Source organism: Magnolia sinica, chromosome 12 (assembly GCF_029962835.1).
Source record: "Magnolia sinica isolate HGM2019 chromosome 12, MsV1, whole genome shotgun sequence".
Classification (NCBI taxonomy): Eukaryota; Viridiplantae; Streptophyta; class Magnoliopsida; order Magnoliales; family Magnoliaceae; genus Magnolia; species Magnolia sinica.
The window spans coordinates 68,929,985-69,002,073 of NC_080584.1; the positions used below are offsets into that span (position 1 = coordinate 68,929,985).

At 40.7% G+C, this 72,089-nt stretch overlaps 1 protein-coding gene and 2 pseudogenes across 1 annotated transcript; all 3 read left to right on the forward strand.

Annotated features, from left to right (window-relative positions):
• The first annotated feature begins 5,975 nt into the window (after positions 1-5,975).
• Positions 5,976-17,181, forward strand: LOC131221600 (cysteine-rich receptor-like protein kinase 10; annotated as a pseudogene).
• A 1,358-nt stretch (positions 17,182-18,539) lies between these two features.
• Positions 18,540-19,106, forward strand: LOC131220210 (serine/arginine-rich splicing factor SC35-like). Its single transcript, XM_058215174.1, has one exon. It carries the CDS (start codon positions 18,540-18,542, stop codon positions 19,104-19,106), a length of 567 nt encoding a protein of 188 aa, XP_058071157.1.
• Positions 19,107-41,877: 22,771 nt separating this feature from the next.
• Positions 41,878-47,131, forward strand: LOC131220211 (beta-cubebene synthase-like; annotated as a pseudogene).
• Positions 47,132-72,089: the final 24,958 nt, after the last annotated feature.

Sequence of the window (72,089 nt, forward strand, 5' to 3'; positions counted from 1 at the left end):
GTTATATTGTTATGAAAATCCTCCTTGTAGGATCCCAGGATCGGAACCTGCTTCAGGAGCCGAGAATGGGGTACTACGGAGGCTGTTGCGGCCAGAACCGGCCATCGGGTTCCTTGTGAATCCGGTTACCGAGTCTGGGGCGTGACACTGGTGGTCGGTGCTATGTGGACCTCACCATGATGTATGTGTTTCATCCATTTTTTACATATCGTTTTTGGGCTTTATCCCAAAAATGAGAGAGATATAAATAGAGCTGGGCATGGGACCAAGTCGGATCGGATTGGGCCCAACCCGACTTGGTCCGGATTTTACATGGCGTGACCCGAACTCGATCCAATCCGAGACCAATTCTGGGTCATCTGACTCGATCCGATTCGATGTAATGCTAGCCTGGTTTGAACCGAGTCCAACTCGGTCACAAAAACAGAATCGAATCGGGTTGGGTACCATTCGAATAGGAAGAGAGGTATGTGTTATATCCAAACTGTCCTTCCATTTGGAGACCTTGTCTTAAGGCTTTAGCCGAAAAATAAGACAGATCTAAAGATCAGTTGGACTACACTGCAAAAAACTGTGGGGGATTGATCGTTTATAATTAAAACCCTTTTTCAGATCATAGAAGTTCCAGATCAATATGAAATTTGTTTTTCCACTTCATTCATATGTTTTTAACATTATTAATAGATTAGATGGAAAATAAACGTTATGGTGGGGCCATGTAACTTTGATCTCATTTGAGCCATTTGTACAACTCGGAGCTCGAGGCGCGTACGCGCTCGTCTTCACACGACACGTACCTACAACAGCTGACTGTACAGCTGGCTTGCATGGGACGCCGATTAGCTCCTTGTTGAGTAGCTATAATCTTTGCTGAAGTGAAATGACCAAGTTCTATGGGACCCGCCATGGTATATGTGTTATATCCGCACCGTCCATTCATTTGGAGATATCAATTTAGGGCGGGAGCCAAAGAATGAGTCAGATCTAAAGTTCAAATGGACCCCACCACAGAAAGCAGTGAAGAGAGTGACGCCCACCATTAAAATTTTCTAAGGCCCACGGAAGTTTTCGATCAAACTGAAATTTGTATTTTTCCTTCTTTCATGTCTGTATTAACTTGTGAACACGTTGGATCTCAAATAAACATCATAGTGGACCTTAGGAAGGTTTCAACGATAGGAGTTACTCTTCCCACCGTTTTCTATGGTGGGGTCCACTCCAAATTTAGATCTGACTCATTCCTTCTCTCATGGCCTAAAATGATCTCTACAAATTGATGGACGGTGTGGATATAACACATACATCATGGTGGGTCCCACAGAACCCGGTGACATCACTTCAACAGAGAGTCCCGCTGGCTACTCAACTTGTCACCATTGTCACTCTATCAGTACTAGCTTGCGTGTGATACAAGCAAAACTTTGAATTCTATCTAGTAAAGTTGGCTTTTGATATACAGTGAATACACGTGGGCCCACCGTGAATGCATGCGGTTGATCCACACTGTCCATTCATTTTTCCAGATCATTTTAGGGGTTGAACCCAAAATTTATGCATATCCAAAGATCAAGTGGACCATATCATCGGAAAAAGTAGTACTGATATTATATGACCGGATCGGATTGAATCTGATCAGATCCAATTGGATCGGATCGGTTCGGATTAACAGTGACCCGAACTCAGTCCGATGAATGGTCGGATCTGACTGACCCTACTTGAACCGCACCGATCTAGGCCGTCAGTTCGGTTTGAATTGGGTCAGATCTGATTGGATCGGGTCGGATCCACCGGATTGAGTCAGGAATGCCCAGCTCTAGATATAAATATCAAGTGGATCACACCACAGGAAAACAATAGTAATTGGATACCCACCATTTAAATCCTCCTAAGGCTCGCTGTACTGTTTATTTGACATCTAATCTGTTGATTAGATCATAAAGACCGGCAAAAAAAAAAAAACAAAACAAAGATCCGCTTGATCCAAAACTTTTATAGCCCCAAAAAAGTTTTTATTAGTCAACATTCATTCAATACTGTTTACTGTAATGTGCTCCACTTGAGATTGAGATATACCTCATTTATTGTCTCATAACATAAAATGATTTCAAAAAGTATATGGACAGTATGGATGAAACATATACATCATGGTGGGGCTCACAGAGCACTGACCATCAGCCATTGGATGGTGGCAGGGGGGTTGTCAATCCGTTTCCACCAAAGTGGAAATCGGAGAAATCGGATTGTTGAGTTACTCAGTATGCTCTAATCGTAGGCCCACCATGAATGTATGTAGTTTATCTACTCGGTCAATCCGTTTTTTCAGCTCATTTAATGGGTTGAGCTCAAAATTGAAGCATATCCAAACCTCACGTGGATCATACCACAGGAAACAGTGAGAATATTGATTTCCACCGTTGAAACCTTGCTAGGCCCTACAATCCCACAGTGATGTTTATTTGTCATCCAATCTGTTCATAGGATCATAGAGACATGGATGAAGGGAAAACAAAAATATAAGCTTTACCCAAAACTTCCGTGGCTCTTATCCATGCTGCACGTCGATCCATTTTTTCCTATCATTTTAGGATATAAGTTCAAAAGCCAGGCAGATCCAAGGTTTAAGTAGAGCACAGGACAGGAAGCAACGATGATAATGATTATTACCGTTGAAACCTTTTTAGGCCCCACTTTGATGTTTATTTTCCATCCAATCTATTGATAAAGTTATATAGACCTGGATGAAGAGAAAACACAAGTATCAGTTCCATCCAAAACTTCTGTGACCTCAATAAGTTTTCAATGGTAATAGTTTAATCCCCATTGTGTAGTCCACTTGAGCCTTGGATCTTCCTCGTTTTTTAGATTATAATCTAAAATGATACAAGAAAATAAATAGATGGTGTGGATAAGACCCATACATCACAGTGGCCACTCAAAACTTCTGCCCGTTCCCAGCGGGAGACATGCGGGGCTAGGACGCAATTCGCGTCCCTCCTTTCGTATTTCCAATGAGATAGATACGGGGGTGTTACATGCAGTAACAGATAGCCATGTTGTGGGATCTGTACATCAGATCTGACCCGTCAATCAGGTGCCCAACCTCAATTTCATCATGGATCTAGAAATGTAGATATGTTCTGTCAATTAGATGCACAACTGATAAAGATACAATACTGGAGTGGCCACAACAAATGAAATGGTGTAAAATAAAAACATGACTATAAATGCACGTTCTATGGTCCATTTCCATCCTCTTAAGGGTCGTTTGAATGGACATGATATCATATCCACACCAGGCCCAAATAAAGACTGGCTCAGCTGATGGATGGGGTGGATGGCATACACGTGTATATCCATTTTTTACCATCCAATATTGTGTATCAATCTGATAGTCAGGTGAGCAAATGAGCTTAATTTTTGGGTCATGATACATCTGATCTGAAATAATGGTAGGTATAATTTGGACGGTTTAATTTGAATTACTTGTCTAAATATAAAAAACTTAAATTAAATATTTTCCAAATGCCGGCGTATAATCCACAATAGGTTTGTTGCACTCTGGATTTTGCATATGTGAAGTCCCATGGCTTGGTATATACGCCGCTGATCAACGGACCCACTTTAGATGAGGGTTTAATTTCTTTTCTTTTTTTTTTTCAAAGAAACTTTGTATAGAGGATTTCAGCTATTGATATTTAGATTGTCTATGTTAAATATGAATTGTCCATTTATCTTTTCTTAATTGTCTATAGTTCACTGATAGGGAAGATTTAAGACTTTGGATCTTCCATTCTGTCAATTTGCATGGGTATCATGTGAATAGTTTAGACATGAGAAAGGGCAATTCAAATGAGAGGGGCATGATAGAAATTGTATTTTGCGGGTAATTTTATTTTTTTAAATAATTAATTTATTTAAATGATGTTATGAAAATCTAATATAAAGTATGAGAATGATGATTAGGTAAAGTAAAAAAAAAAATTAATAATAAAAAAAGTACTCAAATGTAAATTTCATAACAATGAGGTAATATTAAAAAAAAAAATTCTTAAAAATATATATATTTAAAATTTTATCTCCTCGGCAAAGTAACGCCACCTGCGTTACCGTTGCATACCATTGAAAAATACAACGACAAATACAATGCGCTAATTACTCTCGTGATAATCTCTCCGTACATCGGACACGGATTGGTAATGTGGAGCTCACTATGCTAGATATCGTTTGTGGGGCCCACCGTGATGTATATGTTTTATCTACACTGTCCACCCATTTTTCCAGCTCTATTTAGGGCGTGAGCCCAAAATCGAAATATATCCAAAGCTCAAGTGGGCCATACCACAGAAATCAATGGTGATAATGATATTCACCATTGAAACCTTCTTAGGGCCACATGGACGTTTATTTTGTCATCCAACCTGTTCATAAGTTCTTGCAAACCTGGATTTAGGGAAAACATAAATAGCAGCTTGATCCAAAACTTCCGTGGCCTTTTAAGAAGTTTCTAACTGTTGGTGTTTAATTCTCACTCTTCCCTGTGGTGTGGTCCACTTGAGCTTTGAATATGCTTCAATTTTGGAATCATGGCCTAAGATGATGTGAAATATGGATGGACTGCATGGTTAAAACACATATATCAGAGTGGGCCCCACAGTATCCAGGCATGGCGTGCTCCTCACAACAAAATCCGCATCTCAATGCACCACCTAGTTATGAAATGATCCGGCATACCGGTGGGCTCCACCAAGTTCAGACTGCAGGCACACTGTTGCAGGCAATCCGCATCCATCCAGAAGCTAGGTGGGGCCCCACTCTTATGCTTGTGAGAAATCCATCCTGTCCAGCTATTTTGGCAGATCATGTTAAGAGATGGGCACAAAAATGAAGTAAATCCAAAACTCAAGCCAGCCTCACGGCTGGAAATAGTGAGAATTGAGCACTCACCGTTGAAACACTCAGGTGGCTACAAAAGTTACGGATCAGTTTAATATTTTGTGTTTTCAGTTCATCAAAGTAGGTATGTTTTCAGCTCATCAAAGTAGGAGTGATCATATGAATGTTATGATTAGTATATAAACATCACGGTGGACCCCAAGGAGGTTTCACCAGCAGAAATTACCCTACCCACTTTTGTCTGCCATGTAGGAGACTGAAGTTTTAGATCTGCCTCATTTTTGAGCCCGTGTCCTAACATGATTTTACAAAACAAATAGATGGAGTGGATTTTTAACAAACATTACAGTGGCCCCGTATCAAATTGTAGGAATTTGATGTTCAAGATTGATGGCTCCGGTCACATTGTCTCTTCTAGTACGTACTGGAAGGTAACAAATGGATGGAGAGAGAAATATAGGTATTAAAGAAGCTTTAGGACAGAATTCATTCTTCTGTTTCTATACAAATCAATACAAGAAGAGATGAATATTTTCAGACCAAAGCTATCTGGCTTTCTCTTCCTTCTCCAATTTTCTTTCTTTCTTCTGCACTTCCCTACACTGTCTTATGCAAAACCTCGCTATAATAAGTTATACTACTCTAACTATTCATTAAACAATTGCATTGCTAATGACACCTTTGAAACTAATCTCAACACCATCCTTCCTATTCTAACATTCAATTCTCAATTTGTCGCCTTTTTTTTTACACCGAGAGGGGAAGAAGTCCCGACACCATCTGTTCAGATGTATGTGATTGTAGAAGCTAATTTTACGGTTGATCAGAAGATATATGCAATTGTGCAATGCACACTTGATTTATAGAGAAGTGACTGCAACACATGCTTGAAATCGGCTATTTCTGAGATTCTAGTGTGCTGCAATGGCAAGGATGGGGCGGTAATTAGCGGGGCAAGTAGTGCTTTGAGGTATGAAGTGTTTCCTTTTTATGTGGGTGCAGCATCTGTTCCTCGCCCTCCTCCATCAGCTGCCGCTGCTACTTCTTGTAAGTGTGCTTTTTTCGGTTTTTTTTTTTGTTTTTTCTTAACATGCAACATTAGGGTGTAAGTTGGAAAGTATTTAGCCACTCATTCAATTACCATTGTTTTGTGCATTATGGTACACTTGAGATTTTGATATGCTTCATTCATAGGCTCATGCCATAAAATGAGTTGGCAAAACAAATCAACATCATGGATATAAAGCATACACATCAAGGTGGGTCCCACATTCACGTATCCATCGATTTAGATGGTTTCCAGGATCCACCGTATTCATGCTTTTCTTTTTTTTTTTCTCTAGGAAAGAAAGATAACGAGTGCTGAGTTATCCATGGCGTATCTTAAGTTTCAGTTCTAACAAGGGAAGCTCTTGTTTCGGTTCCAAACCATTAGGCTACCATGTCTTTTTCTTTTTTTTTTCTTTTTTGTTTTGTTTCGTTTTAAATATGAACCGTTGTTTTATTTATCTGTTTAGCAGCCTATTGTAGACCAAAAATCCAAAGGTTAGGATTACACTCTAAAGTAGATCCTTCTATTATAATTTATTCACATCCAATATTCAATCTAATGAGCCAGAGCTCTCAACAGCTAAGCCTACTTATAAAAACTAAAATCCAAATATTCTATACAAACCTAGGGTAGATAATCCTCGATTAGGGCTCCAACACGGCCCATCAGTGGGAGTGGATTACACCTTAGCAGGTGTTACCCTTACATGGGGTCCACCTTCATGATGTGTTGTATATCCACACTCTCCATTCGTTTTTCTTGCCCATTTAAGGATATGGTCTTAAAAAATTAAGTTGATCCAAATCTAAGGTTAGACGACACCACAAAAAACGGTGGTGATTGAATACCAACCAATAATTAAAACTTCCCAAGTCCCAACATAAAATTATCCATGTTGTTTATTTTCCATCCAACCCCTTAATAAGGTCAACCAGATCCAGATGAAGGGAAAAATAGAAATATCAGCTTCCTTTAAACCTTTTGTGGCCTGCAAGAAGTTTATAATGCTCATTCACCACTTAGTTTGGTGGTGTGGTCCACTAGAGATTTGGATCTGCTTAAGTTTTAGGTTATTGTCTAAAATTAGCTAAAAACACGGTTGGACGGCATGGATATACAGCTTATTTATTAGTGGCCCCATCATATAGTAAGGGTAACACTCACTTGGTGTTTGCCGGGTAACACTTAATCCTCTCCCACGTACGTGAGGGACTTGCCTGGAAAGCCTTTCCAAGAAAGTTCATGCCCAAGGATTCTGGATGGGGGCTACTGTGATGTTTGTGAGAAATCTAATCCGTCCATCTGTTTTTAGATCTCATTTTAGAACATGTGACCAAAAATAATGTGGATCCAAAACTCAAATGGGCCACACAACAGGAAACAGTGTGGATTTAGTGACCACCGTTGAAATATTTATATGGCCTCAATAGTTTTGTATCGTTCTAAGTTTTTAGTGTTTTAACTTCATCCCAATGAAAATGATCTTATAAACGGTTTGGATGACATATAAACATCAAGGTGGAGCCTAGGAAGATTTCAATGGTAAGAATTCCCTTCCTTGCTGTTTCATCTTGGATGGCCTAGTTGGGTTTTGGATACTCTTCATTTTTTGTTGCATATCCTAAAATGAGCTCCAAAAATGGATGGACAGACTAGATTTCTGGCAAACATCTCAGTGGTCCCAACCGAAATCCTTGTGCAGGAAGGAAATCCGCGTCCTTCCGTAAGATGGAGTGATTCGGATTCGGTTGAGACCCCTCCAGTGTTGAAATCTCGGTGTGCTGGAAAAGATCCGTGGACCCCACCATAATATATGTAATTTAACCATACTGTCCATCTATTTTGGCTCATTATTTTAATACGTGGTTCAAAAGTGAGGCAGATCTAAATCTTAGGTCTACTACACATAAAAACAGTGGTGATTTAACACTCACTATTAAAAAGTTCCTACGTCCCATTTTTATGTGCCATCCAACCATTTGTTTAAGATAGGCATAACCAAACCTTTTGTGGCGCTTGAGAAGTTTTTCATGGTCGGTGTTCAATCACCAATGTTCTTATGGGGCTCTCCCTCACAATGAATGCTCATTATGTTGGAAATCCGTTAGACATCTTTCTACTTTTAATACTCATGTGAAAGCATTTTAGTAATCTATAGGGGAGGAGATTTTTAATTCTTTAAATTATAAATGAGTAGATTTGTAGAATGATTCAAACCGTTCATTTATTATATATATAAAATGGTGTCAAAACACTGCTTATCAAATTTCAGTAAATTCAGTCATCATCATGTTTTCTTATAATAATATCTAATAGTTGTGATGTTTGTACAAATATGCATTGCACATGTCTTGTACTGTATAGAAATTGGGAGGGTAAAAATTTCATCCTAAGTAGAGTTTGGCAGAGAGATCTTGGGTGGGTGCATCTTGAATGGGAAAGATTTTAGACCAATCACCAAGTAAGAGGACATGGACGCTTGGCTTCTGAAGTCGTACGAATAGTTCAGATCATTTTACATGTCCACTCCTAACTTAAAAATCCCATCCTCTGCAAAATACTATAATGGCCTTGCATGAGTATTAAAAATAGGATGATGTATGATCGAGGAAGATGTGTAGCAGAGTTAAAAATAGGAAGATGCATGATAGAGGAAGATGTGTAGCAGAGATCTGAAAGAATATCTAACCAATCATATTTCACCACGTCAATTTAGTAGCCAAAAGGCTATAGTAGTATCTAACCCGCTCACGTCCACTTTAGGTATGAATATATCTCATTTTTTGGATTATTGCCTGATATGATCACCAAAAATAGGGATGCCCATTGCACACTACCCACGCCGGTCTCTAGCCAAGAGTGGGCGGGTCTACCTTTATGTATCTTTTTTTCCATGTCGTCTATGCCTTCTCTCATATCATTTTAAGGTATCTGGACAAAAATGAGGCAGATCCAAAGCTAAGTGGACCACACCAAAAATGACACTTGCATTTAATGCAACCAAGCTTATTATTTTGGTGTGGTCCACTTGATTGTTGGATCTGCCTCGTTTTTGTGCACATATATTAAAATGATATGAGAGAATGGATTAAGGGCATGGATGAACAGATAAATCACTGTAGCCCACCCACAGAACTGCCCCTTCGTGGTTGGAGACCTGCGGGGTAGGGATCCGCATCCGGACCCAGGCCGCCAGGCTTCCGTGAATCCCAGGTTCACGGAAATGGGTTCATCCCTGACTGTGGGGCCTACTCTGATGTATGTGTCTTACATCCACGTCGTCTATCCATTTCTACAATCATTGCAGGTCATTATCCCAAAAACAAGCAGATTCACATCTCAGGTAGATCATACCAGTGGAAACAGTGATTGACCATTAAAAGCTTCTGGTGGGTACAAAATTTTCATATCAAGCTGATATTTGTTTTGTCCCTTCATTCAAGTCTTCGGGACCTTTTCAATAGGTTGGATGGAAAATAAACATTCCAATGCCCCAAAGATACTTTTAATGGTAGGAATTCATCACCACTTTTTCTTGTGGTGTGGTCCACTTAAGATTTAAATCAGATTAAAATTTGAAATATTATCCAAAAATAAGTTTTCATTACCGATGTACGGTGTGGATGTAAGGCATATACATCATGGTGGCCCACAGTGGTGGGTGGATCCATATCTGTCGCACCCATCGATGTCGGTATGTTAAATCCACGCCGTCCATCCGTTTTGGCGGTTCAAATCAGAGGGCGATCCAAAAATAAAGTACATACATATCTCAGGTGGACAACACCACATGCAATGTTGTTGATTGACCACTAAAACTTCTTACGGGCCACAAAATTTTTAGATCAAGATGATATTTATGTGGTGTCATCCACTTGAGATTTGGATCTGACTTATTTTTTGGATCATGCCCTAAAATGAGCTAGCAAAATGGACTGACGGCATGGATAAAATGCGTCATCATAATAAGGCCCCTAGAGCACCGTCCAGTCTCACAATGCCTATCCGTGTCCAGGCCCAATTTGGGTGGATTCCAAACTATTGGGCCCACTGTAATGAATGTGCCTTATATCTACACCATCCATCCATTTTAACAGTTCATTTTAGGGCATGATCCAAAACTCATGTACAAATCTTAGGTGGGCCATACCATAGGAAACAATGATGATTGAATCCCCACCATTAAAACTTTCATATGGGTGATCAGAATATTTATTTGCCATTCAAACTGTTGATGAGGTCACAAAGACAACCATACAAATATCAGCTTGATCCAAAACTACCGTGGCTCATGAGAAGTTTTTAGTGGTCCATTACCTGTATTATAATCTTCCTGAAATTTGGATTTACTTCATTTTTTTGATCATGCACTAAAATGAGTTTTTAAACAGATGGACGACATGGATATAACGCACATACATCATGGTCAGCCCCCATCTGGGATCCCATCCAGCTGGGTGGATACTGGGACCCACTCAAGCCACACCCATCCCATCCATCCTAGCCACACCCATCCCATCCATCCTGAGACGTTCACATGGGAAACGGATTGGCTACTCGCCTACTACCCCTGCCACTATCCCGGTGGCTTATGGTCGGTGCTCTGTGGGCCCCACAGCCTTTTATCCATTCCGTTCATCCGTTTTTACAAATCATTTTAGGGCTTGTTACAAAAAATGAAAGGGAGACAAATCTCAGGTGGACCACACCACAGGAAAATAATAGTGATTGGATACCCACCATCAAAATCCTCCTAAGGCCCACTGTGCTGTTTATTTGACATCCAGATGAAGGGAAAAAACAAATATCAGCTTGATCCAAAACTTTTATGACCCCAAAAAGTTTTTAATGGTCGATGTTCATTCAACACTGTTTCTTGTAATGTGGTCTACTTGAGATTGGAATATACCTCGTTTTTGGTCTCATACCATGAAATGATCTAGAAAAATAAATGGACAACATGGATGAAACACATACATCATGGTGGGGCCCACGCAGAGCACGGACAACCAGCCATTGGCGGGTGGCAGGGGAGTAATCAATCAAGGGGTTAAAAGTGACTTTTCCCCTGTCAACGGCTCCGCTGCTGGGACGCGGATTTCCTTCGCGGGAAGTTCCTGCGCGGGGAACTTAGGTGGGGCTCACTGTGATGTTTGTGAGAAATCCTCCCCGTCCATCCGTTTTGTGAGTTCATTTTAGGAAATGTTGTCGAAAATGAACCGTATCCAAAGCTCAAGTGAGCTGAAAATGTCATAATTAAATGTCTACAGTTGAAATATTTGGGGGGCCACAGAAGTTTTGATTCATGCTAATATTTTTGTTTTCAGTTCATCCCAATAGGAATGACGTTATTAACGGTATGGATGGTATCTAAACATCACTGCTGAACCCAGAAAGGTTTCAACGGTAGGAATTTCCCTAACCACATTTTCCTTTAGTACTGCTCACTCAAGCTTTGGATACGGTTCATTTTTGACAAAATGTACTAAAATGAACTCACATTATGGATGAACGGTGAGGATTTCTCACAAACATCATAGTGAGCCCCACCTAAGTTCCCCGCGCAGGAACTTCCTCCAAAAGGCTTTCGCAGGAAATCCGCGTCCAAACCGCTTTGTGATGAATACGAAATAGAAAACAGTTTAAAAGCAGTTGGTATCCGGTCCATACCTTAAAAAAACAGTGGCCGTATAAAAAATCCCTTTCTTTTATGTGGCCCACAACAATGATCTTACCGTCCATTCTACGTGCCCTTATGTGATTATCCAATCCGGTGATTTTGCGGTCATGGAGTCATGTGTAATCCACCATGGAATAGTCCTATACAGATGTTTACTATAAGTGGACTCACTTGGGCCCCACAAAAATTCTTACTATACCTATCAAAGTCAATTTGATGAGATATTGGAAACTCGTCCCGGAGCATGACTAAGTCATCAACCAATATGATGATCTAAACCGTTCAATTTGTTACAATCATCTTTTCTTCAAGAGTCCCATAATCTTCAAGCCAAAGTTCTAGTTTGGAATCATAAGCAATATAAAATGAGATCTATCTAGCCGGTGTTTTTGGATGATGATTAGACCTATACTATTTTTCTTCTCAATTTTAACTGTCCATTTGCCATGCTATTGATTGGATGTTCAGGATAATCCCATTGATATGATTTTTGTGCCATAGTTTGCTCTTATTTGAATGAATGAATGAACGGTTCAAATCAATGATAGGTCACCAGCTTGGAGGATGTTGCTAAATGTACCATGTAGAGGGGGACACTAGTAAACCCTTCTTTATTTAGTTACCAAGTATAGATACAAATAGAGTGTAGACCATTTAATCTTCGATTTGATGTGGTCTGACTGGAATTTGAGTTATAAAGTATGGTTTTTGTATTTTTTCAAAAGTCCACTCAACATTATGCTTTCATGTTTAATGAAATGCGTGTGTTTTCATTAAAAGAAAATGTGACTTAAAAAATAGAGAATGGTGATTGCAATACATTGATACAGTTGAGTAAAAAGTGAAAATTTTAGTCAGTACTGATTGACTTAAAAAATAGAGAATGTTTTATTCCGTTTTATTTTAATAGGTTAATTAGTGATTATTTGGTTAAAATAGGATTAGCTGAGTCTCATAGGATTGTTATAAGTATTTGTGTAGAAGATCTATAACATGCAATTGTAAGGGGAGTTCTGAGATTTATAAAAGAATTTAGAGGCTTTTGAGGTATTTGGTTGCTGGATTGTGATCTAAACCCTGTTAGATACTCAATTTTCTTCCCTCCTTGTTTCTTCTTGCAAATAGGTCTCTGATTTTAATCGAAATCAATGAAAATCCTTTGGCGAGCTCCCAAGTTAGAAGTGGATTTTTCGAGTACCAATGGTACGAGGACTTAATTAACCATTGAAGGATTGCACGGTTTGACAAAAATAAAAATAAAAAAAATCTCAAAACCATTTTTAAGTTGGACTTGAAACCATCGCATTATCATCCTCTTTTTTTTTTTTTTTCTTTTCTTATGTCATTTTCCTCTTGAATAAGCTGAATGTATACAATGTTGTTCATTGCAATTGACACCAGAAGTGTTTACTTTTATGGCAGGGAATGGAGGGAAGAGAACAAAGATTATAATCTTCGCTAGTGTAGGTTCGGTAGTGGGGTTTGCTCTCTTCTTTTGTCTTCTGCTATCATCTGTGAAGGAAGAAGAGGTCATCAAAAGGTTAATAACCTACTACTATATCAATAAAAAGCTAAATAATCTTAAGGTCATAGCTTGGGCTTTCAATGAGTTAAACTGGTCCATCAGGCTCTTGAGTTTTAGCCTGATAAAAACGAAAATTACACCATGCCTGGAATTGAACTTGACACTAGTTTCTACAACCTGGACTGTGCGTGAATGTAAGTAATGTACATCTTCCATATGACATGAATAGGCCCAACTTCATGCTGAGTGTGAGGGTGAGGTCTAAATTTCAGGCCAAAAATTTATATGGTTGGTCTTTTGTAATTTTCATATTCCATGTGCCCATGCCTGACCAGTCTAGCCATTGCAGTCACTCTCTATACTGGTGAAAGATCACATTTTACCTCAATTGTGTTTGCCTGCAGTATTTTCTACTTAGATTATTTATGATGAGCCTCACCTGGTTGAAAGATTGGATGATCAAGATACGATGGGCCCTACTTTAAGTGCATTGGAACACAATGGTAAGCAGTTGATCATCAGTTTTGTCCATCCAATTTAAGGCCATGGATCATACTTATATGACTTTCCCACCAAAGCAGTTTACGCACCTCCAACACTCCATGTAAGGACACTCATATGAATTGTCCGGATCATCTAATCATGCAACCAAAGGGCCCATGAAAATGTCAATGACTAATTAAAATTACATTTTTGTATTTTTAAATCAGTGAAAGAGAAAAGGCGCCATGAATTATTAGAGTATCTGGGGCTTCCGGTTGGTTCAGAATTAATGGATTCAAGCATTCATGGTGAGCGAACACGAGAATTGGCACTGATTGACTTATCTACAATTCAAGCTGCTACGAATAACTTCTCCGATGAAAATAAGCTTGGAGAAGGTGGATTTGGCCCTGTATATAAGGTAATGACACATCTCTATGATACCATTTAAATGCACAATCAAATCTTTTGGAGTGTACTCCAAAAAATAAAATCTATTAGAGAGTGCTAGTCTTAGAATGGAAAGAACAAGGCCTTTAGGTTGTGGTTGGTTGAACCAAATATTGTGATATTTCATGATCTTTATGATTAATTAGTCTAATTTGGTGGCAAATATCATGAAATTTCATAATATTTGATGCAACAAAACTAAATCTTAATTTCTTGATCATACATATCATGGATGTGGACTCCAGATTATAGTCTTATTTATGTAATTGCAATTTAATTGATACTTCCTCATTATGAATGCTAGGAAAACTCATTAATTTTTTGAAGGCATCTTGATTCAACTCAATTATTACAATTCAATTTACTTGAGTATCCAAATGCAGCCCAACTTGTATAGTATACAAGGTTTTTTTTTTTAATTTTTTTTTTTTTTTTTAATATTTTATTTTAAATTAAGTAACCATTTCATGAAAAATCATTTCAGGGAATGCTATTTGATGGGAAGGAAATAGCAGTTAAAAGGCTTTCAAGGATTTCAGGGCAAGGTCAGGAGGAATTCAAGAATGAAGTTACATTCGTTGCGAAACTCCAACATAGGAACCTTGTGAGGCTCTCGTATTGCTGTACCGAGAAACTGCTCATCTATGAATACATGCCAAACACCAGTCTCGATGTCTTCCTCTTTGGTACTCTTCTCTTCATTTTCTAAATTTCACCGTACACACGAACGTGCCCAACACATGTAAAGTACACATATACATGCATATGAGATTGTATCTGCACATCAAAGCTCTATTAATAAAGCTACACTACCCTACCTAGTGACATGCAAATTAAATGGGGTCCACATTTCGGCCTGATATGGCTACTCTTTAGAAGATTTTTTTCCCCAAAATGTTTGCGCGCATACCAGGCAATTAACAAATTTACTATTGAAACATAATGTGAGGTAAACATTGGTAGATTGCTTAGATCACTGAAATGGTTAGCATGTCATAATCTCCACCATTGTATTGTGAATAGAACTAATTATGCAAGCAGGACCTACAATAGATGGGACACAATATTTGTACAATTGAAAGTTCATTAATCTTTAAAATAAATGGACTTCAGCCATGTGGTGCAATCTCTATAAGCTTTATTTATGCACCGATGACTAGATGATGCAATTTTTTTAGAGGTACTAGAGGTACTGGCTACTAGATGAATGGCTCTAATCACTCAAGACAGACATGCAAAAGCTGGATATAGAGGCCTCTCCAATAATTTTATAGTTTATACTGGCCAATGTGTGATCAACCAATACCATGTGCCTTTGTGTTTAGAACTAGCAACTGGTTAGGTGAGTTGGCCCATCAGGGATCCGTACCTAGCTCATATGGGCCAATATTAGACCTGATTTTAGTCACACGGACCTTTGTTGTGACTATTTGTCAGCCCACCCTAATGAAAAGACACCCTTTTATGGTTGTCACAGTCCAATATTCTGCAGTACATTTTTATAGCTAATGAATAACCAGGCCGTGCACAACGGCTGGGCTTTTGAGGCCCAATAAAGAAATTGCAAGACTTTGACTCAGCTTGATGAAAAACCTGATTTAATTCAATTTTGATTTAACGATACATTACCTAAAAATGATTTAACTAAAATTGCATTTTAAGATATTCAACCGAAACATGATTTAATTCAATTTGGATTTTTAAATTCACAAATAAAAATGAGCCAATTCAACTGCATTCTGAGAAAAGTGACCTAATTCCATCCAACTCAATTTGTTTATTGTTTTCAGATCCAATCAAGCGTCCCCAATTAGGCTGGGAAAGATGCCGTAATATTGTCGATGGAATTGCAAAGGGCCTTGTTTATCTCCATGAAGACTCACGACTCCGAATCATTCATAGGGATTTGAAAGCTAGCAATGTTTTGTTGGACCATGAGATGAACCCAAAGATATCTGACTTTGGAATGGCATGATTTTTGGTTGGAAATCAAAGTCAGGTCAATACCAATAGAGTCGTTGGAACATAGTAAGTTGGCATGCAATGTTCTATTTTGGCAATACATATCTAGTCCCATCAGCCCATGCTTTTAAAATCAAAGAAGTTCATTTTTCAGACCCACAATGCAAAATCAAACTCATCATCCCATGATTAGTAAAGAATTGGAGTGTAAAAATTGCTGATTGCAAACCACATGGTCAGACTGGTCTGATTTCTGTGTGGCTTTGATATTGGACGTCTATTAGGCCTGAGTCATCTAGGTAGTTCTTATTTTTCTAGTCATAGTGCTTCTAATCTATCTTGCATCATGATCATTTTCAACAGTGGCTACATGGCACCAGAGTATGCAATGGGAGGGCGATTCTCTGTGAAATCTGATGTCTATAGCTTTGGAGTTTTACTGCTAGAGATTGTAAGCGGAAAAAGGAACAACAGTTTCTGTCTTCCCAACCATGCTCAGAGCCTCCTGACTTATGTAGGATTCTCCCTTTAACCCAAATTAAAGTAATATTCTTAGTTTCATATTCTTACATGAAATTTGACATTTCAGGCATGGGAATTATGGTGTGACGGAAAAGCTTTGGATTTAGTTGATCCTTTGATTGTGGAGTCATGTCCAACTAATGAAGTGCTCAGATTGATTCACATTGGGTTGTTATGTGTTCAAAAAGATGCGGTAGATAGGCCTACCATGTCTTCAGTCGTTCTCATGCTTAGAAGCGAATCCATGGCTCTCCCACAGCCTGCACAGCCAGGATTTTTTTGTCTCAAGGGTGGTTGTTGAACCAGATAAATCTTCAGCCAGTGCTAAGCTCCCCTCTATAAATGAGGTAACTATCTCTACTCTTGAACCCAGATGAGTGGGCCCAATCCATCAGTCCTTCTCATGCTCTGATGGGTTGGGATGTGATCATCGAGGCGATGCTAAGGCCATGGTTGTTTGACCTCGGCTTATAAAAACAATGTATGCATATAAAGATACCTTCACTATGTAAGTTCTTCTGGTAGCGATAAATAGTGACTTGGTGGACTTGACATTTGGGGCTTATGATCATTAACGTTTTAATCATAGATTTCCAGATCCTGTGTTGAGAATCATTTTCCAAGTTTGATTAGCTTTGTTTGCTTACATATTGAGTTTGGTTAGTCTACATGTATGTCAATTATATAACTTGATCATGCCAGTCTACATATCTTAGGTAGAACATGAGTAGCATGATGAGCCCTTTTATCCTCGTTCGTCTTGAGTTTAGATAATACTCTATATAAGGGTTAAGCCATAAAAAAATAAAAAATAACAAAAAATAAAAAGAAAATAAAAAATAAAAAATACTAGTTTATGCGTATTCTTACTTTTACTGAATGAAAATTGAGTTTTAGTTTCTCTTCTCACTACACCACCACCCATTGTCTCTTCTCTAACCTTGCTTATATGTTAATTTCTACACCACCACCCCTTTTCGCTCCTCTTCACTGCGCACATATGCAAGATGATCCAGGCCATCCATTAGTTACAGTCTATAAATCATTGGTTTGTTTAATTGAGATCTAAACAGCGCAAGTAGACTATACATTTGGGGCTTCCTTGGATTGCCTCTGGATGAATTTTCCACATTTAGTTTTACCCATCACTCAATTGGCTTGGCCCATGGCCCATTTCAAGATGGCACATACGTGCTAGATCCAATCCATCCATCAGCTTTGTCTGACCTTGTACATGTTTCTTGGAAAAAATGTATCTGATTTCCTAAGCATGATGGTGCCAATTGTATAAACAGGTGAATGGGTTAGAAAACTTGTACATTCGTTCTTGGGATGGATGGCGTGGATGTAAGATACATAAATCAAGGTGAGGCCCACAGTTAGTGATCCACCCACCTCGGAGGATCTGGGGATCTACCGAAGCCGCACCGGGGGAAGAGCTTTGCCTGAACATGTCATGTAGTTTACCAGGAAAAAAGAAAAAAGCATCCCAACATATTGCAGACGCTGAAGTTAGATTTGTGTTCGAAGGATAAAGCCACGAGGTATGCATTGGAGTAAACCTCTAACGAATACGTTGGCTGCTCGTTCAATCACCACTGTATCCTGTACCGTGGTCCACTTGAGATTTCCATCTGCTTCATTTTTAGGCTCATTCCATAAATTGAGTAGGCAAAATGGATGGACCGCATGTGTATTAAACATATACATAAGGGTGGGTCTCATATTGACTGATCCACCCACCTTGATGGTTCCCGGTATCTACCGTATTCACGTCCCTTTCTTCTTTTTTTTTTTCCTCTTTAAAGAAAGAATGATAATGAATGATCTTAAGTTTCAATTCAGATAAAGGAAGCCCATTGGAAGATCACAACTATTATTATTATTTATTTAAATATGTATTGTTGTTTTATTTCTTTGTTTAGCTGTCTATTGTTCACCAAAAATATCGAGCTAAAGTACATCCTTCATCCATGGAGGAGAGAGAGCGCTTGTGGATAGGGGTGTCCCCAAGGAAACCGAAAACCCCTTCTTCCCCATTCTCCATCTTTGCGGCAAACCTCACATACGACACCACTTCTAAGGATCTCAAACATATATTCGGTCGATTTGGGAAGCTTGCAGATGTCTTTATTCCTTGGAACAGGAACCTCAATAGATCCAGGGGTTTTTTTTTCATCCGGTTCGTTTACGAAAAGGAAGCCTTTAACGCAATCCAATGCCTACACAATAGGCGGATCGATGGCAGGGTAGTTTCCATCGCCTGGGCGAAGCATAAAAAAGGCTCTTGGCCATCAACGCAATCTACGCCCCCGGCCCCTCAAGTCGATCCAAACAGGGCCCAACCCTATTTGGGAAAAACCCTTCAGCATCCCATATCTGGTAAAGACCCTTCACCACCTTCAAGCAAATCTTCAGCGTCAGAGAAGCTCAACCAGTTCAAGATTGGTACTGATAACAGAGTCGTCAAAAATCTGTTGGTAACTCTATCCTTTGCTCTAATAGCAACTGCTGAGAATGATTCTGTTTCCATCCTTTAACTCATTGACGTCTTCCGGAAATCATCCCTAGCCAAATTGTAGGTAGATTTCACCAGAACAGGCCCTAAATGTTTCCTGCTAAAATTCCAATCTAGGGAGGAAATGTCGACGTTTGCTGCGGACATCTCCCTTCAGAGACGTATGGGGATCTTGGAAGTGACTTCCTGGTCACCGGTGACTGTGGGCCTCCTCGGAGGAGTGTGGATAGGCCTATTTGAGATCCCTCCTCATACGCCTGATGGTCTAAGGTATCGCCTACCCCATTGTGGGAGTGTTAGAATCTGATTCGTGCATTAGCAAGCCTGTTCAACACCCTCCCCTGTCGCCTACAACCCTTGTTTCAACCAAAGATTGGGTTCTCCAGTCCTTCCATTCCCCCGCGCACCCTAGCAAGCCCTGCTCTACAGGTGTTCGACGTAATGTTTTGCCGAGTCCTACCATCCCAAGCCCCCTTTTCACCCAACCCCAACTTCAATCCCACCCCTTACCTGCTCCCCAGACTGCTGTGTATCCATACATTGTAGTTAACCCTCCTCTACCTCCTGTCCAATCTGCCCAAACCGTCCCCCAACCCCTTCAACCGTCCCCTCAGTTCTAATACACAGCTCCACATGAGGCTCCTATTCTCCTCCTGGAATACCCCATCCAATCCCCCCCTCAGCAACCCTCACCTGATATCCTACTCATACATCATTCTCCTCCCAACCTGCAGACTTGGCCCACATTACATATAGAGGACCTTTTCATCCCTGTAGTCCCCCCCTCTAATCCTACCCCTCTCCCCATAGCCTGCCCTTGCCCGACCCCCCTACCCCAGCCTGATAACCTCATAGTCCTCTCCCCCATTGCAGTTCCAGTCGTTTCCTCCTACATATTCGGATCTCTGCCAAAGGGTGATCCCCTTATCACTCCCGGGAAATTCCCATCATCCTTTCGAGCTTGTTCAGTTGGCGGCTCGCCCCTGTTCCCTCAGGGCCCAATACCTTGAGCCAGGTCTAAAGAGCAATCGGCTTATTTGGAAGGGAGGAAGAATATCAGGTGGAAGAAGAAAGTTTCAGAACTTGGCACAACAGAACATATGGGGCAAATCATGGTTGATCTATTGTCGTTTTTAAACCAGGAAGCCCAATGTTCTACCCCGCAGCCCTCCCACATGGATATTGAGAGTGTTCACCAGGCAGTATCCAAGCTAAATGATCAATCAACTGGTCAGATGTCCCAGAAAATGGTCACCAAGAAGGGTAGGAAGAAAGCTACCAGAGGTCCTAGTATTCAGCCGGTAGGAGATTGGTATAGCAGGCTTCGTAGATTGAAGCATATGATAGTTAATACAGGTTGTGTGACTGATGGATAACGACCTTATCTAGAATGCACGTGGAGTAGGTAATGCTCCCACCATGAAATTGCTCAAGAAAATGGTCAAGAACTTCAATCCCAGTTTGGTTGCATTCTTAGAGCCTATGTTAAGGGAGGTGAAAAGGGTAGCGGTTGGGCTCAAGTTGGGCTTCCATTCCTCGCTTTCCAACAACGAAGCATGAGGTAAAATCTGGATCTTTTATCACAATTCCATAAATGTTATGGTGACCGCCAGTTCTAGCCAGATGATTACGCTATCACTGGCATTACAGCCCCCTAGCATCCCCATTGTCCTATCGGTAGTCTATTCCCGCTGTTGTAAATTGCAAAGAAGAAATCTTTGGAATGAGATGATAGCTCTTAGCAGGAATTGCCAAGGCCCCTAGGTAGTTGGTGGCGACTTTAATGTGGTGGTGGAACTTGAGGAAAGACGGGGATCTTGAGATCCGGACAGATCCAGTATGTTCGAATTTGTAGATGCAATTCATAGCTCTGGCCTTCTGGATGCAGGTTTTGTTGGCAATAGATTCACATGGTGCAACAATCGTGCCAAAAATGCACTTGTTTGGGCCAAGATGGACAGATTGCTTTTCAATAACAATTGAGCGACCCTCTTTTTAGAGTCAAACATCTCCCTCACATTCATTCCGACCACGCCCTGCTTTGACTGCTTTTTCCTTCCCGTTCCCAGCCCAAGGCAAGACTATTCAGATTTCTTAGGATGTGGACTAAGCATGATTCCTTTCAACAACTGATTTCGAAGGCCTGGGAGGGTGCCTGTGCAACCCAACCTATGCTCAACGTCCACCTCAAGTTGAAGAAAACCAAGCAACTACTCAAAGTGTGGAACAAGGAGTTTTTGGCAATATTTTCCATTAAATTCAGAAGGCGAAGGAGGGGCTAGAAAGCCTAGATATCAAAATGCAAAACTCGCCTAACAAAGACCTGTCTCATGAAAACTTCTTAATTAGACAAAAGCTGGCCCAGTTAGAACTCATGGAAGAGATTTTTTGAAAGTAGAAATCGAGAAACTCCTGGTTGGAAGAAGGGGACAAGAATGCAAAGTTCTTCCACTCTACGACTAATGAGAAGATTGGAAGATCGAAGATTTCCTCCGTCATTCCAGCTTTAGCTGATCCCATTACAGACCCACAGGAGATTAGGCTAGCAACTACCAAATATTTTGAAGACCTATTCTAGGAGGAACCTGTCTTAGCCCAGCCGTATTTCATCCAAACCATCCCCCAACTCCTCAATCAGCAAGATAACGATGGTCTGTTGCTCTCACGAACTATGGAGGAAGTCCATGCCGCCATTCAGTCCATTCCGAAAGACGGGGCCGTAGGCCCAGATGGCTTCTCTGTGGCATTTTTCTCTACCTGCTGGCCCATTATTAGTAATGATATCCATAAAGCGGCGGTAGATTTATTTTTGGGGGGAGCCATCCCGAGAGCATTCTTATCCACGCTCATTTGCCTAATCCCCAAAAGCCCCCTCAACTACTAGATTTTCGGAATTCAAGCCCATAAGTCTATGTAATGTTATCTATAAAATCTTTGCTAAGATTTTGGCTAACCATCTAAGTTGTTTGCTGCCTAAGTTGATTTCTCAGGAACAAGGAACATTCATTCCAGGGAGATCAATTGCGGAGAATATTGCGCTGGCCCAAGAGGCAATGAGAGACATTGATCGAAAAGTGTGGGGCAAAAATTTCATCCTCAAGCTAGATCTGGAAAAAGCTTATGACAGGGTAAATTGGAGCTTCTTGAAACAGGCCTTATGCCGATTTGATTTTAATAGCAGATGTATCGTGCTCTTGGAAGCATGTTGGGGAAACAATTGGTTCTCCATCCTTATCAATGGGGAAGTTGTGGGCTTCTTCAAGTCATCCAGAGGTTTGAGACAGGGTGACCCCCTCTCCCCGGCCCTATTTATTCTAGCGATGGAGGTTTTCTCGATTAACCTGAAGCATCTTGTTACGAGTGGTGGGTGTCAACCTTTCAAAATGCAACGTGACACCCCTCTTATTTCTCACCTGTTATATGTAGATGATACCCTTCTTTTCCTAAACGGCAGCAGGTCTTCACTCACCTCGGCCAGAAAGTTCCTGGATGGTTTCCAGTCTGCTACGGGTCAGAAAATCAACAATAACAAAAGCAAATTCATATGCTCCAAAAACATCCAGTCGGGGAGAATTAGAGCTTCAAAGAGGTTGTTGGGATTTGATAGAGCTAGAGATGGTATCCATTACCTGGGGGCTCCCCTGGCTAAAGGAATGATCAAATCAGCTCAATTTCAGTTTCTAATCAATAAGGTGAACAAAAAAAGGCCTTAGGGATCAATTATTCAAAGACCAGTTTCATATTATAAATGAAGATTTTTTGAAAGCATTTCTTTCACTCTAAGGGAGTACCACTAATGCAATTGTCATAAATTGGTGATGTTAATGTGCGTAGAGAACTTACTTGTTGAATTGCTGTTGAGGGTCAAATGTTTCATATTAGACCCTAGTTATTACCTAATTTTATGAGCATGATATCATTTAACGCCTTACTTTAATCGTGTTTATGATGCAAGGTGACTTTAGGAGCTTGGACTGAAAAAGGGTACTAAAAGCATGGATTTAACGCTCACAAATCACCAAGGCAAGGGACGGACCCCAGGGAACTGAGATTGATGAATTTACACGGCCAAGATCCGAGAAAATTAGGCAACTCACATTAAATAAGCTCAAAAATCGTTCACAATGCAAGATCACAGGGTTCCCACCATCCAGATGAAGCTTAGGCAAGAACAGACCCTAGCCATAGAGCTAGACTACAACGTGAGGCTGTGCACCATCCTAAAAATTAGGCCAAACGCATGTTGGTTCGTGTTTTCGCTGCGCATGGTGCGAAAAGAGCCCATTTTTCTTCCATACACGACACTCTTGTGCGTAAACTTCCAGCCTTGTGCGTAGATGCCATTCGACTGATATTCCTACTATTTTCCACTGCTATAAAAAAGAAGAGAAGAGAGAGAGAGAGAGAGAGAGAGAGAGAGAGAGAGAGAGAGAGAGAGAGAGAGAGAGACGGGAATCCATCTTTGGGAACGTGCACAAGAGAGAGAGAGATAGGAGTTTAGAGTTTTTGTTTTCCTGCTTTCTTTTTTATCGGATGGGTGATAATAATTCTTACTCTCATAGTTATGATAACCCCAACACTCACGTACTGTCTGTAGGGTGTAATTATTTTCCCATATATGATCGTGTAAGGTCTTCTTAACTAATGGAGCATTATACTCAGGTCGGTTCTTAATGATTGTTTCAGGAAAATTCTGAGACATGTTGATTCTTTTCATAATCATCATACATCCCTTCACACTTCTTCGCATTCTCAAAAGCTATCTCAGCATATTGATGTTCCCACTCGTACATATACATGGTGAGACCCAACTCTGAATCTAATCCTAAGAAAAATAAAAGAAAAGATCCTACAGCAGTATGGAAAGTAAGGGGAGGAGAAGTTAGAAGGAAGTTACCAAATGAGAAGTTCCTATGTTAAGATCCTGTAAAAGAAAACAAAAGAGATTAGTTTCTAAAATAGAAAGTCTAAAGTTAGTTCCTACAATTGAAATAGAAAGTTAGTTTCTAAAAAGGAAAGTTTCCTAAACCTAGAAGCAAAGTTAGTTTCTAAAAAGAAGACCTAGAATTAGAAAGTTTCTAAAATAGAAAATCTAAACCTAAAATTAAAAAGTTTCTTAAAATAAACTAGTTCCTAAAAAAGAAAGTTTTTAAACCCTTAAATAGAAAGTAATGTTAGTTTCTAAAATTAAAAGAAATCTTAGAATAAATTAAAAAAATTCTACAAATAGAAAATAAAACCTTAATCCTAAAAATAGAAAAAGTAGAGAAATTAGAAAGGAATTACCAAAGTAGAAGTTTATGTCAGGATCCTACAAAACAGGAAAACAGGTTAGTTTTTAGAAATCAAACAGAAAAAATTCTAACCTAAAATTAGAAAATTCCTAATCTTAAACTAATCCTAAAACTAGTTAATTTCAGAAAACGTAACCGTCAATCCCCGGCAACGGTGCCAAAAACTTGTTCACACCCCAAGTATAGGGTTGTGATGTAGTAATAAACTCGGTAAGACTAAGGTCGAATCCACAGGGACCGAAACCTGTACGTAATCTGAAAATAACCAGAACCAGATTTAGAATAAGATAAAATCTAAATCAAGGGAAGATGAGAAAACAATGGTGAAGTATTAATTTAAAATTTGTAGAAATCAAAGGTAGGAAACTAGGGTGCCAAGGATCCACTTGTAGAGATCCGGGAGATCTACGCTTGATTCAGGAACTCGACTGGACTTTGAGTCCCATCTTCATCCAGTTGGAAGATATACCATGAAAATCAAATCTAAACTTTTTTGGATCTAGTCTTCAAGAGATAAGACAGATGTAAATTAGAATGGATTCCATCACAAAACCATGCCCATGAGACAAAACAAACAACAGAATTAAACCAATCTACAACCAATCTGAGCGATGCATGATTGTTAGGAAGGGTTTCATCATCCAACCATGTCCAAGGGGCGATGGTGAACAACAGGGCTTCCTAACTTCATAATCAAAATAAAGAAAAAGAGATACACAAAGTCATCGCAGATCTATCGTAATTTCAATCACAACAAACCATTAAAATCTAAAGGCATTCCTTATAATCAAACTCTACTCAAAATCAGTTCATTTAATATAAATCAAGCTGTAGAATTCTTCTCATCATGCTACAAGCTTCACCTCTTAGCCCTTGCTAAGAGGTTTAGCCTAACATGATCCGGTTAACTCTCCAAATCCAAAAAAAAGGAAAACAAGAACACAAAAACTCTAAACTCCAATCTCTCTCTCTCTCTCTCTCTCTCTCTCTCTTGTGCACGTTCCCAAAGATGGATTCCTCTCTCTCTCTCTCTCTCTCTCTCTCTCTTCTCTTCTTTTTTATAATAGTGGGAAATAGTAGGAATGTCGGTCGAATGGCATCTATACACAAGGCTGGAAGTTTACGCACAAGAGTGCCATGTACGGAAGAAAAACGAACTCTTTTCGCACCATGCGCAGCAAAAACACGAACCAACCTACGCTTGGCCAGATTTTTAGGATGGTGCACAGCCTCACGTTGTAGTCTAGCTCCATAGCTAAGGTCAAATTCAAAGTGATTTTAAAGGATAGTCGTGATTTGAGAAGTATACGATATGGAGTGTTGGGGATTTACACCTCTTGGATTTAGTTATCTGATAGATTTCACCGTTAAGCTTGAATTGTTAATCCATGATTAGAAGTTGTAAACATTGATTGACTCATGATTTCACATATCACATCTCGCTTACACATTAAGGTTTCAGTTCGATATTGAAGGATTAACTTGGTAATAACTAAGCATGAAGGAATCAGCCTGGGAAATTTGCCCATCATGCTTAATAAGAAGATTAAAAAAAAGAATTGAAGAAAATGAAAAAGAAATAAATACCCAGCTAAAAAACAGTTGCCTATGGAAAGGGTTGGGCGAATGGTCTTCACCATATGTTTGCTCTTTATAGGTGAAGGTTCGATTCCTCAAGGTTGACACGGCATGAAAGCCGCCGATGAAAATTATGATTTGTAAGGCAAGTTTTGGTTTATGCTTTGGGTGTCCTGAATGTTCTTGTTGGTTACCAATGATATCATGAAGTAGAGAATTGAATCTTTGAGGGTGAAAAGTCGATGTTACACTATACACCCATGGATCTTAATGTTTAGAAGTTTTCTAAGGGGAGGATTAATACTAGCAACTTGACTATAAAGTTTTACCGTGCGCTTGAGTCCAGGAGAAAGTAATGCCCAACATTCATGAATCTTAGAACTTTAGTATCTGGATTATTTTTTAAAAATCACTCGAGTTTATAAAATTGTCCTGTAATTCTCAACTTATTTTTCACATACTTTGCTTGGGACTAGCAAAATACTGGTTGAGATTTGGGTTGAGGGTCAAATATTGCATATTAGACCCAAGTTATTACTTGATTTTACGAGCATGATACCGTTAAATGCCCTACTTTAATCGTGTTTGTGATGCAAAGTGAGTTTAGGAGCTTAGACTGGAAAAGGGTACTAAAAGCATCGATTTAACACTCACAAATCACCAAGGCAAGGGATGGACACCAGGGTTCTAAGATTGATGAATTTACACAGCCAAGATCTGAGAAAATCAGGCCACTCACGTTAAATAGGCCCAAAAATTGTCCAAAATGCAAGATCACATGGTTCCCACCATCCAGATGAAGCTCAGGCAAGAATCGATCTTAGCTCTGGAGTTACACTACAACGTGAGGGCTGTGTACCCTAAAAATTAGGTCAAGCGCAAGTTGGTTCATGTTTTCACTGTGCATGGTGCGAAAAGAGTTCGTTTTTCTTCTGTACATGGCACTCTTGTGCGTAAACTTCTGGCCTTGTGCATAGATGCCATTCAACCGACATTCCTATTGTTTCCCACAACTATAAAAAAGAAGAGAAGAGAGAGAGACGGGAATCCATCTTTGGGAATGTACACAAGAGAGAGAGAGAGATAGGAGTTTAGAGTTTTTGTTTTCCTGTTTTCTTTTTTTAGATTTGGAGAGTTAGCCGGATCATGTTGGGCTAAACCTCTTAGCTAGGGCTAAGAGGTGAAGCTTATGGCGTGATGAGAAGGATTCTACAGCTTGATTTATGTTAGATGAACTGATTCGGAGTATAGTTTGATTAAAAGGAATGCCTCTAGTTTTTAATGGTTTGTTGTGACTGATATTACGATAGATCTGCAATGACTTTGTGTATTTCCTTTTCTTTATTTTTATTATGAAGTTAGGAAGCCCTGTTGTTCACCATCGCCCCTTGGACATGGTTGGATGATGAAACCCTTCCTAACAATCATGCATCTCTCAGATTGGTTGTGGATTGGTTTAATTCTGTTGTTTGCATTGTCACATGGGCAGGGTTTTGTGATGGAATACATTCTAATTTACATCCATCTTATCTCTTGAAGATTAGATCAAAAGAAGTTCAGATTTGATTTTCATGGTATATCTTCCAACTGGATGAAGATGGGACTTAAAGTCCAATTGAGTTCATGAATAAGCGTAGATCTCCCTGATCTCTACAAGTGGATCCTTGGCACCCTAGTTTCCTACCTTTGATTTCTACAATTTTTAGATTAATACTTCACCATTATTTTCTCATATTCCCTTAATTTAGATTTTATCTTATTCTAGTTCTAGTTCTAGTTATTTTCAGATTATGTACAGGTTTCAGTCCCCGTGGATTCGACCTCGATCATATCGAGTTTATTACTACATCACAACCCTATACTTGGGGTGTGAACAATCGCCAAATTGAATAGGCATATAAAACAATATATGGATTGCACAAATAATTTTAATGCATTTGTTAATCAACCTTCGAGGAGTATGGGGTATGAGATCTTGAAAGGAAAAGCGAATATTGTGATTAATAATCACCTTCCAAACTCATATGACTTCCGCGAATGTCCATATGACTTACAAGTAATTTTTTTCTTATGAGTTTTTATAAAGTATTATGTCATTATACTATGACTGAATTTAATACTTATTGTTTCCATCATTAAAAAAATTTGGGGATATGAGGTTTTCCACAGTATATGTACCCGAAGGGCTGGGATACTAGACACAATTTGATGAGAATTCTACGATTTCTAAACTGGAAGGCGACCAAGGTGGTGAATTAATACAAGTGGATATCAAAAGTTTTTATGAATGTTGAGGTAAGTTTAAATATAACTACAAACTTAATTTGTTTGTATTGTATTTCGGTGTTTTTAAAATTACAAACATGTAGTTGCAACTTAGGATTAATTACAAAATCATCCCCATCGTAAATGAGAAAAAAATTGTCACTGTTGAACAAGTTCAAGAATTTGTTAATGAGAGTGAGTGAGGAGAGGAAAGAGGTCGGGAAGAGAGAGAGAGAGAGAGAGAGAGAGAGAGAGAGAGAGAGATGTGGTGAAAGAGAGGATGAGTATGAGGAAAATGGTGAAGGAGATGGAGGCGGGGCGGAGAGTAGTGCGAAGAGGGAAAAAGTCTTGAAAGGGATCCACTAAAAAATAATACTCCTGCTTGAAGATGTTATCAGAAAAGGTTGCACAATATTGAAAGAAGAATTTGTTAAGGCTAAAATGGAATGGTTGAAAAGTGATTGAGTTTTTTAAGATATAAAAGACGACCAAGGAAAAAGAACCTTGGCTGACATAAGTGAATTGAGTGGCCATGAGGTGTTCAGGAGAAGACTGGACATTATTAGCACAACCTAGACCCAGCAACTGGGCATGATTTGTGGGTATCAATGGAGTGATAAGGAGATCCAAAACTGTCGGAGAGATAAGGATAGTTACTCCCAAAAATCTGCCTATATTAGTGGAGAGACGTTGGAGGATGAAGGAGTTTCAATGGCAACGGATTTAACCTAAGATGGTGGTTCAACAAAGTAAGGAAACTCCAACAAAAATCAAATCAGATCATATCTCGGATTCAAATCAAATCAGATCAAATTAGATCACCTTTGGTGGTGTTTGAAATCAGTCAAGATGCAGAGCATATCGTTGAGAATATTGCTCCCGGATTTCATGCAATCTGTTACTATGTTTTTATATTTAAATAGAAGTCCTCTATATTAGTTTAAAATCATTGCCAAGTGTTCACGTTTTTCAATAATAAGAAAGCAGTTTTTTATTCAAACATCTCCATCGTTTTTAATTTTTCTTCTTGGTATCAAAGCATTGTGTGAACACACGACACAACCTAGCAACTCCCTACAACCATGACTTCACTATTTCTCAATATTGGCAACTTCATTACCCTCAAATTCAATCCTACAAATTATCCCTTGTGGCGTGAACAACCCTTGGCTCTTGTAGAAAGCCAAGAACTAGTTGGCCACCTTACTAATGAAGATCCTGCCCCCACCAAATATAGCATACCAGATTCAAATAACATAACAGATACAAAAATTTCTGCACCAAGATTAACTGAAGCATACATTGCCTGGTGAAAGGCAGATCGTCTTCTTCGTGGGTAGATAATTGGAACACTCTTTAAAGAAACGCTTGGCCTCGTTGTTGGCTTAGACACAACCCATGCTATATAGGATGCACTCAAGAATGCATATGCAGAAGATTCACAAGAACGTGAATTCACACTCAGACAATAGGTAACATATCTTTGCAAAGAAGATGACAAAACCATTGGAGAATATATTTGCACCTTCAAGGGTTTATGCGATAGTCTTGCAGCTATCAGGAAACCTGTCCCAGACAAAGAAAAAATTTTCTCCCTTCTCACTAGCTTTGGCTCTCAATATGAAACTTTCACCACTACCATGCTGAAGCCACTAAGGCCATCATACTCTGAGTTGGTCTCATAACTCCAAAGTCTTGATTAGCGATGCAATTGGTTCTCTAATTAATCATACAAATGTCCCAAACTCATTCACTCATCAAATGACATTTTATGGGCAACAAAAACAGCGCTTCCAGCAATCCTCCTCAGGATATCACGGCAATAAACAAAAATTCATCTTAATTGGGAGAGGATTTTAGGCACAACAACCAAAAGAACAAAACCGTGCTTATTCTGGTAGCCCCACTTCGGTCTCTCAACAAAGATGTCCTCCACCACTTGATGAACGTCGTATGACTCCTACAGAACGAGATCTTTACCGTGAAGAAAAATGCCAGTACTATGTCATGGTGGGACATATTGCAAAAATATGCTGGTGGGTGCCCAAAAAGCTAACTCAACATGATGACATACCACAACCTCTTACAGCTCTCACCTTGGACAACACCATTACTGAAACAGAGTGGACCTCAGACACAGGAGCCTTTAACCACATGATAGGTAAGCCAGGTATATTAACCAATATTCGTAACTACTTTGATGCAGATTCAGTTCTGATTGGTGATGGATCTTCTCTACCAATTCTTGGTATTGGAGATTCTATCATTAAGCAAAAAACTAATACATTACCTCTTCACAATGTCCTGCTAGTTCCTGACTTTAAAAAAATTTACTCTCTGTAAGTCAGCTAACAACTCAATTTCTTATTAATTGTGAATTCTCTAATGTTGACTTTTGTGTTAAGAAACGACAAACAGAATCTTGGATCCTTGCTCTTGCTCGAGTGGTAGACTCTCAAGAGTTTCAACACCCGGTCAAGGGTTTGAGTATCTATGGGTGGTGAAATCACACTACGGCATGAGTGTGTGGTGGTGTGTGTGCATGTGTAAAAAAAAGAGAGTGACAAACAGGACAACCGGTGATCACAGGGAGGCGCAAGGGTGATCTCTATATTCTTCCCACTTCGCCAGAGTTCTATTTTTCTCATCGATTCAAATTCGGCTCAATAGCCGTTTGACATCAACGCTTAGGATATCCTCAGTTTTCTACTTTACATACAATTATTAAAGAATGAAGGATTGATTGATGTTATAGGCACTGTAAAACCTGAACACATTTGTGATAGTTGTCAATTAAGGAAGCTTAGTAGATTACCGTTTTCCTGTTCTGAACATTCTAGTTCTGGTATTTTTGAAAAAATTCATTGTGCCTTATGGGGACCTGCTCCTATTTTATCAATTAGAAAATTCATATATTATGCATGTTTGGTAGATGACTTTTCTCAAAATACTTGGATCATTCACTTATAACATAAATCTAATTTTGCAAATACTTATTTAGTCTTTGAACAGTATATTACCAGACAATTCAATAAACAAATTAAGATTTTTCACTCTGGTGGAGGAGGAGAATTCATAAACTCCAAGCTATCATCTCATTTTCTTTCCACTAGTATCATTCATCAGGTATCGTGCCCATATACTCTAGAGCAAACAGGTATGCTTGAAAGGCGACACAAGATAATATGGAAACTAGGTATGACTATGTTATTTCACAGTAGTGCCCCTTTATTTTTATGGGTAGAAGCTTTCACTACAGCTGTCTACCTTATTAATCAGTTGCCTTCGTCTGCTCTTAATTAATTTTGAAGCTCCATACTTTACACTGCATAACACATATCCTGATTATTCTTCACTTCGTGTCTTTGGTTCTAAATGTTTTCCTTACACCTGGGATACACGATGACACAAGTTTGATCCAAAAACCGTACTTTGCATCTTTGTAGGCTATAGTGATAAACATAAAGGATACAACTATTTTTATCCCTCCAACAAAATATTTTTTATCTCCCGCCATGTGGTTTTTGATGAGTTATTTTTTCCTTATAAAAGTACTCGGAATCAAAGCATTACTCCTACATCGCATGTCATTAGCATATTTGATTCATGGTTCCCTCCTACTGACTCCAATCCTATTGCAAAGATTCAGTTGCCAACACATACACCACCATGTTTGAGTCCTCTACCGGCAGTGCCAATATTCACTCTAGATTCACAAAATTCTGCAGGTTCTCTCTCCTCAACTGAAGATACAAGTCGGCATGGAGCCCAGCAGCTCAGGTTCGAACCTGAGTCCGAGATGTAGCTGGAACCCCTTGAGCACGAGTCACCAACTCTAGTCTGAGATGCACGAGCAACCCACACATTCTTCGATGCCTGAGTCTGAGCCCTCTCAAATAGTCTCACAACCCCAAATTCAACAAATTCAACCTCCACAAGCACCCTTCTCACATTCCATGGTTACTCACTCACAAAGAGGAATTGTTAAACCTAATCCAAAATATGCCTTGATATCCTCCACATCCTCAGCCAATATCCCTCTTAAATTTCATAATATTCGATTTACCTTAGCTCACCCTGGCTGGAAGGCTGCAATAAATGAGGAACTTGAGGCTCTTCATAAAAATCAGATTTGGCAACTTGTTCCTCGCACTTCTGACATGCATGTTATTGACTCTAAATGGGTGCTCATGACAAAATTCAAACCCGACGGCTCACTAGATCGTCTTAAAGTTCGAGTTGTAACAAAGTGGTATCATCAAGTTGATGGCTTGGACTACACCGAGACCTTTTCTCCAGTCATCAAGCCTGAAACTATCTGCATGGTCATCACTATAACACTTGTTCAGAAATGGTCCATACGTCAACTTGACGTAAAAAAATGCTTTCATGCATGGTTTAATTTCAGAAGATATATACATGGAACAACCTCTAGGAATGGCTGACCCTCAATATCCAACACATGTTTGCAAGCTTCAAAAGGCTCTTTATGGTCTCAAACAAGCACCTCGCACTTGATTTGATCGGTTTAGTGCTTTTCTTCATAAATATGGTTTCTTTCGCAGCATAGCAGACCCATCCTTATTCATTTTTCATTCTGGTTTTGGTATATTAATTCTCTTTCTTTATGTAGATGATATACTTCTTACAGGATCCTCTATTGCTTTAGTTACAACCTTCATTCAGCTTCTAAGTTCAGAATTTGCGATGAAGGACTTGAGACCAGTTCATCACTTTCTTGGGATTGAGATCTCTCAAACACCTGATGGGCTTCCACCTTTCCCAGTCACACTATGCCCTTACCATCCTTGAACGATCTAGCATGGTCGACTGTAAGCACATGAGCACACGGCTTGAAGCAAAGACCAAGTCCTCATCAAATGACATCTTATTGGAAGATCCAAGTTACTTTCGAGGACTTGTTGGTGCTTTGCAGTATGTAACACTCACACGTTCAGATCATTCATACAGTGTTAATTATGTATCTCAATTCATGCATGCTCCTACTATTATGCATTTAAAAATAGTTCGCTGTATCTTAAGATATGTTAAAGGCACTATTGACATAGGCTTACACTTTACTTCCAATACTACACTTGATCTATATGCTTTCTCAGATGCAGATTAGGCGGGCTATCCCACCACAAGGCGCTCCACCACTGGATATTGCACGTTTCTTAGAGGAAATCTCATCTCCTGACGTGCGAAGAAACAACATACCATCTCTTAATCCAACACCAAAGCAGAGTATCGAGCCATGGCCAATACTACAACTGAACTCACGTGGATGACATTTATTCTAAAAGGTCTTCACATTCCACTGGCCTCTCCTCCGTTCCTCTATTGCAACAACCTTAGTGCTCTTCACATAACAGTTAATCTGGTATTTCATGCTCAGAGTAAACATATTGAGTTGGATTATCATTTTGTGCGCGAACGAGTTGCACTTGGACTTCTCATCACTCAACACATCTCCACTAATGATCAAGTAGGAGACCTCTTCACTAAACCAATGTCAAAGGCCGCTCTTAGTTACTTTTGGACCAAACTCTACCTCCAACCCCGGCATAGTTTGAGGGAGAGTATTAGTATAATCCAAAACCAGCAGCTCGGCATGATTTGTGGGAATCAGTGGAGTGAGAAGGAGATCCAAAACTATTGTAGAGATAAGGATGGTTACTCCCACAAATTTGCCTATATTAGTAAAGAGACGTTAGAGGATGAAGGAGTTTCAATGGCAACAGATTCAACCCAAGATGGTAGTTCAACAAGATAAGGAAACTCCAAAAAAAATCAAATCAGATCATATCTCGAATTCAAATCAAATCAGATCAAATCAGATCACCTTTGGTGGTGTTTGAAATCAGTCAAGATGCAGAGCATATCGTTGAGAATATTGCCCTCGAATTTCATGTAATTTGTTACTATATTTTTATGTTTAAATAGAAGTCCTCTGTATTAGTTTAAAATCATTGCCGAGTGTTCATATTTTTCAATAATAAGAAAGTAGTTTTTTATTCAAACATCTCCATCATTTTCAATTTTTCTTCTGACATAGGGAAACATGTCAAGAAAGACGGAAGGATTTTGAAGACTACATGACAATGATTCAGATGCCATATTAAACAGAGGAATATCTAGAAGAATTAATATTATACGACATTAAATGACCATCGAAAGCATGCAGTTGATGTGTGGCTAATGAATGATTAGCAACTAAAGCAGAGCTTCGCCAAGCGAAAGAGTAACAATCACAGAAGAAAGATATAGACAAGAGATTGATCTAGAAAGATTTTTCAACTGCTGTAGCCGTTGCTATAATGGAGGAATGATTTATAAGAATAAGGTACAACATAAATCTATAAATAGTAGAGAAAATTAACAAAGCAAGTGACATCAATACAACCAACCTAACAAATAACAAACAAATCAATCAAATTTATCAATTTATCTTTTATCTCGGCTTATCATAGCAGTAGTGGTAATTCTTAGCCACAATCTTTAATTGTAATATAAGTCTACACTCATATATTAGGTTTGTTTTTTATCCAATATCAAGCAGTTCTTTCAAGAGACGTATTCTTGTAGTTGTTCCTAGTGATCCATTGTGAGCTTTTCATTTTGTTTGATTTGAATTGTTATTCTAAAATATTTTCTTATGAAAGGCACAAAGTAACTCATTTTTGGAGGAAGAACCCTACCCTCTTATTATTGGTTGGTTCTTATAAACTTTTGTAAGTGATCGAGTAAGCGAACAATCTTCTCAAAATCTAATTATATACGTTCATATTGGATATATTTGCTTATTTTGGCGCTTAGGGTCAAAGTTAATCGGTTTGAATCAAGCCACTATCGATTCTGGCACGCCTGCACGGTAGAAAGAAACTGAGTGTTCAACACTTGCAACCAGCAAGCAATTTAAAGACTCCAGTCGGCCTCATTGGAGATTAAAGGTGGGTATCCCCTCTAAATTGCTTTCAACTATGGATTTGACTGCAGTTTTGGATAAGATTGATTGTAATGTCTTGAGTCAACTGAGACAAGTCACATATGATTAACAGGTTGGATGTCCTCAACACATCATGACGGCTTCACTTAACGTTTCGAAGTATGTTGGATAAAGGACAACTAAATGGAGGTTTGAATCCAACAGAAAACTGGTCGAAAGGGTAAAACTACGCCAAACAGCCTACACGAATTTTATGCATATAATATTCCAGGCTGCTAATGAGCTCTAAGCCTTGGCCAATGATTCAAGGTATAATGGCCCATGACGATTTAGTGAAATTCTATCACATTAGGGTTAAATTAGGGTTTCAAGTAAAAAATTATTATTTTTAGTAAAAAAAAATCTTTTATTTTATGGTTTTAAGAGTCTAGTTGTGACTCATAGTTCTTATTTTAGACATTTAAAGGTTATTTAAGAGTTTTGATAAGATTATTCAATGTAATTTTCACCATTTTCGAAATTTTTTCTTTTTTAAGTTAAATTATGGTGTAAGGTTTTCCTATTTATACATGCTCATCATATATGTTGTAATCAGCACCTTTTATCAATTATATATATATATATATATATATATATATGTGTGTGTGTGTGTGTGTGTGTGTGTGTGTGTGTGTGTGGGAAATGGCACTATGAGGTCGACCTCATGGGATCTTCCAATGAGGTCGAGCTGTGTGGGCCCACCATGATGTGTGTCAAACATCAACACTGTGCATTTGATGGGTCTCCTTTAGGTTATGGAATATCCCAAAAATCAGCTATATATGGAACTCAAGTGGGCCATATGATCTAGAACTATGTGAAGACATGCCTAAAATGTATAAAATCACTTAGTGGGGCCCACCTGAGTTTTGGATGAGCCTGAAACTTGGTCTGATCCCTCATCCAGGTGGGACACGCACAATGGATGGGCTAAATTTTTGAACCATATCTTGGTGGGCCCAATAAATAATTATGAATGCTTTAATGGGAGGGCAACCCCTCTCAAGTGTTGTACGTGGCGTGGCCCACCCAAGTCATGGATTGAATGGATTTTTAAGACTGTGTCCCACCATGGAATGGTTCATCAGACTGATGGGATAGATGTTTGGCACAAATCACAGTGGGCCCACACAAAGGTCCCCGTGTGTGTGTGTGGAAATAGTTTTATGCTATCCAACTCATGGGAACTTCCTATGAGGTTGTGCTGTGTGGGCCACACCGTTATGCGTGTCAAACATCTACCCCATCAGTCAAATGCACCATTCCATAGTGGGCCTCAGGCTTAAAAATCAACCCAATCCATGACTTGTGTGGACCACACTACGTACAAAAGTTGAGAGGTGTTACTCTCCCATTTAAACATTCATAATCATTTGTTGGGCCCATTGAGATGTGGTTCACAAATCCAACCCAACCATTATGTGTGTCCCACTTGGATGAGGGGTCAGACCAAGTTTGAGACGCATTCAAATTTTAGCAGGGCCCCACCAAGTGCTTTTATATGTTTTAGGCATGTCTTCACATGATTTTAGATGATATGGCCCACCTGAGTTCCGTATACAGCTGATTTTTGACATAACTCATATTTTAAAAGGGACCCATCAAATGCACGGTGTTGATGTTTGACACGCATCACGGTGGGGTCCATTTCCCATGTGTGCACATCATATTTTTGAGATATTTCTATCTTCTTACGAAGTCAAGGGAACTTCTCGAGAAGATCACACTATACATTATGTTTGACGGTAATCATGGCTACATCTGCTTGGGACGATGGCCGACCTAACAAATCTAGCCGTTCTAAAACTTGGTTGGGGGCCAGCACAAATCCATGGTAGGTGGCCCCCTCCCAAATGTTCCTACTCATGTGACTCACCTGGCATGGATTGGCCTGATCTTTGGGCCAATAGAAGACATGGGAAGGAGTCCATCATGGTCAAGGTGGTTGTCATCAACACATCAGCGGGAACAGAATATTGTCTATTGTACGGCCAAATCAGATGGTGTACGGTGAAATCAAGCTGACAATAGTATAAGATCAAAATAGTTCATAAAACCTTATAATTCACGAGGTGTGGTCTGAAGGTATCAACATCCTTTCATTGGTCCAAACCGTACATCAATTGCCACAGGACATGTTGACTGTATGGCCAGAATCACGCGGTAATCTGATTGTAGAGATACACAACCGTTGATTACTGTGGGTCCCAACTGTGTGTCTGTACGCGACGTACCTGAGCCATGGCATACAAATCGTATTGCGGGCTTAGTTACAATGTTTTATTGTACTAAGTAAACTATGTTAGGCCCACTGTAAATGTATGTAGTTTATCCATGCTGTTCATCCATTTTATCCAATCATTTCAGCCGTTGATCCTAAAACTCAAGCATATCCAAAGCTCAAGTGGGCCACAACATGGAAACAATGGGAATAATGATCTTTGAAACCTTTCTAGGACTCACGGTGATGTTTATTTGTCATTTAACCTCTTCATGACATTACAAACATGAATGATAGGAAAATGCAAATATCAGCTTGATCTAAAACTTCTTTAGTCCTCCGGATTTTTAATACATACAATTCACATTATTTCCTGTGATGTCATCCACTATGGCTTTAGATATGATTATTTTTGGACTCGAATCCTAAAATTACCTGGTGAAATGGATGAACCGAGTGGATAAAATATGTAAATCACATGACCCCACAGAGTTTACTCAGTACACAATCGGCTTCCTTTGAGGTGTCTCTTCATCTTGTCCGTGGCGTCTGCCTTGTGGAGTCGATCGAGAGGACTTAACAGGTGTGCCCCACATAAAGTGTGCTAGTTCTATTTTTTTAGAACGTGGTGCATACAAATTAATCAAAGCTCTTAATTTCGATAGTTTAACATGAGTCACGCAGCGCCATGCATTTACAAGTTTGCAGTGCCTGCGTATCTAATACCATCACACACTGCTGGAAGATTGCTGGTCTCTTCCCACGTTAGAGGCGCCTAAAATGATCCTTTTTTAAATGACATTAGAGGTGACAGGCATTCGTAAAGTAGGGTTTTCTGTTACACCAACATACAATGTCCGCCGGGTAGCATATGAGCTGGTACCGGGATAACAGCTCAGAGGGATTTACCCTAACCGTGTGGGGGCTACCTTGATGTATCTTTTTGTATCTACGCCATCCATTTATTTTTTCATCTCATTTTAGGACACGATTCCAAACCTTAAGAAAGATCGAAATATAAGGTGAACCATGGCACTAAAGACAGTGATGAATGGCAATTAAAACCTTTTGTAGGCCACAAAGTTTTGGATCAAGCTGATATTTGTATTTTCCCATCATCTAGATTTTCTTGACATTATCAACTGATTGGAATACAAATACATATTACGAAACTTTACGATGGGCCCTTTGGAAGTTTTAATGGTGAGGCACTTAATCACGTCTGTTTCCTATGGTGTGGTCCACCTATGATTTGGATTTGTATAAATTTTGGGTCCCTGTACTACAATAGACGAGAAAAACAGATGGACAGTGTGGATATCCAACACATCATAAAGGTGAGCCCCACGGTAAGGGTAACACCCTCTTAAGGTTTTACCCGGTAACACCTAATCTGCTCCCATCTGCTAGGTATTTAATTGTAGGGACGTGAGATCCGCTTTGTTCATCATCTGTGACGGATCATTGTAAGACCTTCTTGTAAAAATAATGCCCACCCAAATCTCAAGTCGGCCACACTAGAGGGAACAATGGTATAGGATGCATACCGTTGAACTCTTCTTGGAACCCATTGAAGTCATGTAAAAATGCAGATATTTGGCATTTCCCTTCATCCTCCATGTCTTCGTGTTATGAACGGGTTGGATGTCATATAAACATTCGTGTTGAAACTCCTCGGAGTCTACCAAGGACGTAAGGACTCGAACCTGCTCTTTTCGATGTTCATCTCTCCATATTTACGGGCAGCCATACTTGTAAGATTTTTACCGTGGACGCCTCTGATCCCACATTTTCCTATGGTGTGTTTCACTTGAGTTTGGATCGGTATAATATACCCACCGTTGAAACATTTATAGGGCCCACCATGATGTATTTTTTAGATCCAACCTATTCATAAATTAACATAGAGATAGATGAGTGAAAATAAAAATATAAGGTTGATCAGAAACTTCTGTGGCCCCTAAAAAGTTTTGAAAAGTGGATGTCACTGTTCCCATTGTTTTCTACTGTGAGGTCTACTTGAACTTTAGATCTATGTAGATACATGTCATGCGAAGACAAGCGCGGACGATCCTTCGAGCTCCGAGTTGTACGAGCGGTTCAAAAGATATCAAAGTCACATAGACCCCATAATGATGTATTTATTATATCCACAATGTTCATCCAATTTTTGAGGTCATTTTAGGGCATTAGACAAAAAATAATCATATCCAAAGCTCAAATGAACCACACCAAAAATAGCAGCAAGGATAATGACGTGTCGTTGTAAAAATCCTCCATCGAGTGGAGTATTCCTCATTTGAATTACGCATATGGGTTTCGAACCTAAGACCTCCTAAGACCTCGTGTCGAAACTTCTGATCAGAGTCTATATATCTATGGGCCCATAATCTAGAAGGCCTACATTGCATTTAAAAATGAATCCTATCAAAGTAGTGCATCACATGAGATCACACGTGACCTGCATGGGTTGAGTTTGGTCGACAGTCCCTTTCCCTGATAATCTTTACGCTTAGATTTCTGCCCTTGTGCCTTTAAATACCCATCATGTTAGCTTCCGAAGGCATCACTTTCTTTCAAACACAACTTTCCACTTCTCTACTTCTCACTCGTTCATGGCTCTTATTTTGGGTAGTGGTCACTCAGATGGTCCTACCATTCAAGAGGAAAATAGAAAAAAGGAAATTGGTCGCGCTAATGTAAAATTTCACCCTAGTGTCTGGGGAGATCGCTTCATTGTAGCCTCTCCAGGTGACAAGGTGATAGAGAGAGTGAGAGAGAGATCCACCTGTTCACTCAGTAAATCAGTCTCTGCCAAACAGATACACTAAGATCATGGGATCGAGTGCGCATGTAGCGTGGGCGTGTGTGTGAAAGTGTAGGGTGTGTGGGTGTTTTTTATTTTTTTATTTATTAAAAGAAAATTGTATGTGTACACAAGGGTGTGTATGGTATGTTTCCAATCTGTTGGCCAAAATTTTAGGCCCTTAGCCAACACGGCATGTAGGCTTCAGAGCTCAAGTCTACCAGAGCCTCTGGTGATCACATGGATACACATTCACGTATCATGTATACAAGTGCTGCAGTGTATACATATATGCACATACATACATCTATACAATCAGAATTTCTGTGGAATTCTATCTTAAAAATTCTTTTTAAGTAATTTAGAAATATTGTGATTTGTCGTTTTTCTGAAATCTATAAAAATGATTTTCTTATAACGATTGTGATTTTCTTGCTATGATTGTCTGACTATTTCTGAAATCAACATAGGAGCTTGATCCATGCACTAAACGACGTGCTGAAAAACTGAAGGAACAAGTGAAGAAAATTGATGAAAAAATCAATGATAATCATCATGGTGATAATCTCCATGCGGTCGCACTCCGATTTCGACTACTAAGGCAACAAGGGTACAATGTGTCATCCGGTAAGCATTTTGAAAATAAATGTTTCAAAACTGAAGGAACAAGTGAAGAAAATGCTGTGTGATGTCAATAATTCAGTACAAAAAATGAATTTGATTGATGCAATACAGCGCCTCGGTGTCGCCTACCACTTTGATAAGGACATAGAAAAGGAATTAGATGTGATGCATGATGGCTACATTCTGTATTTGATTTTTCAGAATTGACAACTGGAAACGTGAACATATACGGTAGTCCCTGAGAGAGAAGGTGAAGCCTGGTGCATCAGCAAGCTAAGATTTGAATCTCAGGTTCCGTTTCTCCTCTCTTAATTGCTATATAGGAGTCTTTATCCTATTTGATTTAGTTTCAATAATTAGATTTACTCAAAATTTCAAATTTGCAATTATGATGTTGTTGGTTTGTTAAATTTAGATTTCGTTTCATATGTTCATATGAAGATTGTTCTATGGTATTGACAAACAGTTTTCTAGCTCAATCTGAATGCTTTCTCATAACACAGATAGGTTACTATGTAGCTTGGGCATTCAACACGAGCACAATACGGTGATCAAGAATACGAAAGCAAAAAATCACTGACAAATGGTTTTCTAGCCAAATCTGGAAGCTTTTCAAAAAACAAACAAACAAACAAACAAACAAACAGATCAGTTACTATGTAGCGCAGGCATTGAAGACAAGCACAATAAGGTAATCAAGAACACCAAAGCGAAGAAAATTAGTAGATTCTGTTTCATATGTTCATATGATGATTGTTTTATGGTACTGACAAATGGTTTTCTAGCCAAATCTGAAAGCCTTTTTTTCACAAAAAAGAGTGGTAGCTATGTAGCTCAGGCATAGAACACAGGCACAATAAGGTAATCAAGAACACCAAGCCAAAGAAAATGAGGAAAATCTCCTTTGGGTTTTTCTGATCTCCATGTCAATGTTGGTTGACCGTGGTCTCTGTATCAGATTGTGTGAGATATTGCGATTGCAGATTCTGAATCATACGTTCATATGAAGATTGTTCTATGGTACTAACTAATGGTTTTCTAGCTAAATCTGAAAGCTTTCCTCACAAGTCAGATTGGTTATGTAGCTCAGGTACTGAACATGAGCACAATGCAGTCATCAAGATACTGACAAATGATTTTCTAGCCAAATTGAAAGTTTTTTCTCACAAAGCAGACTCGGATTGGTCTTCTCCTTATAAGAGATCCATTTCATCAACTAATGTGTATAAGGTGAACTCCCAAGGAAGCTCAACAAGAACTCCAAATTCTGAGTTGTCTACAAGGTGGAGGCATACTCGCAATTTCTCACCCACTGCAAGCCAGTTAACACTCTACAAGGTAGAGAATCTCTTACAGCCTGTTTGAAGGCAAGCAGAGTGAACCTCAATGGCAGCTACACTGCTCACCAAAGATCGATAGAAGAAACCAGTCCCTTAGAAACAATGGCAATCATTGGCAATGAGGAGATCATTGACATTAACCAAGGTATTAGCTGCTTAGATTGGTGTATAATTTAAAAAAAAAAAAAACTAGGATACATGTGGGTCACCTTTTCTTTTTCTTTTTTTCTTTTTTTTTTTTAATACTTTTTGATAAGAAAGATTTTCTCTATTGCTATGGATTTTAGGTCGCCGTTATCTCTATAGCTACGGATTTAAACCGTAACAAGTTTTAAAGAGCTGCGATCCCAATGGCTACGGTCGTACTGTGAGATAGTCATCTTTAGCTACGGATTTTATCCGTAGCTTTTGACCTAAAGTCTGGTAGTGTAGCGAAAAACTGATAATTTAGCGGCGTCCAACACAACTGTCAGTAAAGGTCCTAACCGCCGGTAAAGCCTTTACCGACTGAGGCTTTACCGGCTGTTAAGTTTTCTGGGCCTTTACCGGCGGTTTTGACCGCCGGCAAGGGCCAGTTTTCTTGTAGTGTTAGCTCTCCCCTCACGAAGCTAGTAGAGCTTGCCTTAGAAATACCGCTTTGGAAACGCGCTGAGAAGCTGCAGTCAAGGTACTACATCTCAAGCTTTGAGGAAGACAAGGATCAAAGCGATGTGCTATTGGAGTTTGCAAAGTTAGATTTCAATTTACTGCAGTCATTACACAAAAGGGAGTTAAGAGACATCTCAAGGTAAATTTTGTTAGGTGCACAGGAGTTTGCTCTCTCGAAATCATCTATATCAGGTGATTCATTCATTTGTGCCACTGTGGGCAAGCCATCTTGCAATAATCATCTTATCCATTTCATCAATAGCATGCTAAATGGACAATCAGGATTGAGTAGAGAAACTAAATAGGTCCAGTCATCATCTTAAGATATAATGGGATGCAGCATGGATTGCCTATGATTCCAAATGATCACAGCAGGGTATATAATGGGCTGCAGCATGGATTGCCTATGATTCCAAATGATCACAGCAGGGTTCGATGATGCATGTAACGGTTTTATCCATGGTTTGTACTGAAAAAGAAGATGTCAGTGGCCCACATTCATGGGGTCATCGTCATTATGTCAGCGTGATTTTTGCAACATGGCTTGCCTCTAATGTTAAGGATTTATAGGCAGTTTGTGTGGGGAATTAGCCATCCCTAGACATTTCCCTAGACATACACATGTTGCTGATTTCGTCAACTCTATTAAAATCTTTAATGATATTACTAACATTTCACTAGACATACACATGTTTCTAATTTGATCAATGACCAAGGAACATTCCTATTGCGCAAGTGGTTAGTTCCTGCAAGGCCTGTGATAAGGTTACTCAAGCCAGTGATCTAACTGCTCTCATCCTGCATAGAACACACCCTTTTCTTCCATTTAATGTGGATTTTTGTTCTATTTCTTCTTACCCATTTCTTTACATGGCAACATTCTGAAGGTTAAGAGTCATCCTGTTGAAATGTTCTTTCAGGCATGGCCCATAAATACCCAGACTTACAAGCCATTGCCCAACATGTGCAGTGTTAGAAAAATTCCCTTTTGAGTTTTGACATGGATTGGATTGTTGATCTCTCTTTCATAGGTGGTGGAAAGGAGAGGACTTTGTAGCAAAGCTTCCATTCATCAGAGACAGAGTGGTGGAGTGCTACTTTTGAATACTAGGAGTGTACTTCGAACCACATTATTCCAGAGCTAGAATGCTAATGACAAAAATCATTGCCTTATTATCAGTTATGGATGACATGTATGACGTATATGGTACATTGGAGGAGCTTGAATTATATTCTACTGTGCTCGATAGGTTCGATACATGCACTTTACATATGAATTTTCCTTTTCCCAATCTAAACATCTAAAAATGTGGAAATTGTGGCCAGAAATGGACGACTAAGTCAAACTTCATCATCCATGGTTTAAAATTGGATGAGAAGATTATCGGATGAATGCGTTTTGTTGCTTGCAATGTCTACAATGATGCCAACGAATTTTGTGGATTGGTCACATTCATCCCTCCTGTGCAATGGCTGATGATTTCTGATGGAGTTTGCAATGACTATTGTTAGCTGAAAAAATGCAATTGGGTACTTACATTTTCAGGTGGGATCGTGGGGATATGGATCAGCTGCCAGATTACATGAAAGTTCATTTTGGTTCAGTCTTAGATGTGGTCGATGAATTTGAGGATGAACTAACACGGGAGGAGAAATCATACCGTATATACTACTTGAAGGAAGTGGTGTGTTGCAGTTCCAAAAAAAAAACAACTTGAACCGGGCTACCCTAGCTAGGCTAGGTACCTCTCACTGAGTGCCCTGCAGATTCACCCTCCATCAGGTGTCATGCCTCATCTGCACCTTGGAACCCAAAAATCATGATGATAAACAGCTAAGGTAGGCTACAACACAGGAAACGGTTGGGATGGGACATTTACCATCATTTTTGTGTAGGGACCACCGAGGTGTTTATATGCCATCCCATCAATTTATATCATGTGCCTATTAAGGATGGAAGGATTGCCCCACACACACACACACACACACACACACACACACACACTCCACCTGATCTTTATTAATGTAAAACTGGGATATACAGTCATTCGGCCAGGTCGCAACAAAAAGGTTCCGGACCCCGCCTATCATATAGAACATCAACACAAGGCTTTACAGGAAAACAGAAAAGAAACCAAATCTAAAGGACCCTATAAGCGCGGTAGCAACATATGATGAAGCAGACAACAGTGACCTACACATCCAGATGGTCTCCAAAGGAACTCTGAGAAATCAGACATTGTCTCAGCAACTGCCCAAACCTGCACTTGGCAAAGGCGAGCTTAAAAAACAGAGCTGAATCAGTATTTCAAAAATCAAGTTGGCCATACATTGAGAACTTTTGTAAATTTTAAACTGAGTAGCTCACCTGACTGTCAATTCCACGTGACTCACTGACGTTTGGGATGAAAGCAAAACATGGGGTGATGTACCTGATGGACAGGGTAGATTAATTTCATGCAGCATTAAAAATCATTTCAATGGGCATTTTTCACCAATCAAATGGTAAATATAGTTCAGCTATCTTTTTCTTTTTAGTAATGGTGGGAGGATGGATATTTCCATTTTCATGTAGGAATATTGTCAATGGCTGGGCGAGGTTAGATTAAACCTGGTCCATTTATATCTTCGTGCGGCTGGAGTCCAATGGGCCACCCAGGCCATTGACAGCCCTATTTCCACGAACTATCATACACTTTCTTACTGTATTTTCTTTTATTTTAGTTTAAAAATGGGAACAAAGCCTACTTAGCCGAAGCAAGATGGGCCAATTTAGGGTACGTGCCAACCTCAGAGGAATACATGATCGTTGCCTTAGTAAGCGGTGGTTATCCTCTTCTTTCTGTGACATCTCTCATTGGCATGGGTGAAGTCATAACAAAGGAGGTCCTTGAGTGGGCCATACAGGTACCAACAATGATTAGGACTTGCGCTATAGTGGCCCGACTGATGGATGACATTCGATCAACCAAGGTATGATATATTCCATCAAAAAAGATATTGTCCTTACCCCATCATGCCCATAAACATTATGCATTTTGCTTAGATAAAAAATCTTCTATATCATGGGAGAATAAATGACGTAGGGATGAACGTGATGTATGTATATCATGAAACTGTCCACGACCCGCTCTACACCAATAAATTGCACACGTGACGTATGTGCCGCATATATGTAACTCAAAGTTAAATCGTTCTACTCGTGGGCCCACAATTTAGATGATTCAATTTTGAGTTGCATGTATGCACTATAATAGCCACTGAACCATTCTGGCTAAGTATCAAGTTAGTCTCTTATTCAAATAATTTTGTGAAACTTTTAATTTATTAAAAGGATTTTGTAAAAAATTGAAATATTTTCGAAGACAATTTACTTATTATGTAATAGGCACTAACGAATGATTGAAATTAACTATTGAGCTAATCTTTAGTTGATGACCACTCATCACACGGGCCCTTCCTTTGTGATTTGTTCTCTATTAAGAATAATTTTGATCCACCAATACCAGCATCCAACTATTAGTAAAGAATATGGATGGTCCAAATTAATTATAAAAGACAATAGCCCAGCTGTGCACCTTTTTAAAGAAAAGAATTTCTTTAAAAAATAAATTTTTAAGGGAAGTTTACAATTTCACAAACTAGTTCAATCATAAACCTATTTCCGTGCAGCTAAACATGTGGACTAAGTGCCCTGCCCTGCCTTGTGCAAGTGTATATGATTTTCCTTATCAATACAATTACAAGCGGTGCACTCCCAAAAAGGAGAAAAAGAAAGGAAAACATATGATTTTCCTTATCAATACAATTGCAGGAAAATAGAAACGAATGATTATTTTTTTTCTAATTTTTTTTCCATCTTCTAATAATGTGTGAAGTTTGAGCAAGAAAGGCATCACGTTTCATCAACAGTAGATTGCTACATGAAAGAGCATGGAGCTTCATACGAAGAAACTATCGAAAAGTTTGGAGAAATGGTTGCACGTGGATGGAAAGACATCAACAAGGAATGCCTTAAACCCACTCCAGTTCCTATGGCAGTGATCATTCAAGTCCTGAATCTTGGACGTGTGCTCGATTTAATATACCAGCATCGAGATGGGTACACATTTTTCAATGTTGAGATCAAAGAACAAATCGCATTAGTGCTTGTGGACCCCATTTCACCTTGAGATGATGGGGCTTGTTATTTCTTATTATGTATCAATCAGGTTTCTTATGGATGCCTAGACGGCAAGAACTCATCTAAGATTAGCTTTATGAAATAAAGAAACCGTTTTCTATCTTGTCTATAAATTAAGCATTTTATATTGCGCACATGAAAAATTGGGCCATGTTATGGACGTGTTAGATATTGAACACATACCATGTTAGTGTGTATACCAGCCTTTAGAAGGGTAGAGCTACCAATAAATTGCCATACATATGAACCTTTTATCCTTGAATGCAAGGCCAGTTCAGACATCAATGGCACTAATCAACCTTTACCCAAAAAATTAAAAAGGCATGTACATATTTGCAAAAAAAAAAAAAACACGGAGGAATTGATTGGGAAATTTACCATTTCATTATTTACAAACTATCTCAAAGGTAGTAACCTAGTCAATGACATGACCGGCTAAAAAAATAGGGTCACCCATGGCTTAGTAGTATACAGAGTGTGTTTCAACATTGAGGTCATGGGTTTGAGTGCTTATTTGATGTTTGTGTGCGAGTTTAAAAAATGATCTTTTAGAAAACTAATATACTCAATAGCTTTTTTTTTTTTTTTTTGTTGGAAAAGTGGGCTCCTGCCACTCAAACTTCATTAAACATGAAAACTTTACAACCTTTCAAGTGGGCCCCAACAAAAAGGGGTTCGGACCGCACCAATTGTATAGCCACTATCTCTACACTGGTGAAAACAAACAACTCTACAAATCCACACGTACTGATCTAATAGCACCTAACCCGACTCTGTCTAAAAAGAGGAATCCGCAGACCTCAAAAGGGAGGGAAGATGATAAAAAACTGAGTCAATCTGAGTGATGCTACCTTCTCGAGCCATCCTGTCTACCAGGCTGTTCCCTTCTCTCTGTATTTTCCTGAAGGAAACGGTTGCTCCCTGACTCAACCTGTTGATGCGTGAGACCTAAGATCTCCATTGCCATGAGGTGCTGGCCTTCCCCGTGAGTAGGTCAATAGTCACACTGGAATCAGACTCGACCTCAATCTTGTCCAGCCCTTTATCTAAACACAATCTTAGACCATCAAAGATTACCCGAATCTCGACTCTGTTGCTTGTGCCCGTCCTATATCCTGATGTGAAAGCAAAGATGAGGCTGCCGTTATCCCCCCTACAGACACCTCCCCCTCTAGACAAGCCCGGATTACCCCACACCGACCCGTCCACATTCAATTTGACCCAACCTCTCGCTGGCCGTACCCATTTAATAATTTCCTAATGGAATTTCTCATGAGGAGGGGACGGCATGTCCAAGCCTTCAAAAATGAAATCCTGATTGAGTGTGGACGACGGCTTACCATCTAGGATTGCCTTGAACCACCACTTGATGCGGGCAATTGAGGACAACATTTTCATGGGGCTCTGCTCATATCTTGCCTCATTTCTGGAACACCACAGCTCCCATAGTATGAGAGTGGGGATTAATCTACGATTAAGTGCTTGATGTACTGCCAAGGGTTAATGCTCTTCTCCATTGCATCATCCTAGTTACAATTGATAGGTGAGGGATGGGGCATATCCCGAACAGCAAGCGAAAATGGTGCCAGATCATGGACACGTGGTGCCCATAGATGAACAAGTGCTGTAAAGATTCAGCCTCCGGTCTGACGGTAGCCGCGTCCTCATAGTAGTTACATCTAGAGGCTAGATGCACCTCTTTAGGTTAAACTCTCTCATCCACAAGGGTCGCTCCCTTCAACAATCTCCTAATAAAGATTGACATCTTAGGAGGGCTCCAGCTGTTCCATAACCAGGTTGACTCCCTAGAGGCCGGGGACGAGGTTCTGCTGATTCTCTAGACAGATTTTAGCGTTAAGGAACTAGACAGGTCATGAGGCTAGAAGCTCTCCGATCTGTCGTCAGAAGTAGCAAAGCCTCCCTGAATGATTACGTTGAGAGTTTCAGGTAGGAGATAGGAAGGGACCGACAAGGGAGGAAGGGGCCTGCTGGCCTAATCAATTCATTAACCTTCAAGGAGCGCATGACTTCTAGAATGGGGCAGACTGCTAGTTGGCGGAGAGGCCCTAGCCTCGTCCAGTTGACGTCCCACAGGTTCAGCTCCCCTGATCCCACCAACCACTGCACATTAGCATCCAGCAATGGTAGGAAAGATTTGATTTGCTTCCATAATGGGGAGGTGATGCTCGACCCCGTGCTCGTTGTCATAGTCCCCAGATCGATGGAATGCTTAGCTCTCATGAGAGCCACCCACGGCCCGACTCTTTCACTATACTTAACGTCCCATGCCAATTTCATCCACAAAGCTGCCATGAGCTCTTTCAGACGTCTAACCCCCAGCCCACCTTCCTCAATAGGCCTGGTGATTTTTTTCCATGCTTCACATCATTGCTGGCTTTGCTGAAGCCCAGCAGTCACTCTGTGCTTCTGATCTTGCTCGTCAGCAGCCTGTTGGAGCAGAGAAAGCAGCTCTTATTGCTATTGATCTTCTAGCCCGAAGTCGCTTGAAAAGACGCTAAAAATTCCTTGACTACGTTGAGCACAGCCTTACTACCATTCACGAATAACAAGGTGTTATCCGCGAATAGTAAGTGCATGAGAAGTGGGCAACCCCTTTTCTTCTTGAAGGTTGTCACCAGCCTCTAACAACCAGTTGTTTGAAGCTTCTCGAGAACGCCTCAGCAGCAAGAATAAAGAGCGCTGGAGAGAGGGGGTCCCCTTGCCTCGACCCTCTGGATGATTTGAAGAAACCCGCTATTTCCCCATTGGTAAGAATAGAGAACCAGTTGTTAGCCCATCATGTTTCTATCAAGGCTACCCATCTCTTACTGAAACTGAATCTATATAGGACTTGTTTAAGGAAATGCCAGTCCACCCTGTCATATACTCAACAGCTTTCCAATACATTCATCCAATCCACTCTTCAAGCGTGATGTTCCTTTTTTTTATTCTAAGCAATGATTTATTTACTCATTTACTTTCTTATATTATTATTTACGACAACTCAAATATCCATCATAGGCTAGATGGGACACACTATTTGGATGGTTTGGAACAATAAGCAAGTTTCCCATCCAAGAGTTTGTTGAGCTAATACCATTAAGGCCTATTTGTATAGATAACACTTCCAAATGCAAATGGTTTCTTGGATAGGTATTTTACTATATATGCATCACTTCTCCAGTAATAGTTTTTACCATTTAAAAACTTTTTGAGTTGTTTACTATTTTGATTATTTTCATATCAAAGTTATTTTTCCATGTTCGTTTGCACCAGAATAAACAAGTGTGAAGACCTATTTCATTATAGTTTCTAATCCAATGACACTGTTAGCATCCATCATGTGCATACACTACTATATATTTTTCACTTCCTACAAATGACCTCTACCAGACCCATCAATATCTGTAGAATCCACTGTATGAGTACAGAGAAAATGGACATAAAAGGTGCAATTAATGGCTAAGAAAATGGATATTGGTTCTTATTTATTATACTTGGAAAAGTCCAAACATTAATATAGATCGTCCATCGTGTGGAACCCGCCCTTGATGGCTCATCCTCTTGATCACTTTAATTAGATAATCCTAACCATTTAATCAGTGGCTATGGAAATGGATATCACACTACTAGAAAAACTTTTGTCATTGTATGTACCATCTAGCATGTGGGACCTATTGTGATGGCCTATTACTTTCAATTCACTTTGATTGGATGATACTAATAATCTAATCAATGGCTATGGAAAATGAACCTATCTCTCCCAAATCACTTCGATCAAATGAACCTAATTGTCCACTCAATGATTGTGGAAACTGTAGTTATTGACTACACTAGTAAAGATCAAATCATAGATATGGACCATACATTCTGTAGGTCCCACCCTTGATGGCCCATCCCGATCTCCATCTACTTGAATCGTACTTTAGTAGCCATCTAATCAATGAATATTGAAATGGATAATCATTATTGATTAAATAAAAAAAGGTCCACTCATTGGTACAAGTCATGTGAGACCCACTTTAGTTGCTAAAGCCTACCAAAACACTTTGATGAGATGAGCCTGACCATCCAATTAGTGGTTGGGAAAATGCATAGTCTATACGGAGAATACTAGAAAACCTTTAAGCAATGACATGGACCAACCACCGTAGAGTGTAAGACCCGTATCCTAGTCTGTACTGTTCCGTCAAATCCCGCGATCATTTCTGTCGAATTCTAGCAACCCGCGACCGATAATCAACGTTTGCACACGACCCTAAGTTATATCCTGTAGAATTAAGTCGGCTTTATCCAAGACTTGTACCATTGTGACCGCATCGTCGCCGCGGTTCCAACGCCACGACTCACACACCGATGCGATACCCTGGCATAAAGATGTGGGCTGGGGTTTATTTCGAAGAAAACGCCGCGCGTTTGCAATCCCAAGAGAATCTCTACAACATGGTAAATCAATCCCATCAATCACCTCATGTCAAGTACAAGAGTACCCATGCTTTCTTTCTCCACAAGTTAAGCAGCCACCAAAGTCAACCAATCCATCACCTCACCCATCACTCACATCCATCTCCCATCACTTCTCTCCTTACAACTCTCTCTCTCCCTCATTTTCCCAAGCAACAAATCCCAAGCAAAAGAGGTGCACAGGTCCAAGGAATTTAAGAGAGAAAGTGAGTTGTGTGGCCCAGTTTTCCATCCCAAAATCCCTCATCCTAGCCATTCATTTCCCATCTTCCACCGTTAAAGTGAAGTACAAGGAGACCGGCGTTCCAACGGACTGAGAAGATCGACGGTGGGTGCTTAATAGGATAGATTTTTATGTTTTAGATGAAGGGTCAAATGAGGCCTACCGATTGATGGTATGGATCTCATTTTGGACCCTAGGTGTGGCCGATGGCCCACATTGATCCTCATGATCATTCTATGGTGGGGCCATTCTCCATGGACCCCATCATGATGTTTATTTTATTTGCAAGGATAGAGGTCATCTAGACCATCCATCTTGGTGGAGAAGGGATCTTTACCATTGATCTTTGATTTGGTGGGCCCACATGCAATGGGACCCGCTTGATATATGATTGGATGTATGGAAGGGAGGGCTCGTAGTGGCGGAGCCCTCCATGCACGTGTGTCTCTCGATCTCTCTCTCTCCTTCTCTTTCTTTTCCCTCTCTTTCTTTTATTCTTGTTGAGTGATGATGCATGTGTGTGGCCCACTTAGATGAACCCCACCTTAATGTATGTTTTATCCATACCATGTATCCATTTGGTGGCCCACCGGAGCAAGGCCACCTTATGCATGTGTTATACCAAGACCGTCCAGCGTCCCTGGACGCTGGACGTGGAAAGAAAACACAAATAGTAGCTTGGATTTACAAGCTTTTGGGTGGACCACTTGGGGTAGGCCCCACCTTGATGTAAGTATTCAATCCACACCGTCCATTCCATTCTCGAGTTCATTTTAGGCATTAAGCCGAAAAATGAAACTGATACGAGTATTTGGTGGGCCATAGCATGAGAAACTGTGGTGGTTACCGTTAAAAAACCAACTGTTGTTTTTATTCATCAAAATATATTTAATATTGGGCTTGTTTGGCTTGTATTAAGCCATGGTGGCAGGGTCATATTCCATTAATGAGGGCCCCATACACGAAAAACCGTGACATTTCGTGATTTAAAAAATAAAAAATAAAAATACATGCAGCAGACGCTGCTGCTATCAGAGACGCAGGCAGCGCCTGCTGCTGGCGGGCGGGCGGACGAGTGGGACCCACGACCCCTACCGTGGGCCCCACCATGATGTATGTTTAGTATCCAAACCGTCCATTGGGTGGGTCCCTCCTTGAAGTAGGCCCCCTCCAAAGATCCGGCCGATCTGACGCTCAGGTGGCCCACATCACAAGAAAAAGTGTGGATAAACATTTGTCATTGAAACTTTTTTGTGGTCATAGAAGTTTTGGATCAGTTTGAAATTTGTTTTTCTTTTCCATCCAGGTATGTGTGACCTTCTGAACGGACTGGATGGCATATAAACATTATAGTGGGCCCCATGTGGAGCCCACAATGATGCATGTGTTTTATGCCCACCGTCCAGGCAGACGGTAGAGCTCACATTAATGTATGTGTGTTATTGATGGTGGAACCCACCTTTAATGTATGTGTTTTACCATGTCGTCCAACCATTTTGCTGACTGTTGGACGGATAGTGGACCCCACCATAATGTATATGTTACATCCAAACCGTCTAACCATTTTGAAAGACCATTTTATGGCATGGGTTAGAGAATGAGGCAGATTTAAGTTCAAGTGGAACTCACCATTTTAAGTGGTGGTCAATGATGCCCACCGTTCAAAAACCTCTAAGGGGGATAGTAGCCTCCCTTTAAGTTGATATTTGTTCCCCACTTCATCCATCCCTATGTTAATTTATGATTAGGTTGGATGGGAAACATATTTTATGGTGGGCCTTAGGGATTTTAAATGGTAGAATTCATTATCACCACTTATCTTGTGTATGGCCCATTTGATATGCATAGGGCCCAGTTGGGGTGGCCCATTTAATATAAATGGCCATGTTATTAGGCCCATCTTGATGTAATTGTGGCCGTTGTTGAGGCTCACCTTGATATGAATAGAAGGCCCATGTTATAAGGCCCATTGTGATGTATCCTAAGGCCCATGGGTTATTGCCCATTGCAATGTACATAAGACCCATTGGTGCGGCCCATTGATGTGGCCCACTTGACTATATAAGGCCCATATGATATGACCCATTTGATGTATTTGAGGCCTATGGGTTGAGGCCCAATAAGATGTATATAGGTCCATTGCAATGTGTGATTCCCTATAGTTTGTGTAATGATATTTTATGGCGGGCCATGCCTTGGGAGCAATGTTGGTTTGACGTCCACGTTGTAAGAATAATGTTGGTTAAATGTCCGCATTATAACTCTCCCTAGGGCCCATTAGTAGGCCCATACTTGTTGATGGTTCACCACTTTGTAACATGCTTAGTATATCTCCATGATTCATGCCCATACGCATTATATGTATGCTTGATATGAGGAATGTTTGACCATAGCATAAGCCGTTGGGATGAGATATTTATAGGACTCCTTATGAGATGGAGTGCCCCATATGATCGCGTGGTACACATAAGATTGCTGCATGATTGGACGGTGTGACTCATGCATCTCGCATATGTGTGACTTGATTACTGCACGCCCTAGTGACATCAGGGTCATGGCCTCCACAGGCACATCGTAGATGGTCGTATCGGATACCGAAAATATTGGTTCTAGCACTGTGGGTACTTAAGATGTCCTTGGGTGAAAGTCCTAGAACCTTTTTGGTACCAGGAGATGCTCCAACATCTAGACCGAGTAGATACACGAGCGCCCGAGTGCCGAATACCAGTAGGCCGCATCTCCTACTACATCGTGGTCGGTTAAAAGGGGGTGTGGCCTTATCCGCCTAAGTGAGGGGGCTATAAGCTAGGTTGAGTTTGACCAGCTCGCAAATGAGTCTGCTATCGACGAGATGGGTAGGTATTGGCAGACTACTAGTCAGGCGGATAGTATGGTATCTTCCACTTACTTGGCTGTGCAGCTAGGGAGGAGGCAGTCGGTGTGAGTGTACTAGACCCCGGTGATATCCAGAGAGGAACTGTACTGATATGTGTACTTGATGAGTACTGGCACGCTTGTTTTGCATCTCGCATATAACATTTGGCTACATAGGCCTCACATCGCATGGCCTTGGTATGGCCGATAACATTCATGCCTTGCATCACATAGCTTTGATATAGTTGATAGCATTCATGGACTTACCACATATTTCCACATTACTCTGATATTGTACACTTGGCACTCGCCTTACATACACTTTCACCACCCTCTAAGCTTTCTATAAGCTTATGCATGATAGATGCGTGCAAGTGGCGTTAGGTTACAGCAGCATTGGGCTTGGAGCGTGCAGCCGAGCTTCTGGAGTTTCTGTTACTTTCATTATATTGTATTTTCCTTTCATACGCATTGTACTTAAAGTTTTTGATATAGTGGATATGTGGTGTTATTGTTTTGTGACTTGGTTATGCTTGTGGTTATGCTCCATTAAAAAAAATTCATAATGAAAATCCTCCTTATAGGATCCCAGGATTGGAATCTGGTGTATGGGCGCTGGGAGTCGAGAATGGGGTACTACAGAGGCTGTCGGCATCAGATTCGGCAATTAGAAATTTTGTGAGCTCGTTTTCCGAGTTTGGGGCGTGACATAGAAGGCCTGCATTTGATAGCCCATCGATTCTAAGTAACTTTAATTGGATGATTCTAATATTCTTATTAGTGATTTAGGTAATTGGCAATTCTATATCAAGCATACTAGAAAGGTCTAATCAACTAACCATTTTAATTAGATGAATCTGACTCAACTCAGACCATGCGCAGCTGCTACTCACATTTCCTACCCACCCACAGTCCACCCCAAAGCCCTTCAGATTCCAATGCATGTGGACCATGCACGACTCTTCTAAAGATCTTGTGAGTATGGCTTGGGCCTCATGTATTGAAGGAAACCCAATAGAGTTTTTGCTGAATAAACTAAAGAATGTCAAGAGAGCGCTGAAGGCCTGGAACAGAGACATTCGGGAACATATTCGCCAACCTGAAGACAACAAAAGCTAACCTACTCATAGCTGAAAATGCGACCCAACAGTCCGCGAATCCTCAGCTGCAGCAAGACCTTCTACAAGCTAAGAATACTCTAGCCCACTAAGAGCATTGCGAGGAGATTTTTTGGAAACAGAAATCGGGGGTTCAATGGCTTCTTGAGAGCGATAAAAACCCCAAGTTCTTCCACGCCACAACTACAGGAAAAGTAAAAAATGGAAGACAGGGACGTGGGATGGACGGTGGTCCGCCGTAAGAGAACGCCTCTCCCCACCTTCTCTCTTTTCATTAGCAACATTTCCTCTACCACCACCATCCAAGATCTACATAGAATCTTTAAGAAATATGGACGGATCGTTGACAGCTACCAGTCGTGGGATTATAATCTTTGGAGGCCTAGACACTACGCCTTCATCCGCTTCGCTGATGAGAAACATGCGTTGGACGCACAGGTGGGTTTGAATGGCAGGATAGTGGACGCCAAAACCCTCACGGTGGAAATGGCCAGGGAGCGACTCTTAGACAGGGCATCTACTCACCCTACATTCCAACCCCTTTCTCGATTCGAACCACGTCAATGAATAACACACAATAGACCTGCCCCACCAGAGCCATTGCACAGAGCCGTCTCACCTATCATTCATGAAGTGGATGTTAATCCTTCATTTGTAGACGTGGCTAGGGGTATGGAAAGGTCACGCCCTCCAACTGTTCGTAGAAATGCTTTGGCCCAGGGCTGGGCCAGGCCTCCCAACCCTTCCACCCGACGTGCTCGTGGAAATGCTGCTATCAGTTTTTGCATTCATGTTGACTCCAGGCAAGTGATAAAACAGACCCAGCATCTCGAGCTAGTGATTGTCGGCCACGCAACAGCTTCAGGCACCTCCCTCAGGCACATTATCCGTATAATGGCGAGATCCAGGTACTCTTCCTCGGATGTAGATATCTCTCATTTGAATCAACATCACTTTCTCATTGTTTTCAGGATAAGAATGAAAGTGGTCTCCTTCTTCGCTGATGTCCCTCTCCATCGGGAAATGGGACTTTCATCTTTAAAGGCCTAGTCCATGGATCTGGGCACCATTGGGCAAGGCTTTTGGTTCATATCTATGGTATCCCGGCCCACGCTTGGTTTGAATCAACATTCCGCAATTTGTGTAACTCTATTGGTCAGGTGATCGAGATTGACAAATGCTCATTACTAGGTCTAGATCAAGAATACGTAAGGTTGAAGATTGCACTACATCACGGATCAGATACTCACGGTTGTAGGATTTTGGAAGTTGCAGGAAAAGAGTATTTGGTTGCCCTGCTACTGGAGCGTCCCGAGGAGGAGGCCTTCCCCCCAGCATTGTCCTCTCAGTATAGGGGATAGCCTCTCAACCCTTGGAGTGGGGGACGATCTCGTATCCCCTGATGGGCCCTTCCACTCATCAATGGGTGGAGCATACCTTCCCTCCCAATGGACCGGACATGGTGCCCCCTGATTTGGTATCTCACCCTGTTGTGTCCAACCCAATCCTACTGCCACCCTCTTACCTCTTTTCACCCCCCACACCAGCCATCGTGCCCCCTCCCCTTCACAATGGACTAGACATGGTCGCCCCTGTATTCAAATCCCACCTTGTTTTACCCAACCCTGTCCAACCCATTCCTAATGCCACCCTCTTACCCCTGTCTACTTCCACTTCTAGACTAGACCCTGCACTTTCCTCAACCCCCCCCCCCCCCCCCCCCCCAGAAGAGCCCTTTTGGAAGGCCATGCCCCCCTTAAACTTGCCTCTGTCTCTACCCAGGGCTTAGATGCTTCTATTAACGAGTGTTGGGATGCCTATTCCCAGTCTAGCCATACCGTAAGATAGTCACCTGAGGGGGGAAGACTAGAAGTGAATTTATCCCCCTTTTTCGTCCCTGCTACTCCCTCCACCCATATCTCCCAGACACCCCCCACCCCCCCTGCTAATATAGCAACCTTGGCCCCCTCTCCTCTGATGAATGCCCATGGTCAGTCCCTATCGCATGACCTCGACAGGACGGTCCTAATACAGGGTCGGGCAGAGATTGGTCTACTACCTCAAGCTGAGGAAACAGGACACTTGGAAGGCACTCTCAGCGAGATCCCGAATCTGACTCTATTTCATCTATTGCAGGGGAAGCCCAAGAAATCCATTCACCTGTTGGTACCTAGGAAAGGAAAAGAAATGGCAGTGGGTAAAAGGCTTACCAATGCGAGAATTAGACGAAGAAAAAGAAGCCGGGAACTTCTTTCAAAGGTCAATTGGTTTGGCAAACTCAAGAATCTAGAAAGTCGAGGTGAGACTCTCTCCACCAAATCCTATGGATAGTATCCTTATATGGAACACGCGTGGGGTGGGAAATGCTCCCCCAATCCGTACTCTTAGGAGTATGGTTAGACAATATCAGCCAGCCTTGGTGGCCATTTTGGAACCGATGCTCAGAGATGATAAAAGGGTCCGCACCGAGTTGAAATTTGGCTTTCACTCTTCCATCTCGAATGCGAACCGGGGAGGTAAGGTGTGGGTGTTTACTTCATCGCTCCTTTCCATTGATGTGGTGGGGGCATCTGATCAAATGTTGTCTTTGGCTATGGGAATCCGTGGGACTAACTTGAAGGTGCAACTCTCCGTCATGTATGCTAAATGCGCCCGAATGTTGAGAAGAAATCTGTGGGATGATATGGCCACGCTTGGGAATCAATCTGCTGGCCCTTGGGCTGTGTGTAGGGATTTCAATGCTATCTTATTGCTTGCCGAAAAGAGGGGTTCTTCCTATTTTGACACCCGCAGTGCGGAAGAATTTACGGAGGCCTTAGGTAGGGCAAGCCTCCAAGACACGACCTTCACAGGGAATCGCTTCACTTGGGTTAGTAGACAAGTGGGACAGCCTCACAGGTGGGCTTGTTTGGACAGCCATTTGTAACTCAACCTGGTTCCAGCAATTCCAAGGCTGCCACGCCAAGCACCTCCCCAGGCGCAATTCCGACCACGCTCCTCTTCTCCTCGTGTCTCCCCATCCAAGGCCTACTACACCCAAAGCCTTCAGATTCCAACTCATGTGGTCTACCCATGACAGCTTTTGGGACCTCGTCAGCAAGTCGTGGGCCCTAAAAGTTGATGGTGATCCACTCCTATCTCTTATCAGCAAACTTTGAAATGTCAAAAGGGCCCTGATTTCCTGGAATACCAATGTATTTGCCAACATTTTTAGGAACCTCAAATAGGCAGGCGAGGAGTTGAACAAAGCAAAATTGGAAGCGCAGATTTCGGATGACCCTTCCCGGCGGGCTTCCCTTCGTGCAGCGTAAAACAGGACGATGCAACTGGAATTTTGTGAGGAGATCTATTGGAAACAGAAATGCAAGACCCACTGGCTGTAGGAAGGGGACTGGAACACCAATTTTTTTCACACCTCCGCCACGGGTCTCTCTCGTAGAGCAACTATCCAGGAAATCAAGAGGGAAGATGGGGTTCGGTTATCTAATATCAATGAGATCAAACAGGAGGCTATTAACTTCTTTGGGAAGCTTTTGAATGATGAAGGAGACACCCTCCAAGGCGACCTCACTTGCAATATCCCCTCTTTGATTTCGGTATACGACAACTCTGCCTTGATGATGGAACCATCGTGGGAGGAAGTAAGAGAGGCGGCCTTCTCAATTCCTCCTGATGGTGCTCCAGGTCCGGATGGGTTTTCTCGGCTTTCTTCCAGGACTGTTGGGATACGGTTGGTGAAGATATTGTTGCAGCAGGCCGGTTCTTTTTCCAGGGAGGGAATCTTTCTAGAGTCCTAACTTCTCTTATTTGCCTTATCCCCAAGATAAGTCCCCCTCTAAATTCTCTGATTTCAGGCCTATTAGCTAATGTAAACTGCCTCTATAAAATTTTCTCTAAGGTTCTGACTTATAGGCTGGGCAAAATCCTGCCAAAAATCATTTCCCCCGAGCAAGGGGCTTTTGTGCGGGGCAGATCGATTGCAGAGAGTGGAGCTCTAGTCCAAGAGATATTTCGCGACATCAACAAAACATCAAGAGGTGGCAACATTCTTCTGAAGTTGGACATGGAAAAAGCCTATGATAGGCTCAACTGGAATTTCTTGAAGAAAGTCCAATCCAAGTTTGATTTCACTCCGGGCTAGATACAATTGGTGGAAAGATGCTACGCGAACTCTTGGTTCTCCATCCTGATCAATGGAGAATTGGCCGGATTCTTCAAGTCTTCAAGAGGCATTTGCCAAGGTGACCTAATCTCCCTAAGCTTATTTATCATAGCTACTGAGGTGCTGAGTAGGGGTGTCCATCGTCTCATGGCTACCGGTTCTTGTTTACCATTCAAGACCCACAGAAATTGCCCTCTTATTTCCCACCTCCTTTTCGCTAATGATATGATCCTTTTCGTCAATGGTACTGGGCCCTCCTTGAAGGCGTTGGTAAATTTCCTCAACGCCTATGAAGGTGAATTAAACCAAAAAATCAATCAATCTAAGAGCTTCTTCATTCCACCTGGATCAATGTCAAAGGCGCGAATCAAATCATGCAGTTGGATCCTCAGCTTTCGCAAAGCTTCAGCCCCCTTCAAGTACCTCGGTTTTCCCATATACCATGGTAGGGCAAAGAAAGTATTCTTCGGTGATTTGGTAGCGAAAATTCACCAAAGATTAATAGGATGGAAGAGCAGAATTATTTCTCAAGCGGGTAGGTTGACGCTAATCAAGCATGTCCTCTCTAGTGTGCCTGTTCACACCTTGGCTGCGATGGATGTCCCTGTTAGCATCCTTACTAACTTAGAGAAGTCCTTTTCAGATTTCTTCTGGGGCTAGGAAGGTATCAAAAGAAAATGCCATTGGGTTAGATGGCATAATCTGATCTTGCCAAAATTTGAAGGGGGATTAGGAATTCACAGCCTAAAATCTGTTATGCAGGCTTTCCGCATGAAATTTGGTTGGATGGTGCAATTCTGGGGCCCTCAGAGTTGCTGGTGTAACTTCGTGAGAGCCAAGTACCGTGTGGATAACTCTCCATCCCCTTTGTTGCCCACTCCGCCCGCCACGGCATCTCCATTTTAGAAACAGGTAGTTAAGCTGGTTCCGATGGTGGCAGAACGAACTAGGTGGCTGATTGGTAGAGGTTTGATCAGGTTCTGGACAGATAATTGGTCGGGGCTTGTGCCTCACCGTGCATACAGCCTTCGTCCCATCCCTCCTGCATAGAAAGATATGCCTGCCAGTGACTTCATCAGCCCTGATGGTTGGAGATCTCCTGCTATTGCATCTTCTGTCCTTCCTCGACAAGTGATGGATCTTGTTAAGAGGGGCGGTTTCTACAGTTCGCCAACTGATGACAAGTGTGTCTAGCTTAATTCGCTGGATGGTGAACTAGTAGTTGGCATTGCGTGGCAGTCTATCAAGCCTAGAGCAGAGTGGAAGTCTTGGGCCAAGTGGATTTGGCATGCCAAATTGCCGCACAAAGTGACGTTGTTAGCTTGGAAGATCCTCCATGGAGCTGTGCCGGTTGACGCCGTTGTGCAGAGGAAAGGCATTAGCTTAGCTTCAAAGTGTGTCTGTTGCCCTCTGTCGCCGAATCAGGAAATGATAGACCATCTATTTGTGAACATCTAGGTAGCAAGACAAATTTGGGACGTGTTCAGCAGGGCATTTAACGTCCAAACTTTAGGTGCGCCTACTGCCTTCTCCATAGCAGCTCGATGGTGGGTGTCCACTCCATCTTCGAGATCTGCTACCCTGCTCAAAGGCCTCCTCCCTCCCTTAATTTTTTGGAAATTGTGGACGGCGAGGAACAATGCCCTCTATGACAACCATGCGATGCGGGAGGTGCCGATCAGTATGAACATAATGCGATGGATCAGGTTGATTTTTAACGGCTTTTCGTCCTTCAAATCCTTGCCTTCCTCTATGCGTTTATCTCTTAAAACTTTGGGTATCTCCATTGCCCAGCCAAAACAGCTCCCTCCAATTATAGTTAAGTGGTTAAGGCCGCCCCATGGCTGGGTCAAAGTTAATGTTGATGGATCGGCTAGAGGGAACCTGAGGCCCACTGGGGGTGGCGAAGTGGTAAGAGATAGTGATGAGCATTTCCTTTACACTTTTGCCTTTGGGTACGGGAGCGAGTCCAAAACCCTGGCGGAGTTTAAGGCCATCTTGGATGGCATCGAGCAGTGTGCGACGCTCGGGTACTCCAGAATCAAGGTTTGTAGCAACTCTACCTCGGCGATCGCGGCCCTAGCCAAGGAATCTTGTAGGTCGTGGACCTTGTGGTACTGGAGGCAGAGGATCAAAGCGTTTTGTCGTACCTTGGAGGTTCATGTAACCCATACCCTGAGGGAAGCCAATGCGGTGGCTGATGGGCTAGCCAAGCTGAGTAGCGCGGACCAGGCCGAACTATTTTTCAGATCAACTAATTCCCTCCCCCTACCATCAGGGGTTATCTTGATCTGGACAGAGTGGGCTTGCCCTATCTGAGAGAGGGGCATCTTGCTTAGGTGTTTGTTCTGTGTTTTTTGTTTTTCCTTTCCTTACGATAGGCGGGCCTTCTCCTTTTTGTTATTGGCCTAGCCCGAAATTTGTGTTTTGATGTAAAAAATATCATATGAATATAATATTATTAAAAAAAAAACTATAGGAAAAGCAAGGTGATCCAAAATTCTTGAAATCAAGCAGGACGGGGGATCTAATGTTAACGGATAGTAATGACATCAAATGTGCAACGATTGAGTATTATCAAAACCTTGTAAGGGATGACCCTACAATCCAACTGAGGGACATGATAAATATTATTCCTCATATCAACTCAGGCGCTGACAACAGGGCACTCCTGGAGGATCCTTCTATCAAGGAGATCCATGCGGCGGTCAAAGCTCTTCTGCCCGATGGAGTGCCTGGCTCCAATTGTTTCTCCGGGGCATTTTTCCAAGCTTGCTGGAACACGATTAACCAAGACTTTCTTCGGGCAACCCGAGCCTTTTTCAATGGTAGAGTCATCCGCAAAACCTTATCTTCAACCATGATCTGTCTGATCTTGAAGATACCATCCATAGCTAAGTTTTCTGACTTCAGGCCCATTAGCCTTTGTAACTGCATCCATAAGATATTTTCTAAAATCATGGTTGACAAGTTGGCAAAGATTCTGCCCAAAGTTATCTCAGCGGAACAAGGGGCATTCGTTTAGGGTAGATCCATTGCTGAAAATTGTGCCATTGTGTAGGAAATATTTAGGGACATTAACAGAAATGTCAGAGGTGGCAATATTCTTCTTAAACTGGACATGGAGAAAGCCTATGATATGCTCCATTAGGATTTCCTGAAAGGGGTCCTAATGACATTTGGTTTCGACGAGAAGTGAATCGCTTTGCTGGAGAATTGCTGGTCCAGTCCTTGGTTCTCGGTCCTCATCAACGGATAAGCTTGTGGCTTCTTCAAGTCCTCACGTGGGATTCGACAAGGTGACCCTATCTCGCCAAGACTTTTCATCTTGGAAGTGGAAGTGCATAGTAGAAGCTTCCAGCAACTGGTGGAGTGTAATTTCTACCAACCCTTCAAGACTTATAGGAACTGCCCGTTGGTCACTCATCTTCTTTTCGTCGACGACACAATCCTATTTGCTAATTAGAGCAATGATTTCCTTAGGAGGATAGTACAATTCCTTAATCAATACGCTAGCGAGTCAGCAAATCAACACCAAAAAAGCGTCTTCATCCTTTCGTCAGCGACTCTTGAAGTGAGTGCAAGGTCCACGAGCAACATCCTAGGGTTTAGTAGAAGTACCTCCCCCTTCACCTATCTAGGGATCCCCATCTTCCATGAGAGACCTATAAAGCAGTATTTCCAGTCTTTGATAGAGAAAATCCACAGTAGAATTTTAGGTTGGAAAGGCAGGATCCTATTATAGGCGGGCAAGATGACGGTGGTAAACCATGTTCTTTCAAGCATGCCTATCCACACACTTGCTGCCATGGATGTCCCAATCAGTCTATTGAGTGATCTCCAAAAAGCCTTCTCTAATTTTTTTCGGGGATGGAAAGGAAATAGGAAGCGACATCACTATCTAAGTTAGAAGAAGATCTCATTGCCTAAATCAGAAGGAGGTGTGGGTCTGAAAAACTTCAAGTCGGTGATGATGGCACTCCTCCTTTAGATGGCTTGTAATGTCTGATATAGGGGAGATAAGAGCTGTTGAAGCAGATTTTATAAAGCCAAATATGCACCAGATTTCTAGGATGAAGGTAATTCGAATCTAAACCCCCCTGACATCTCCCATCTGGAAGAAGATCAACGAGTTGGTCCCCTCTCTTCTTGTCCATGCGCATTAGCTAGTTGGGACTAGTGAATGCAATTTCTAGTGTGATGATTGGACAGGGCTACGACCCCTCTACAATTGGAGACTACAGTCCCCTCTCGCGCCAATTCGTACTGCCAAGGTGAGCGTGCTAATTGGGCCCGAGGTTTAGACCTCCTCGTCCACTGTTCAGAATCTCCTCCCTCGCGTAGTCATCGACCACGTGTAAGACGAAGGTTTTTGCACCTCAAACTCTGAAGATATTTGCATTTGGGTGGATTCCTCCTCGGGAGAATTTTTTACTAGGCTGGCTTGGCAGCACATCAGAAAATGAGGCGAGAACAGGTCTTGGTCAAAGTGGGTGTGGCACGCTAAACTGCCTCCTAAGCTCTCACTATTGACTTGGAAGATCATCCATAATACAATCCATGTTGAGGACAGAGTGCAGAGTAAAGGAGTGGCCATTGCATCTAAATGTAACTGTTGTCCCCTACCATCTTCACCCCAAATTGAGTGCATAATCACATCTTCATTGTAGGCGACAAGGAAAGGTTAACCTGGGATCATTTCGGGTGGCTTTTTAATATGTGCCAACTAGCCCCTTCAATAGCCATTGGAATGGTTAACCTCTGCTGGTCCTCTCCTATATTTGCAAGCAAGGTTATTGAGTGTGAAATATTACATATTTCTCCTTATTTATACCTTGGTTTTATAAACATGATAGTGCTTAATCGATTTAATAATTTATATTTTCATGTGTGAGGTGATTTCGAGGGCTTAAGGTGAAATTGATGCCAAAAGGAAGATTTATGCTCAAAAGATTATTAAATAAAGATTTGAAGATATGAAAGTCATTAAAGAAGAATTCACATGCCAAAGATCTAAGAAGACCAAGGAGGAATGAAGAGAATTAAAGATTTAAAGTGAAAAAAAGGAATCCTGAAATTATCCTGAAAACAAACATATTCCTGAAATTGTTCTGAAAAAGCATATTCTGAAACTTTGAGTCCATTTTAAGAAACTGCGCATAGTGAAGTCTATTTTGAAAAACTGTGCAGAGTGAAGTCTATTTTGAAAAACTGCGCAGAGTGTGTAAATTTGAGGTGGTTTCTAGATTTTTCAACTCGGTGTGAAAGTTGGAGTTCCACAACTATAAATAGGACTCCCTAGGATGCTCCAAAGCATCTTCTAAGGTTTAGAAAGGTCTTTTTCACTTCCACTGTCCTCATTTCTTATTTTCTTTAAAGTTTTTAGGACGGTAGTTTTGAATTTTTGGGTCTGTTTGAAGTGTAGTTCAAAAGTTTGTAGGGAACCTACCAGTTCTTGTACTTTCATTTCGTCTATGTTCCTACACTCTTCAATAGTTGTAACCTTAAGGTCAAATCATTCCGGCAATGATCTTAGTATTTTTTTACAAATTTTTGGGACCGGAACTTTCTTACCTAATCCTCCCATGGAGTTACAAATGATATTCAATTTACTGAAGAACTCCATGATGGTCTCATGCTCTTCCATTCTGAGACTTTCGAACTGTAAACTTAGGAGTTGCAGTTTAGATCTCTTTACAATGCTTGTGCCTTCATGGGTTATTTTCAATAAATCTCATCCTTCTTTGGATGTCCCACACATACTTATTTGATTGAATATATCTTGGGACACGGCACAGTAGATGGCATTCATAGCTTTTGCTTCAGCAGTCTGTTTTTCTTTATCGAATGCCGTCCACTTTCTTTGGGTTTGGGTTTTGTGATCATTGTGCCACTGTCAAGTACAATTTGTTTATATGGTGACATATATCCACTTTCAATTATATCCCAAACATCATGATCTAAAGATCTCAAAAAGTAGTACATCCTAGCCTTCCAGTATGCATAATTTGATCCATCAAACACTAGAGGTCTAGTGACCGATGAGCCCTCTCCTTTGGTCATATTCCGAACTTTAGTCAAGATCACTCTCTAGGCGGTGAAGCCCTTAAAGAGATACCCTCTCTAATACCAATTAAAATTGAGGTGAGGACCCCTTTAGTTGAAGTTGGAATCTGCCAATATGTCCTAGAGGGGGGTGAATAGGACTTTTTAAAGTTTTTATGATTTATTAAAAATCCTATTACACTAATCCTAACAGACAGTACTTATCAGGATTACTCAAAAGTAACTCTACTGGCTTCCAAGCCCAGTAGAGGATCCAATTACAAACTATTTAAGAAATGAACAATATGCAAACTAATCTATGATGAAAATGACTGTGTATGTGTGTGAGGTGTGATCTCAGATATGAAAGTATTAAAGTAAATCACATAGTTAAAAGAATAACAATATCAAACACAGTCATTTTTATAGTGGTTTGACTACTTGTCTACTCCACTCCCGGTAACCGCACTCAACTCTTGAGTGTACCGAATTTCACTAAGGAGGTTTCACAGCAGTTCACCTCAAACCTAAGGTTTTAAATCAGGTTCACCTTCAACCTTTACAACCTACACTGAGGCTAACTGTTTATGCTCCCTGAGCAAGGGTCAATACATAGCACCCAGGTTTTAAGCACACTGGCCAAGGATCCACACAAGGAACCTCACTGTTTATGCTCTCATGAGCAAGGGTCAACACAACGCACACACTTTTAGGCACACTAGCCAAGGATGTTCTATAAGACCCTAACTGTTTATGCTCTCCACAGAGCAAGGGTCAACACAACACACCCACCACGTACACTCCCGCTGGAGACTTCCTAAGAGGGCTTGTAAGGGTGAGAAACACCTTAGACCCAATCCTAAAAAGGAATGAGCACAAGTGTCCTCTGGACTCTAATAACTTACAAATAAGTGGATGAGTCTCATTCAGCACGTTGACGAAGATCTCCTCCTTGCTGATGAAGAATCTTCGACTTCCTTGATCCGCAACATAGATGATGTACCAATACGAGGCTTCGGGTTAGGTCAAGGTTAAGACGGAATCCTATTCTGTAAAATGTTTTCCTATAATGAAGATAGAGTGATTTCGATTATTCATTCAAGGCGTCTCAACTTAATGATTTGCCATTAAGGTAGTAGCTGGAGGATCCTTGAATGCAGAAGTTCATTCCCTAATCCACTCTATTGAATATCAATGATGAGGGTGGATTGGAGGATGAACTTCCCTGAGAGAAAGGGCTTTAGGTATATGATCTAAGGTAAAACACTCAAAAGCACTCTCTTCTTTCTCTACTAGCAACAGTAGACAAGCTCTCTTTATATAGGCAAAAGGTTCCAATGGATATAAAACGGTCACATTTATAACAGAGTTCGATATCATCGAGCGGGATCAATATCATCGAGCGTATACTCTCAATAGCATCAACGGTCCGCTCGATGATACAAACTCAAATTTCATACGCTTTTGAAACCAATTGTCAGCTGATCAAGGGAATCGAAACACATATCGATGTCATCAGATTTTGAACTCTGATTGCATCGATGTGAGGTTCGATTCCTCGACATTTGAAAATGAGAGAGACTTGCTTTGAAATATTTCAGGTTTACAAGAATAATCGAGGGACCTTCGAGATCATCGAAATTTGAATGACGATGCTATCGATAGCTATTTCGAGGCATCGAAAAATTCAAGGGATTTTCCTTTAAGCTTGATGGATAGTTTCTGTCCCTATTCGATGCCATCGAAACCGTACCGATATCATCGATATTTGAATATTGATTCTATCGAGTGACCCTCGATCACAGATAAACAATTCAGAAATAATTGCTGAAAAACTAGGGGCCCATGATTGATAATATCAAGAGCCCTCCGATATCATCGAGATTTGAACTTCGATGGTATCAAGAACGGCTTCGATATATCGATGCACATGAGATTTTCTTACGTAAAAATAGGGGCGCCAGAGATGTGCCTGTCGATATTATCGAGTCACCTTCGATGGACTCGAGATTCAAATATCGATGCTATCGATAGGTATATCGATACATCGATAAATCTATCCAGAGATATATGTAGTTGTTGGACGTATTTTGTCCTCATTTCAATGATATCGTTTAAGAATCGAGGACATCGACAACATAGGTCGATTCTATCAAGAAGTGTATCGATAAAATCGACAAAGCAAGAAAACTTAGAGAATTTTCTGATTTTGAAAAAGTTTTCTTAACTTAAAAATCCTATGATATTCTAGTTTGTTTTAAGGGTTTTATATACCTGGTGTTTTGGGACATGGGATGTGAGGTTTAGATTTACCTGTGGCGAGCTTACACACATCCAGTTGAGATAGACACTTTGACTTAATCTTCTAATGAGACTCTGTAGTCTAACTGACTCAACACTCATGCTAATTGACAAACCAGGGCACTTTCAAATTATACTAGTAGTACAAGCGGTGCGTGAGCCACGAGGAGGGCACACTGTTCACACCGTCGCACGTGACCTATGAGGACTAACAGCTACTCTGCGATAGGTTTTCATCTGATTCTTTTCAGATAATATTTAAATATTAACGATATTTTAACGTAATAATTAAATTTGTAGTTAATAACAATGTATTATGAATAATGTGCTCAGAAGAGGAGCAAAATAAATTCTGACAATAGAGGAAAATTAGAAGTGAACCACGTAGCTGGTTCAAAGTCATTTGTACGATCTCGTCATGACATGGTAAGAAATTACTAGTAGTTATTACATTTATATATTCTTTTCATACATTTATATTAACTATATTGTCCTTACGATTGCGCAGCGAGATTTCGTCACTGGCCAGGAGCTCGGACCAATAGACTTCTACAGAGGGACTCACTATCGGCAGGGGACAGGATCTTGGGTACATCCTAGAGCCAGCGAGATTTGGGTAAAAATTCTTACATTATAATATTTAATTACATTAAATTATAATAATGTCATTTATTATGAAAATTCATATACTTTCATTATAGGATGAGAAGGACACCTTACGCAGTCAGCCCACTCCCGATAGTACTCAGTGGAGTGAACCTGAGATCCTGAGTCAGGTGCTTGGCACCTGTTCTGGATATGTGCGTGGGCTTGGCCATGGTGTCAAGCTCATGGCACTTGCTAGAGCTGCCTCCAGCCGATCCATCATCATTGACGACAGCATCGTACGCCAAGCTAATATCACAGAGAGAGAGGTTCAGCAGCTATACGGGTCATCGTCTATGACATCAGAGAGCAGCTAGACAGGTAGAGGGAGGAGCAGAAGAGGAAGATGATGGAGGAACTGGTGATGGAGGAGCAGGAGAGGAGGATGGAGGAGATGTGGGTGGAGCATGAGCGACGGATCACGGAGATGTTTCGCTCTCACTACACGCTTACCCACTGATGCCCCACCACCTCCGCCTTCATCTTTGTGATTTTTTATATTTTTATTTATGATGTTAAACTTATATGTATTTATGCGTGGATGAATGTGATGTGGATAAGATTGTTTGTGTTTGGATGAATGTAGTTTATGTTTAGATGGATTTACTAGTTTGGGTTTAGATGGATGTGAATGTGAATATGATGAAATATATTATATAATAGATGTATATCACGATGAATATGATGAAATATATTGTAATAGGTGTATATCAGGAATTTTGTGCTGGAATATTTTTTTTTTAAAGAGACTTTTACCTATGAAAATTTTCATAGGTAAAAGTTTTGTAAATATCTATGAAAATTTTCATTGGTAAAAGTTTTTTACGCATTTTTTAGCGACGAAAATATTCGTCGCTAAAAGTTTTGTAATTATTTTTAACGACGAAAACTATCGTCGCTAAAAGTTTAACATTTATTTTTTACTGATGAAAATATTCATCGCTAAAAGTTATGTAATTATTTTTAGCGACGACAATTATCGTCACTAAAAGTTCAACATTTATTTTTTATCGATAAAAATATTCCTCGCTAAAAGTTTTGTAATAATTTTTAACGATGAAAACTATCGTTGCTAAAAGTTTAAAATTTATTTTTTACCGACAAAAATATTCATCGCTAAAAGTTTTGTAATTATTTTTTGCGATGACAACTATCATCGCTAAAAGTTTAACATTTATTTACATTAAAAGTTTTTTAGTGACGAAAAAATCCGTCGGTAAAAGTTGTGTAAATATTTTTAACTGCAAATAACTTTTCGTCGATAAAGTTTTTGTAGCGACGAAAAAATTCGTTAGAAAAAGTTTTTTAATGACGAAAATATTTGTCGGTAAAAGTTGTGTAAATATTTTTACTTACGAATAAATTTTCGTCAGTAGAATTTTTTTTACGATGAAACAATTCGTCGATAAAAGTTTTTTTAGCGACAAAATAATTCGTCGCTAAAAAGCTTGCCTTTGCCGACGATTCAAAATTTTCATCGTTAAAAACCTTTTGCGTCGGTCTTTTAGTAACGAATTTAGCAACGAAAATTTTCGTCGCTAAAACTTTTTAACTACAAAAATTTGTCTTTTAGTGACGAAAATTTCTGTCGGTAAAGGTGGGATTTCTTGTAGTGATCTTGATCAAATGGGTTCTTGCTAGATTTTGCTAGACCATTATTTGAAGAGTTATTGATGGGTTGGATCTCTTCATGGGTTTTGGGAAGGCCATGATCAGGGCCGACGATCCATTTTGATTAGATCTCAACCATTGGATCTGGCTTGACTTATTGTTTTTGGGCCAAAGAATTGGCCGGATTTTCCATTTTTGTTTTTTTTTTTTTTGTGTTAGAGTGGAGTGCTTTGATGGTGTAGACTTTGATGGTTGGCCACCTTTGTGGATGATGTATGGATGGGATTTTTCAAGTGGGCCCCACATCATGTTCTTTGTGTGGCCAGATACATTTATTTGAATATGTGGTCCCAGAAATGGATTTGTGAAGATGGGCCTAAATTATGGACATGTTGGCATGGAGGATGGGCTTTGAAAATAGGTTTTGAAAACAGGCCTTGGAATGGGTTTTGGAATGGGCCTGGGCTTTTGAAAATGGGCTTGGGCATTTTGACCTTAAGATGAGAAGGGTACTTACCTATGAGCCTTGTTTGTGCAGCATGCCTCGTCGTGGTAGGAATGAGGCCGACCCTTCTCACCAATCGGCTGATCCTTGTTATGCACCGCGAGAGGGCCGACACCTTTCTGTTGTAGCCCGGGAGGGCTTTGTGCCTTCGATCTTGAGGGGACGAGGGGTCAGGACATATTAGCCTGATTGGTTTCATGATCCACAGCCCCTGTTTTTTGAGGTGTTGGAGCATACTCCATTTACCAACCTATTTCGGCTTCGTCTGAGCAAGACGAACATGTCCCTTTTATCTGCTTTGACTGAGCGGTGGAACACCGAGACCCATACCTTCCATTTGCCCTTTGGGGAGTGGGGCATCACTCCTTATGATATATATATATATATATATATATATATATATATATATATATATATATATATATATATATATATATATATATATATATATATATAGTTGGGTCTTCGATATGATGGAGGATCTGTTCCTTTTGAGGAGGATCTTCAGGTACCTTCTAATGATGACTGGATGAAACTGCTAGGGATGATGCCGGATGCTTCAAATTCTTTCAGTCATCAATTCAGGCTGCTTTGGTTGTCCTCGAACTTTGCTCGGCGCGTCCCCGAGACTGAGGCCGCGGCAGTGGTGAAAGCCCATGCTCTGATTTTATACACCATAGGGGCGATGATTTTCTGTCACGGGAACGAGCTAGTGAGTTCCCATCTAGTATCGCTTGTGGCTGATATCACCTTTTCCACACCGTACAACTGGAATGCAGCCCTCCTTGCCCATTTGTATGAAGGGTTGGACAAAGCCAGCCACTGCATTAGCCAATCTTTGACTAGCTTTTATCCAGTCATCGAGGTACATTTTTAGACATCCCTTCTGCATTATTCTTCCTGGGGATGTTTTACTTTTTTTTATTGCAGCCTTGCGAAGGTTCGCTTTTTTGATCATTTTCCCCATCTGGCGCCCGCTTTGATTAATCATTCACCTCCATTTTTGTGCATGATGTTGTGGTATAAGGACAACCGCATCGTATGCATATGTTTTTTTATCTCGCCTGGTGGTCGAATGTAGATGCCCTAGTTCCTGATGATGTGATAATT

What these genes read in the sequence shown, in the direction of transcription:
- LOC131220210 (XM_058215174.1), top strand. Translation starts at nt 18,540, where the DNA reads ATGGAGGAGAGAGAGCGCTTGTGGATAGGGGTGTCCCCAAGGAAACCG.